The sequence below is a fragment of the Tenrec ecaudatus genome, chromosome 3 (assembly GCF_050624435.1).
Source record: "Tenrec ecaudatus isolate mTenEca1 chromosome 3, mTenEca1.hap1, whole genome shotgun sequence".
In the NCBI taxonomy this organism is placed as follows: Eukaryota; Metazoa; Chordata; class Mammalia; order Afrosoricida; family Tenrecidae; genus Tenrec; species Tenrec ecaudatus.
In genome coordinates, this window is record NC_134532.1 from 102,841,203 (window position 1) to 102,913,291 (window position 72,089).

Sequence of the window (72,089 nt, forward strand, 5' to 3'; positions counted from 1 at the left end):
AAAGAAAGTATTCATGCATTGAGGGAGTGTTTGAGTAGAGGCCCAAGGTCCTTCCGCCACCTTAATACTTGACCTATAAATGTAGACACATAGATCTATTTCCCCATCCTCCTATATATATTTGCATGTACATGTCTTTATCTAGACCTCTATAAATGCCCTTTGACTCCTAGCTCTTTCCTCCATCTCCCTTGACTTTCCTCCTGCCCCACTACCATGCTTCGTCGCCACCTGGGCTAGAGTATACCTCTTCTCTAAGCAACCTTACCCTTGAACGTTCCCCACCAGGCCTGCCACTCCCCCCTCTCTACCATTTTGGGTCCCATGTTTTTCCCTTGTCCCTGTGTTTGTTAACACCACTTCCTTACCCCCCCCCTACCCCCCACCCCAAGTCCCCCCAGAACTGTCAGTCCCGTTGTTTTTCCTCCAGATAGTTCATCCAGCCTGTCCTATTCAGACAGACCTGTGGAGACACTAACATGCACGAAAACAAGACAGAGGAAAACAAAGCAACAGTATACAACCAGACAACAAAACAACAAAAACAAACCACTGACAAAGAACAGAGCAAAACAGTTCACAAGAGAAAAGCTTGTAGTTAGTTCAGGGATTGTTTGCTGGCCCTTAGGAGCGTTTTCCAGTCCAGTCTGTTGGGGCAGGCTCAGAAACACCCTGGAGCATTCTTTCCTGTCCTATGCAGGTCCGTGGCCAGGAGTCAGAATGGATTCAAGGGCAGCGAATTTGGTTTTGGAGAGGCTCAAGGTGCTCTGTTGGAAAAATAGGTCTTTTTTTTTTTTAATGTTTTATTATGGGCTCATACAACTCTTATCACAATGAATACATACATCAACTGTGTAAAGCACATCTGTAAATTCATTGCCCTCATCATTGTGAATACATTTGCTCTCCACTTAAGCCCTTGGCATCAAGTACTCTTATTTTCCACTCCCACCCCACTTCCCCATCCTTCATGAGCTTTGATAATTTATAAATTATTTTGTCATATCTTTCCCTGTCTGATGTCTACCTTTACCCCCTTTTCTGTTGTCCATCCCCGAGGTGGATGTCACATGTAGGTCCTTGTAATCGGTTCCCTCTTTCCAACCCACACTCCCTCTACCCTCCCAGTATCGCCACTCACACCCTGGTCCTAAGGTATCTTAATGCCCTGGATTTGCTGTGATTCCAGTTCCTATCTCTACCAGTGTACATACTCTGGTCCAGCCAGACTTGCAAGGTAGAATTTGGATCATGATAGTGTCTGCTGGGGAGTGGGAGAAGAGGGAAGGAAACATTTAGGAACTAGAGGAAAGTTGTATTTTTCCATTTTTTTCTTCCAGTTTTACTTTTACTTTATTTTTCCAGTCATTAAGACTAATATTTAGGGCTAAGGCATAAGGGATTGGGTATTTTTCATCGGTGCTATATGGCACCTTGACTGACTCATCTCCCGGACCACTCTCCAAGGGTTGATCTTCAGTAACCACAAATGGGCTTTGGGACTCCACTTTGCACTTCCTCCTTCATTCACTATTGTAAGACATTTTTGTTCTGATGATGACTTATAACTGATCCTTTCAACACCTCGTAATCGCACAGGATGGTGTGCTTCTTCCATGTGGGCTTTGTCGCTTCTCAGCTAGATGGCCGCCTGTTTACCTTCAAGCCTTTAAGACCCCAGTACGCTATACCTTTTGATAGCCGGGCATCATCAGCTTTCTTCACCACATTTGCTTATGCGCCCGTTTGTCCTCATAGATCTTACCATGGAGGTGCACACACATTGATATGATTTTTTTCTTCTTTGATGCGTGATAACTGATCCCTTCGGAACCTCGTGATCACAAAGGCTAGTGTGTTCTTCAGGTGGCTTTGTTGCTTCTGAGCAAGATGGCCACTTGTTTATCTTCAAGCCTTTAAGACCCCAGGCGCTATATCTATTGATAGCCTGGCACCATCAGCTTTGTTCACCACATTTGCTTATTCACCCGCTTTGTCTTCATGGGTTGTGTTGGGAGGGTGGGCATCATACAATGCCAATTTAATAGAAGAAAGTATTCTTGCAATGAGGGAGTACTTGAGTAGAGGCCCAAGGTCCTTCTGCTACATTCATACTAAGCTTATAAATATAGGCACATTGTTCTATTTCCCCATTTGGGGTGCTCACCTCAAAATGGATGATTCAAGCCCACTGTCTGCTGCCGGGTGAAAAGAAGAGGCTACTGTCTTCTACAAAGAATATAGTTTCAGAAATCCTAGGGACAGTTTTGTTGTTGTTTTTTAATCATTTTATTGGGGCTCCTGCATCTCTCATTACAATCCATACATACATCCATTGTGTCAAGCCCATGTGGACATTTGTTGCCATCACCATTAACAAAACATTTGTTTTCTACTTGAGCCCTTGTTATCGGCTCCTCATTTTCCAACTCCCTCCCCACTCCCCCTGCTTCTTGATCCTTGGATAATTTCTAAATTATTATTTCATCATGTTTTACACTGTACAATGTCTCCCTTTAGCCACTTTTCTGTTGTCCGTCCCCCAGGGAGAAGGTTATATGTAGATCCTTGTAATGGCATCCTCCTATCTGCCCCACCTTCTTTCTGCCCTCCCTCTATCACCACTCCCACCACTTGTCCTGAGGTGATCATCAGTCCTTGATTCCCTGTTCTTCAAGTTCCTATCTGTACCACTGTACATCCTCTGGTCTAACCGGATTTGTAAGGTAGAATTGGGATCATGAGAGTGGGGGGAGGAAGCATTTAAGAACTAGAGGAGAGTAGTCTGTTTCCGCGTTGCTACACTGCACCCTGACTGGCTAGTCTCCTCCCCCTACCCCCACCCCGTCCCTGCCAGGACCCTTCTGTAAGGGGATGTCCAGTTGCCTACAGATGGGCTTTGGGTCCCCAATCTGCACTTCCCGTCATTCACCAAGTTATGATTTTTGTGTTATTTGATGCGTGATACCTGATGCCTTTGACAACTCGTGATCACACAGGCTGGTAAGCTTCTTCCATGGGGGCTTTGTTCTTGCTGAGCTAGATGGTCACTTGTTTACCTTCAAGACTTTAAGACCCCAGGTGCTATATCTTTTGAAAGGTGGGAACAATCACCTTTCTTCACCACTTTGCTTATGTACCCATTTGTTTTCAGCGATCCTGGTGGGAAGATGAGCATCATGGAATGCCCAATGTAATGGAACAAAGTGTTCTTACATTGACAGAGTACTTGAGGACCAATGTCCATCTGCTATCTTAGCACTAAACCCATACATATATGCACATAGCTCTATTTGCCCATCATCATATATAAATATATTTACATAGGTACATGTCTGTACGTAGACCTCTATATATACCCTTTGCCTCCCAGTTACTTCCTCGATGTCCTTCTACTTTCCTCTTGTCCTACTATCATGCACAGCCTTCATTTTGGTTGCAGTAAGCCCTTTCAGGTACATTGCCCTTGATCAAGCCCTACCAGGCGTACTACACACTCCTTGCTACTGATTTTGTAACACTTGTTGTTCCCTTTTTCCTGGGTTTTTTAACACCATTTCCTTTCCCACACCTCCCCCTCTCATGTGTCTCCCTCAAATCGTCAATCCTGTTGCTTTCTCCTAAGGTTGCTTTATCCAGTCTATGTTATCTAGATACACTAGCAGACATAATAATATGAAAAAATAAACCAAGACAGAGCAAAACAACAACAAAATTTACCCACCCACCCCCCCAAAAAATAATAAAATAAAAGCCTGTTACTAGTTCAAGGTCAGTTTGTTGTCGTTTAGGAGTATTTTCCAGTAGAGTCTGATGGAGCGCCACTCCCTGGCCCCAAGTCTATTTTTCATGCTCCCACGGGACTTCTTGCTCGGCCTCCCTTTGCTGTTCGGTTGCACGTCCTTAGTGTTCTTCTCTGTGTGGTGGGGTTAGATCTGGTGGAGTTCACACACTGTGTCTCCGGTGTTGTCCACTGTAGGACTCTGGGTCAGTGATGGGTATCATGTCTCATAGTGGGGCCGGCCATATGGTCCTCTCTGTGCATTGGTTGCTCTGAGTGGGCATATCCTGCTCCAGGCTTTGTGGGCCAGGCTGTGCTCCATTCTCTATTTCTCCCCCTTCAATTGCTCCCATGGTGCTCTGCTCAGACATGTCCCTCTCCCAGAGCTGTCGCTTCAGTGCTGTCCTCTGAAGTCAATTCTTATGGGGATAGGGGTGGCTGTCCAGGTAGTTGGGATTGGGCCCGGCCCCTCAGACCTCTCGACTGGATCCCTGCTTCATGCCAGTGGTCTGTTGCATTCACATCTTGGAGCACCGGCTTAAGTTCTGGTCCCTCTTTCCTTGTGGAGATAGAAACAATGTCCTCGCCTTGCGTGGTTTAGGACCGTAGTGCCACTGTTACCCGTTTCTCCTTTTTCCTTTGTCTTTTTCCCCCTCTCCTTTTTAGTTGACTACCATATGTAGCCCTGGATTTGGTCTGGCCCCTGCCACACTACCTGGTCCTCACCCCAGGAGTGTTTGTATGCAGCAGCTTCTTCCCTATGCCCCCTTTGCATTGTTTTCTTCTCAAGCTTCCCTCAGGCAGCTGACTCATGCTGTGCTTGTCCTTTTGTGCTTGGCTCACTACACTTAGCCTGCTTTCCTCCACTTCCTCCCATGTGCCTCCCCTCCACTCCCCCTCCATCTTCTGCTTCTCCATCTCCTGCTCCTTCTCCAGCCACTTGTCTCTCCTGACAACAGGCCCCAAACATGCAAGATGGACACTTGTCATCTGTTTGTCTCTATCTGTAAATATTTTATCTTTCTGGTAGTGGAGTAGTTCGGTAGTTTTATATCAACTAGAAAAAAAATTACATAGCCAATGGAAGAGGCTTTGATGGTCACCAAAGGGGGAGGGCAAAGGAGGGAAGTAGGAGCACTGGGCCACCTGAGGGCTCCGACAACTGATTCTGAGTCAGATTTGGCTCTTTGGTCATGTGCCTGGGGCAATGAAGGAAAATTTGAAATTAGTTGTTATAGTTTCATTCAGAGGGATATAATTCAGATAATGGAATTTTCATTTGTTTGTCATTATGTATTTCAGGGTCTCCAATAAATTTTGAATTGTTGTGAGGATTGGCTTTTCTGACAAAAAAGTTTGCAGACCCCGGGCTGAAGGGTCGGCGTGGGGTTCACATCGGTTTAGGGTCACATGATATTCTCCAAGGGAAGGGGTCCAAAAAAGGGAGACTCCATGGATTGAGGTGCTCTTGGAACAATTATACCTACACATACTATGTACATTTATATATAGTAAACACACGTATGTGAACATATAAGTCACCATGCACATACCCAGAAACCTGAAAAACAGTTAAAATTAGGCACATCGTCTGACAGCGCTGTGGGCCAACGTCAGGAAGAGTGAACGGCCCCACCCTGTGATGTCATAAAGGGGGCCAGGGCCGTCCCCGCAGCATGCTGTGGCTATCGCCAGAACTGAGCTGGAGCCCGGCCCTGAGCCCTCGCCAGTTCGCGCTAGCGCCTCAGCAATGTCGCTACTGCACTCTGCTTTCCGGTTCCTGGTGCGCAAACACCGCCGCCGCCGCCACCTCCGCCGCTGCCCAAGCGGTGTGACCCACCAGGAGCCCAGCCTTGACCTCGGGGAGCACAGCGCCGCCCTCGAGGGACCCCTCCCAGGCGCTGATCCCTGTGACCCTTGCCTGCTGGGCGCACATCCACAATCTCCAACCTGCCCCCAGCTGGACGTTTTGGGTGAGTTTTCACAACCCAGTCCCGAAGGCATGGCGTCCACCGCCCAGCACCACCTCCGGGACGTTGGGCAACAAGCAGCCCAAGAGCCAAGACATCCTGGATCACAGGGTGCTGCTGACCAAACGCCCCCAGTGGCACCATTCACAACAGGGGGGTGGCCGGAGTGGGACCAAGCTTGGCCCATTTGGTCAGAGCCTGCGTGGCATGACCAGCCTAGCTGCTTACCCCAGAGCCCACAATCCGGCGAGGGACCAACTGCCGATGGGGACCGATCCGAAATAGGATCGTGCCACACTTCCAGTGAGGGGTCTGCTGGCGCAGACCAGAGTATCCCCGTCACGGAGGCAGGTTCGGCATATCTCCAACAACAACTCCCCATATGGATGGACAGAGACGCCAATCAGACTGTCCTCACTGCCATGCTGGGCACACCAGAAGGCTCCGGTACCTCTCATCTCAAAGAAGCCAAGAAGGTGCCCCCTCTAACACCTCCACGCCTTCAGCGGCCAAGCTGCCAGACGGAGAGCACCAATGGCAGTGAGGGGACACCTGTTAGGCAGCAGAGCCTCCCCACCACTGCTGCTGCCTCAGCAGATATCCAACAAAATGTCCCAATACCGGTGGAGATAGTTGCCCCGCAGACCGACCTCACTGCCATGGTGGGCACACCAGAAAGCTCTGACACCTCTCATGTCAGAGATGTCAAAAAAGAGGCCCCTCCCAAACCTCCACGCCTTCACAGGCCAAGTTCCCTGACAGAGAAACCCAATGGCAGTGAGGGGACACCTGTTGGGCAGCAGAGCGTCCCCACCACTGCTGCTGGCTCAGCAGTTCTCCAACAAAATCACCCCACATTGAGGGAGATAGATGCCATGCAGACCAACCACACTGCAATGGTGGGGACACCAGACAGCTCAGATACCTCTCATCGCAGAGATGCCAAAAAGGTGCCCCAAGCGAAACCTCCATGCCTTCACAGGCCAAGTTGCCAGTCAGAGAGACCCAATGGCAGTGATGGGTTCCTTGTTAGGCAGCAGAGCCTCCCCACCACTGCTGCTGGCTCGGCAGATGTCCAACAAAATGTGCCCATATTGGGGGGCATAGATGCCAAGCACACCATACTTGGTGCAATGGTGGGCACAACAGACAACTCTGATAACTGTCATCTCAGAGATGCCAAAAAGGTGCCTCCTCCGAAACCTCCACGCCTCCACAGGCCAACTTGCCAGACAGAGGGACCCAAACGCAATGCGGGGTCACCGATGAGGCAGGAGAACAGCCCCACCCCTGCTGCTAGCTCAGCACATGTCCAGCAAGATCTGCCCACACCCATGGAGGTAGATGCCAAGCAGACCGACCTCACTGCAATGGTGGGCACTGGAGACAGCTCAGATACCTCTCATCTCAGAGATGCCAAAAAGGTGGCCCCTCCTAAACCCCCACGCCTTCACAGGCCAAGCTGCCAGACGGTGAAACCCAACTGCAGTGAGTCGTCACCTGTTAGGCAGCAGAGCCTCCCATCCACTAAAGCTGACTCAGTGGATCTCCAACAAAATATTCCGCCATCCATGGAGGTAGATGCCACGCATACCGAACACGCTGGCAATGCGGGCACACCAGACAGCGCTGATACGTGTCATCCGAGAGATGTCAAAACGGTGGCCCCTCCGAAACCTCCACGCCTCCACAGGCCACGTGGCCAGACAGATAGACCCAGTGTCAGCCAGGGGTCACCTGTTAGGGAGCAGAGCCTCCCCACCACCGCTGCTTATTCCGCAGATGTCCAGCAAGATCTGCAAACATCCATAGAGATAGAAGCCATGCCGACCGAACCCACTGCCACAGTGTGCAGACCAGAGAGCTCTGATACCACTCATCTCAGAGATGCCAAGAAGGTGCCCCCTCCAAAAGCTCCATGCCTCCACAGACCAAGTTGCCAGATAGACAAACCCAGTTGCAGTGAGGGGTCACCTGTTAGGGAGCACAGGATCCCCACCACAGCTGTTGGCTCAGCAAATATGCAACAAGATCTGTCCTCATCCATGGAGATTGATGCCACACCGAACGACCTTACTGCCATAGTGGGCACACCAGAGAGCTCTGATACCCCTCATCTCAGAGATGCCAAGAAGGTGCCCCTTCCTAAACCTCCACGCCTCCACAGGCCAAGCTGCCAGACGGTGAAACCCAACTGCAGTGAGTCGTCACCTGTTAGGCAGCAGAGCCTCCCATCCACTAAAGCTGACTCAGTGGATCTCCAACAAAATATTCCGCCATCCATGGAGGTAGATGCCACGCATACCGAACACGCTGGCAATGCGGGCACACCAGACAGCTCTGATACGTGTCACCCGAGAGATGTCAAAAAGGTGGCCCCTCCGAAACCACCACGCCTCCACAGGCCACGTGGCCAGACAGATAGACCCAGTGTCAGCCAGGGGTCACCTGTTAGGGAGCAGAGCCTCCCCACCACCGCTGCTTATTCCGCAGATGTCCAGCAAGATCTGCAAACATCCATAGAGATAGAAGCCATGCCGACCGAACCCACTGCCACAGTGTGCAGACCAGAGAGCTCTGATACCACTCATCTCAGAGATGCCAAGAAGGTGCCCCCTCCAAAAGCTCCATGCCTCCACAGGCCAAGTTGCCAGATAGACAAACCCAGTTGCAGTGAGGGGTCACCTGTTAGGGAGCACAGGATCCCCACCACAGCTGTTGGCTCAGCAAATATGCAACAAGATCTGTCCTCATCCATGGAGATTGATGCCACACCGAACGACCTTACTGCCATAGTGGGTACACCAGAGAGCTCTGATACCCCTCATCTCAGAGATGCCAAGAAGGTGCCCCTTCCTAAACCTCCACGCCTCCACAGGCCAAGCTGCCAGACGGTGAAACCCAACTGCAGTGAGTCGTCACCTGTTAGGCAGCAGAGCCTCCCATCCACTAAAGCTGACTCAGTGGATCTCCAACAAAATATTCCGCCATCCATGGAGGTAGATGCCACGCATACCGAACACGCTGGCAATGCGGGCACACCAGACAGCTCTGATACGTGTCACCCGAGAGATGTCAAAAAGGTGGCCCCTCCGAAACCTCCACGCCTCCACAGGCCACGTGGCCAGACAGATAGACCCAGTGTCAGCCAGGGGTCACCTGTTAGGGAGCAGAGCCTCCCCACCACCGCTGCTTGCTCCGCAGATGTCCAGCAAGATCTGCAAACATCCATAGAGATAGAAGCCACGCCGACCGAACCCACTGCCACAGTGTGCAGACCAGACAGCACCGATACCTCTCATCTCAGTGATGTCAATAAGGTGCCCCCTAGTTGCCAGACAAGGAGTCCGTGTTCCAACAAGGGACCAGCTGGTACAGAGGAGCACCTCCCCACTGCTCATGATGGCTCGGCGCATCTCCCACAGGATCTGCCCACAACACTGCAGAGAGCTGCCCCTCCGGCCGACTGCACTGCTACAGACAGCATGCCAGCCACCCTTGACACACCTCATTTGGTGGCCACCAGAAAAAAGGCTCCTCTGAAACCACCACGCCGCCACCGTCCGAGTTGTCCATGGAAAACACTCCCTTACTCTGAGGAAACTGCCCACATGCCGGAAACACCTTCAATATCTGAAGGGCCCACTCACTGCCCGGAAAACCTCCCGGCATCTGATGCCACTGCTGGCCCCCCGACAGGCATCTGCGTCTCTGAGGCCACAAGGGCTAGCTGGGACGCTTCTCCAAACTGTCCACCACGACAACTTTTGGGGGAGTCCTTGCCAGCCATACCTGAAGGCCTGCTGCCCTTTACTGGGCAAAGCCTTCCTGTAGGCGACAACCAAGCCTCCTCCCAGGAAAGACCGCCTGCAAAGGAGGCCTCTGCTGGCCGAACCTCTGCCCCGAAACCACCCAAGAAGGTGGGTGGCCGTTGGGGCTTAAAGCTGGTGTGTTTTGGACACAAACCTGCCCAGCACCACCAGAAGGGCTGCCCTCCTGAAAGTGTCCAGTCCACCGAAAACAAGGCTGCCCGCGGGGCAGCCTCTCCACGCAGATGGTGGAAGAAGATGCCATGCACTAAAACCCCGCACCATCGCAGGCACAGCCGCGCATCCCAGGGCCACCCTGGTGCCATCGGCCAAGGTGACACGCAACCAAGCCTCCCTGAAGTAGAGGACACAACCGCCACCACGCCTTCCCTTCAGGATGCCAAGAAGGCTCATGGCCGGTGGTGGGCAAGGCTTCGCTGGTGGCGGGCAAGACCTTCACGCTGCCATGGGACAAGCTGCCCTCTGTAAACCCTCCTCTCCAAGGATGGGCAGCTCTGCCTTACACCAAAATATCGCCATCGCTGATGGAATCCCCTCCTAAACCTCCCCACTGCCACCGTCCTAGCTGTCCATCCCTAAGCCTCCCAGACTAGGAAGGGACAGCTGATCCCCTACTAAGCCACCCCGCTTGTCATCGCCTCGCTTCTGCACAGCAAGGCCGCCTGCCCGTGGAGGGCACAGCTTCTACTGCCATGCCTTCCAGCTGCTCCACACGAGGAACTGGGGGGTCGGAGGGGTGCCATCCTGCAGTGCAAAAAACGATCCCACCACGTCCAGCCCTCCACTGACAACACCCACGAGAGCCTCCTGGCCACCGTAAGCACAGCCGCCTGCTCCTTGGAATCATCTCTGCTGTGCACATCAAAAAGGTGCCCACTTCCCACAATCCCACCTTCCTCCCAGCCCTGCCTGCCCACAGCAACACTGCCCTGGGAACGTTCGCCACCTAAAAAAATACCAATAAAGAATTGGATTCTTCAGTAGCCTTTTAGAATTGACCTAATATTTTTGTGTATGTGTGTGTGTGTTTGTGTCTATGTCTGTAATAGCTTTTGCTAATTCCTTTCTTTGCCTAGCCTAATTTCCTACAGTTCTTCCCATGGGCCATGTGCTTCATGAGTTCTTCACTCCTTATTAGCAATGTGTAGTACTCCATTTTATGTAAGTTCCACAATTTTAATCCATTCATTTCTTGATGGAAATTTGGGTTTTACCAACTCCCTCAAATTGATAACTCTGCCGTGATGAACATTTGAGCACTATTGTCTGGCTGTGTGTGTGTTTTTTTTCTTGCCTCTTGTGGGTATATGTCGAGTAGGGGTAATACTGTATCATATGATAGCTCAGTTTCCATTACTTTAAATATCGCAAAATTGGTTTCCATAGTGGTTGTGCATACTTACAGTTCCACCACAGTGGATGAGAGTTCTATCCCATCACAGCCCCTTCGACACTTGTTGCTTTCTGATGTTTTGAAATGTGCTATCTTTTGGGGTGTTACGTTGTATCTCATTGTTTAAATTAGCATTTCTCTTATGTCTAATAATCGGGAACATTTTCTCATACGTTTATTGGACATTTGGATTTCTGCTCTCATGAAACTTCTGTTCTGTTTCTTCTTTTTGGAAGCTAGCTGAGTTGTAGATTTTAGTAATAAGGCCTTTGTCTGATGTGTCATTACTCAAGATGTGTTCCCAGTCCGTGGGCTCTCTTATTGCTGTCTTGGTGAATTCTTTTGATGTATACAGATGTTTTATCTTCAGTATATCCTACTTGTCAATTTGTGACTTATCTGCATTTGTGTCCTTTCCTGTTTCTGATTCCCTATGTATTTCCTGGGCCAAAGTCTCAGGTTGGTCCTAATTCCCTCATTGATGGCCTAATAGTTTGCGGTTTTAAGTTGAGGTTCGTGATGCACCTTGAGTTTCTGCTTTTGCATGGAGCAAGAAAAGAGTCTTGCTTCAATTTTCTGCAGGTAGCTATCAATTATTTTCCAGCACCACTTCTTGAAATGTGCTTCCCATTTATTTTTTGGGCCCTAATCAAAGATCACTGGTACATATGCTGATATTATTTCTGGGTTTTCAGTTCTAGTCTGAGAATCAATCATTATACCAACACCATGCAGTTTTGACCACTGTGGCTGCATAATATGTGCAAAAATCAGGTAAAGCAAGCCCTCCCGCTCTGCCCTTCTTGTGTTCTCTGCTGATTCCGGGACTTTTCCCTCTCCATATGAAGTTGGTCATCAGTTTTTCCATGTCTTTGAAGAAAGATGAGGGTAATTGTATTGGAATTGCATTAAACTTATATAGTGCTCTGGGCAGAACTGACATCTTTACTATATTGAGTCTTCCAATCCATGAGGATGGAATATTCTTCCATTTATGGAGGTCACTCTTAGTTTCTTGTAATAGTGTTCTGTAGTTTTCCTCATAAAAATCTTTTGTTCTTTTAGTCATGTATACCCCTAGATATTTCTATTTGTGTTTGGCTATTGTTAAGGGTACCAACTTTTTGATCTCCTCTTCTGTGATCTTGCCTGATATGTGTAGCAGTCTGAGAGACTTCCGTTTGTTTCTCTTGTATCTTGCCACTCTGTCATAGTCCTCTATTGCTTCCAGTACTCCACTTGTGTAGCTTTTGAGATTTTCCATATGTAAAATCATATCATCTGCAAATAAGATAGTTCACCTCTTCCTTCCCCAGACGAATATCTTTGATGACTTTTCTTTCCTTATGCTGTTAGCTAAAACCTTCAGTACGATGATAAATAAGAGTGGGGACAAGAGGGCATCCTTATCTGCTCCACCAATTCAGTGGGATTGTGTTCCTCTTTTCTCCATTGACTACCACGTTGCCTGTTTTTTTTTCATATATAGCTTGTATAATATTGAGGAGTTTTCTTTCCATGCCTTTCTTCTTGAGTTTCTTTTTTTTTTTTTAACATTTTACTAGGGGCTCATACAACCTTTATCACAATCCATACATATACATACATCAATTGCATAAAGAACATCCGCACATTCTTTGCCCTAATCATTTTCAAAGCATTTGCTCTCCACTTAAGCCCTTTTCATCAGGTCCTCTTTTTTTTCCCTCTCCCTCTCCACTCCCCCTCCCTCATGAGCCCTGGATAATTTATATATTGTCATTTTGTCATATCTTACCCTATCTGGAGTCGCCCTTCACCCCCTTCTCTGCCGTCCATCTCCCAGGGAGGAGGTCCCATGTAGATCCTTGTAATCAGTTCCCCCTTTCCAACCCACTCACCCTCAACTTTCCCAGCATCACCCCTCACACCCCCGGTCCTGAAGTTATCATTCACCCTGGATTCCCTGTGCCTCCAGCTCCCATATGCACCAGTGTACAACCTCTGCCCTATCCAGTCCTGCAAGGTAGAATTTGGATCATGGTAGTTGGGGGGAGGAAGCATCCAAGATCTGGGGGAAAGCTGTGTTCATCGGTATTACATAGCACCCTGACTGACCCATCTCCTCTTCTAAACCCCTCTATGAGGGGATCTCCAGTGGCCGACAAATGGGTCTTGGGTCTCCACTCTGCACTTCCCCCTTAATTCACTATGGTGTATATATATACATATACATATATATATATATACATATATATTCTTTTTTTTTTTTTTTGCATGATGCCTTATACCTGGTCCCTTTGGCACCTCGTGATCACACAGGCTGGTGTGCTTCTTCCATGTGGGCTTTATTGCTTCTGAAGTAGATGGCCGTTTGTTCACCTTCAAGCCTTTAAGACCCCAGACACTATCTCTTTCGATAGCCAGGCACCATCAACTTTCTTCACCACATTTACTTATGCACCCGTTTCTCTTCGGCGATCGTATCATGGAGGTGTGCAGCCAATGATATGATTTTTTGTTCTTTGATGCCTGATAAATGATCCCTTGGAGTTTCTTAAACAAAAATGGGTGTTGGATGTTGTTGAATACTTTTTCCACATCTATCAATATTATCATGTCTTCTTATAATTTTTCATGTCAATGTGGCGAACAAGAATAATGGCCGTTCATATGTTGAACCAGCCTTGCATCCCTGGTATGAATTCCACTTGATAATGGTGTATTATTTGTTTTATATACTTTTGTATTCTTTTGGCCAGTATTTTGTTAAGGGTTTTTGTGTCTATTTTCAATAAGGATATTGGTCTGTTGTTCTAAATTCTTGTGGAATCCCTGACTGGTTTCAGTATCAAAGTTATACTAGCTTAATAGAAGGAGGTCAGAATTTGCCATCTTTTTCTATGTTCTGGAAGATTTTGCGTAGTATTGGATTCATTTCTTCACTGAATCCTTAGTAGACTTCTCCTGTGAAGCCATCTGGTCCAGGAGATTTTTTTGTTGGTAACCCCTTGATAACCTCCTCCACTTCTTCTATTGCTAAGGGTCTGTTGAGATTATTGATGTCCATTAGGGACAGTCTAGTGAGTGATTCCTTTTTGAAGAATTTTTCCATGTTGTCTAAGTTGTTGAATTCATTGAAGTCGTCCTTTGTGTGAGTACAGCATAGTGTAGTTATCCTTTGGATTTCACTAGGGTCTGTTGTAAGGTCCCCTCTTTCATCCCTCCTCCTTGCTATTGAAATTTGTCCCATCCTTTCTTTGGTTAGGATAGCCAGTGATCTGTCGATTCTGTTTGTCCTTTCAAAGAGTCAACTTTTAGCTGCATTAATTTTCCCCATAGTTTTCTTATTTACCTTCTCCTGAATCTCAGCCATGATATTTTATTTTATTTTGCTATTAGTAAGATTGTCCCATTGAATCTGGTGTAGTTGTGGTACATTTTGTACCAGCATAGCAATCATAAGTCTCTCTTCACAATAGCCTCTCTTCTTTTTTCTTGTGTGCATCAATTGCTAAGAAACTTCCTCTGATAACTGCCTTTGCTGTATCCCAAAAGTTTTGGTATGTCATGTTCTCGTTCTGTTGGTTTCTAGATATTTTCTAATTTCATCTCCAATCTAGCCCAGTACACACTCCTTTTGCAATAGAGAGCTATTCATCCTCCAATTATTTGCTCTTATTTACTTCATCTTCTTTTTGTGGATTTCCAGCCTTATGGCACAGTGATCAGAGAGGTCTGCATGATATCAATATGCTTAAATTTTTGTTGATTTGCCTTTTGCCACAGCATGTGGTCTATCTTTGAATATCTGCTATGTATGCTTGAAAAGAATGTAAATTTCTTGTATTTGGATGAAATTCTCTGTAAATATTTATCAAGTAAAATTGTCTAATTGTAGAGTTTAGATCTTTAGCCTCCTTGTTGAGTTCTTTTCCCTGTCATCTATCTTTCTCAGAGATCTGCGTATTGAAGTCACCTACTATTATTGTTGAGACTGTGATTTCTTTTTTTTAAATCTTTTGAAGTATGTGGCTGACATTTATCATAGGTCCTTCATTTGGGGAATATATGTTTAAAATGCTTAGAGGTTCTTTGTCTACCATTCACTTGAGCATTATATAGTGTTTCTCCTTATTTCTTTTTATGGTTTGCACTCTGAGGTCAATTTTTCTGAGATTAGGATTGCAACCACTCCTTTTTTTTGAATTGCTGTTTGCTTGGTATGCCTTTCTCCAGCCTTTGAGTCTCAGCTTATTTTTTCTTTAGTCTTGAGATGGATCTCCTGTACTCATCAGATAGATGGGTTGTGTGTTCTAAGACAGTCTGTTAGCCACAGTCTTTTAATGCCTGAGTTCACTCCAATGATATTCAGAGTTATTATCTCCATCTGTGGACTCTGTGTTGTCATCTAATGCCTTTTGTGTTGGCTTTTCTCCTATCTCCCTTTCTTATCAGTGTGTTATGCATGTATATATAGTTAATTCTTGACTTCTTTCCACCCTTAAGCCAATGCCACCTTGGGGACTGTATTCTCTTTGTCCCCTCTGAGTGGGGTTGTTCTATGTTGTGGTCTCTTATTTATGTTTGGTAAGTGCTGTTCTTCTGCCCATACTGTGTGGGCAAGGCAGTTTTGTAGGGCTGAGTCTCTTCTAACATATTCTTTGAGTTTTTCCTTGTCTGGGAAGACTCTTACTTCTCCATCTTTCTTGATAGATAATTTGGTTGTGTAGAGTATTCTTGGGTTTTCATTTTTTCCTCCAATTTTTGGAATATATAACTCACTCTCTCCTCTTCTTCATACAGTCTGTGGATAGGTCTGAGCATATTTTATTTGGGAAACATTATATGTGATTTCTTGGTTTTTTCCCTAGCTGCTCTCAATATTTTCTCCTTTTCCTCAAAGTTGGATAGTTTAACTAATATGTGCCTTAGTGTCTTCTTGAGATTCAATGTAGCTGATGTTCTTTCAGCCTCCTAAATCGCTGCTGGTTTTCATTCTTTAAGCTGGTGCCATTTTCCTCTAAGAAGTCTCTCACTATTATTGCAGATGACTTCTTTGTTGTGTCTTCCTCCGGTTATTCAATTATTCTGATGTTTTTCCTCTTCATAGCATCACACATAGCTCTTATGTTTTCTTCAGCGTCTCAGATGATCTTATTCTATTTTTGTTAACGTTTGTTAATGTCTCCTTGGCCATCCTCTGGGTCATTGGTGTGATTTTATTACTCCTCCAGTTGATTGTCAGGGTCCCTGAGTCTGCGACCAACTTTTGCTATCTTGTCCCTAAGCTCTTGTATTTCTCTTTGGTGTATGGACTTTATCTCCTCTATCATTTCATCCTTTTTTTCTGTATTGTGTCCTTCATATCCTGTATGACTCCAAAAAGCATTCTGAAAATTTCTTTCTGTGACAGATCAATGTCTGCTTCTTCTGTGCACATTGTTAGCTTCAGGACATCTTCTGTCATTGCCACTTTTTTCTCCTTTTTTGTTTTGTTCAAGTCTTTGGGGCTGCTTACTGCTTGCATTATATTGTTTTAGAGGAGCCAGGTGATTTTCCAGGGAGTCAAAGAGCACTGGCTCTCTCTTAGAGACCTGTGGGAATGCTTCTTTAAAATTCCTATAGCTAATTTCACAATGGAATTGCCCTACCACTTTATCCATCTGTGGATTCACTTCCCCTAGTCAACCAGTGTACTGTTATTTGGAGACCAAGTTGGATGGTCATCTCAGGGGATGCTGGTTAGGTTGTTGTGGACCCTCGAGGATGGTGCTGCATTGGGTGATGTCACAAGAAGCTGTGATGGTGTTGCCCACAGTATCTTGGGGTGCTGCAGAGGGTATAAGGGTGTGCCCACTAATTTGGGAGTGTCACAGGAGGCTGGTGAGTTGACTGCTTTGGTCGAAAGGATCGCAAATGGTGGGCAGAGTGCTCTGGTCAGGTAGGTCACTGAAAAGGTTGGGCAAAGTGTCCCACAGCAGCATGGACTGTGGGCGAGTGTTAGCCGAGCAGCCATACATCGCGTGAGGAACTATGACATGTCGGAGGAATTGCCTCAGTCACTTGAGATCACACAGGATGGATAGGAGGTCCCCCTGCCAAGCAGGCAAGGCTTCCCCAGAAGAAGGTGGGCAGGATTTCTTCAGCCAGGTTTTAGCACTGCAAAGGATGGTCACGCGGAAGTTTCCTAGGAAGAAAATGGGTGGGATATCCCTTCGTGGAGGTTGGGCGGGCTTTCCCCAGCCTTGGTTTACACTGTAGAGGGTGGAGCACTCTTGGCTGTGTGGGGGATAGGAATAAATGACCTAACCTAAGGAAGTGGTCTGGTGGTTGGCGGTGGCGTGTGTGAGAAAAGGGAAGAGAAAAAGAAAAAGAGAAAAAGGGGGAAAAAAGAAAATTAAGCCTGCTGAGTCTGTGGGGGATAGAGAGAAGAGAGCGAAACAAAAGTAACAATATAGTTGAGCCCAGATCCCTGACTGTGAGGTTGGAAGGACTTAATTCCTGACCCAAGGTGGCAGCAAGCTATGGCTGTGTTGCGATAACGCCCCTGTGCTGGCTCCAAATTATCCAAACTCTGGCCGAGACAGGGTCAGGGAAAAGGTCAAACTCTAGCCAGTCTCCTCTGTGTTAACCCCAAAACCCCCAGTCCTTCAGATCATAATGGAAATGTGCCTCCTAGCTTTATGATACTACTCCTTCAACCAGCATTATGTAAGCTCCTTTTTAGTAACTCTGATGTGCTGATTTCTGCAGAGTCCCTCTGGTATGTATTATTCAGTCACCGTCTTCCTGGAAGAAGTCTCTCCAGGAGACTTATTTAAACAAGAAAGAGTTTTATTGTCATTTAATCCACATATAACACAATTCAATATTTCAAGCATATCAAGAAGAGTTATACAATAATCATCACAATCCATTTTAGAACATCCCCCCACCCAGGGTTAAATAACTTAAAATGATCTATGTAATCACCACCAATTCTAGCTCCCCCCTCCCCATCCACTGTTTGATACCTCTGCCCCCCTCACCCTCCTTATCACTTATACTTTACCTTTACCTTCCTGTAAATCCATGTTAAGTTCTTATTTTTATGTAGTTCCTCTTTCTGTGCTTCAGAAACTGGAAAACTCAACAAAAAAGTTAAAAAGAAACACAATACCTTGGTAACGATTAAAAAATATTAATGCAAACATAAAAACACAAACAGTAAGAAGGAAAATTCCACTGTGACAACATAAAAGGCCAGGGAAGAAATTTTCATCATGGAACAAGCAAGAAATACCTGCACCTAGAAGAATTTCAGGTTGGTTCAAGAAGGAATTTGAATGACAAGGATCAACTTTGATCCAGTATAATCATGATGACAGTGATCCCTATCTGAGAGTAAAGCTCTTTATGATCCTTGCCTGTGGCTAAAAGGGATGTGCCACCTTAATCAGGCAACAGACTCTGCGGATGGGTTTGGGTCCCCACAGTCCTCCACAGCCTCTACAAATTGGGTGTTCACAATTTAGGCTCTGATACTTTTCCCTTCATCATATTTGAACCTTTTAGTGACATCCTTGAATCACACAAGCTGGTGTGCTCTTCCATGTGAACATAGCTGACTCCTCGTGTGGATAGCTGCTTGCTTGAATGCAAGCCTTTAAGGCCTCAGATACTATTCTGATTGATAGCCAGGCACCATCTGCTTTCTTCACCACACCTTGCTGTAGTACCCTTATCTTCCGTGGTAATTTCATGAACTTGACTTTTGAGCAGGGCCATGCTATCAGAATTACCCTTGGGTTGGGGCTACAGTCCAGTGGGGTTTCAGAATCCATCAGCTTGTCTCTGGGATATGAATGACTCAGATTTATTTGGCAGTTGCATTAGAACAAATTCAAAGCCCCATAAGACCAACTACCCCAACAAAAGCAACCAACCAACTAGCAGACAACAAGAAACAAACAATCCAAACCAAGCACACTAAAGGCAGGAAAACAACTACCCACAGAGGCAGAAGAGTAAAACATTGTCAATCAACCCCCTGGGGTATAAGGCGATTGCACTTGTAATATCATCAGTGTTTCCAATGACACTTCCCTCTGGACACTGTAGGCACTAGGAGTCTGTGCAAGTATAGTTCCACTGTGAGCTGCCACCCATGGGGTGTGGCTCCGCACAGCGCTCCTATTCGATGGAGCTCAGTTTACCTTAATATGGAGATGTGTTCCTCAGGGAAACTTCCTGGATCAGTTCTTCCAAGTTCAGATCCCTGCCCAACAGATCAAAGCCTGTCATTTCACTGTGAGGGGGGGCTCCAAGTACTAATAGGCGGTGATTCTGGGTCCTTTTCCATTGGACACTCACCAAATCAAGGGTTCCCCCTAAGTTCCAATGACTGCCCCTTCCACAGTTCTGGGGCGGTCTCTCTCTGCTTTCTCTCCCATCTGAGTACCCCGGTCCTTGGTCCATGGTTGCAGGCAGCTTTCAGGCAGGGCCCACTCAGCTTATTCTGCCAGGCCTCTCTGAGAAGTCCTTTGGTGTATCCTCTAAATTATGCCAATGCTGCCCTCACAGTCCTCATCCAAGGACATCATGGTGTTTAATCCCTGGAGTGTTTCACTGAGGGTTGGATTGGATAGAAACATCCTTTTAGAGTTTACCCAGGAACATAAACAATGGATCATTGCCTCCCTACGTGCCCTGCAATCAATGTGTAGCACCCCTTCCCTGTGTGGGGTTACTTCTCCCCAGTCACCCACCATACTCATCAACAGAATGATCTGTGTCTCCTCTGAAATCTGATGCTCCTCTCCCCTGAGCTTGATTTTCTGACAAGGTTCTACTTCTCTTCCTCTGGGGGAGGATCCATCTAGGGTGACTACGGGGAAATGAGTTGATTTGATGGCAAAGGACTTAGAGTTTTATCCTAAAAACTTATAGAACTTAATAAAAAGACAATCTAATTTTTAAATGAGCAAAGGACTTGGAAACATTTATTCAAATTGGATTTACAAATACACAGAGACAAATAAGAAGATTCATGACATTATTTTTTAAATAATTTTATTGGAGGATCTTGCGGTCCTTATCATAATCAATACATACGTCCATTAGTCAAGCACATTCATGCATACATTGCCATCAATATTTTCAAAAGATGCATTACATTATTAATCAGAGAAGTGCAAATCAAAATTACAATGAGATACCCCTTCACAACTACTAGGGGGACTATGTGATAAACTAAGAACAGGAAACAACAAGTACTGATAAAAATGCGGAGAATGAAAGTCTGTGTACATTATTGTCTAGAATGTAAAATAGTTAAAATATTGTGAAGATCAGTTTGGAAACTCCTCAAAACATGAAATCACCACATTACCCTGTAATTCCATCCCTACACCCCAAAGACTAGAAGCAGATACACACAGTAATCATCGCAGCATTGTTCACGATTGTCACAAGTTGTAAGTTATCCAAGTGTACATCAGCCGGAACATGGATGAACAAACTATCATATCCACCAGGGAATTATCCAGCCATAAACTGATGAAAGTTCTGATAGTCACGGCGATGTGGATGAGCATCAAGATGCATGCTAGGCAGATTCAAACATAACAGGATGGTGCAAAACTGGGCAGGGGTTCATTTGACTGTAATAGCGTTGCTGTGAGTTGGAACCAACACAAGGGTACCTAAAATAACAACATAAAGTGCACCTATTGTAGTTGTTCCTTTCACATGAAGCTCTCATGACAGCTCAATTCACAGGAAAATTACAGACATGGATGGATTATCAGTCTATAGGAGGGAAAACTGGGCAGTAACTTCTTAATGGATGTTGTGTTTCCTTTTGGGTAATGAAAATGTTTGCAACTAGATACAGAGTGTGATTACACAAGTCTGAATATACTAAATGTCATTGAATTCTTTCCTTGAAAATGATTGATTTATTATTTGAATCTCACCTCAATCAGAAATTTTAACTGTTTTTAAAGTAGGACATTCTCTTAGATTTCTGTTTCCTTTTTCACTGGTTTCTAGTCAGATCTCTCTTCTTTGTATTACGTTTACATTCTCCTTACTCATCCTCACTTACTTATCCAGTGGTGCTGTGACAGAAACACCACGCGTGGTCGCTTTTACAAACTGTTATTTCTTTTCTCTCAGTATAGGAGTCCAGACTTTTGACTTCCTGGCAGCAGCTCAAAGAGAAAGCTCTCTCTCTCTGTCCATCCCCAGTTTAGGCGGAGGCTCTTGTCACTGTTGGGCCAACAAAGGAGGTCTGGATCTATCAGGCTGGCATTCCTCGGGGTCTTGATGGGTTTTAATTGACAACGTTCTTCACCTGGACATTGGAGGTTCCCAGTGCAGGAAACTGGAGTGATTGAACACAGTCCACAAGTTTATCTTCTTTCTGTGTGGAAAATTTTAGGTCCCATTGGGTTGGATCTGACCCATAACGACCCCATTCACAACAGAACAAAATACTATCTGGTCCTGCACCATCCTCACAACAGGTCTTATGCTTGAGCCCATGATTGCAGCCATTGTGTCAATCCACCTTATTGAGGCCCTTTCCTTTATCACTTTACCAACGGGCAAGAAGAGGGCCTTCCTCTACCTCACCTTTACTGCTCTTTAATTTGTCCTACTATTGCCTGTCCACTATTTTATTTACTTTACTTTCTCCAGGGATAGGTCTTTCGTGACAACATTTCCTAAGTATATGAGACAGTCTCACCACCCTTGCCTCTAAGGAACACTGCCATATTTTTTCCCCAGATGGATTTACTTGCTTTTCTGACAGTCCATAGTACTTTCAATATTTGTCTCCGGAGCCACGAGTCAAATGCATCAATTCTTCTTTGGCCTTCCTTATTCAATGTCCCACTTTCATATGCACATTAGACAATTGAAAACAATATCACTTGGGCCAGGCACATCTTAGTCCTCAAATGTACCTCCTTGCTTTTCAACCTAAACCATCACTATCTGAGAAATTGATGGACACGTGGTGTATTGGTGGTTGTAGGCTCCTCTGTCTCTGTTCACTTCCCCCTCCTTTAATCTCTCGTAAGATAAAAGGTGTTTCAGGTCACACAACCCAAGGTCATTTCCATTGTATTGGAACAGTGGTGATAGAATTAAAATTACTGTCGACCCCTCTCTGTCCTTTAACAATGAATTAATTTATCACCAAATGGAAGTCATCACATAACATTAATATTACATTATTTTATAACTGCCAACCATCACTTGTGTGTCAGTTTTTCATAGAGTATTAGCTTGTGTGTAGTGTGATACTGGAAGCAATATCACCGGTATTTCAAATGCCAGCAGGGTCACCCAAGGTGAACAGGGTTTGGCAAAGCTTCCAGACAGAGAAGAGACAAAAAGAATGAATTGTTTATACTCATGCAGAACTTGCCCCAGAAAAAGTTCTGGACAGAATCAAAACTTTGTTACACAGGGAAAGCCTCATGAAAAGAAACAGATCATTGTCAAAGGTCGTACTCATGTTGGAGAGCACTCAAAATGCGACTGATAAGGAGCTGCCTTCTCAAAGCAGGGTCCACCACAATGACATGGATGGAGCAATGTCTGAGCGAGTAAAGCCTTCTAGACCTTTCTTGACTTATAGAGTACAACTCATTCTGAGAAGGACTGTCTGCAAACACCAATTAATCATTGGAACTTGGAATTTACAAAATATGAATCCAGGACAATTGGAAGTTATAAAAACTGACATGGAACACATAGATACGCACATTCTAGGCATCAGTGATCTGAAATGGACTAGTATTGGTCATTTTTAATCAGAAAATCATATCGATTACTATGCTCTGGACTTGGACAATCAAAAGAAATGGTTTTGCGCTCCTCATCAAAAAGGACATTTCAAGATCAGTCTTGGAGTCCAATGCTGTGTGTGACAGGATCATATGTATCTGCTTCAAGGAAATCCAATTAATAAGCACTATTAAAACACTGGCACCAACCACCAAAGCTGTTTATGAACACATGGATGAATTCTACCAAAGTCCTCAGTCAGAAACCGAGCGAACATGCAATCAAGGTCATTAGTGGTGAATGGATTGCAAAAGTTGGAAATAGAGAACAATAGTGGGAAAATGTGGCCTTGGGGGTAGAAATGAAGCTGGAGCTCACATGATCCCCACCACCACCAAACCCCCACCCCACCGCACCCCCTAACCCTGGAAATCTTTATTCTACTTGCTGTCCCTTTGGGTTCATTAATCCTAGTTTTCATATGCCAGAAAACAGAAAAAAAAATCTTATAACACTACTTTAATAGGGTGACCCCCAATGACAACACATCTGAGGTAAACCCTAATATGATCACACAAAAAACAAAATTAAAATAAATATATAGAAAATATTGAATACCAGATCAGGCCCAGCATGCATCAGAGAAGGGATTAACCGACAAGGTTTTAACTGTTCAAGGCAGGTTTATTCCTTTGATCTTCTGTCCTTACCTCTCCAAAACCCTCTGATTAGTAACACTTTCCTCCTGTCCCTCAATTAGGGAGAGAGGGAGATCACTGGAGGCCTATTCCCCATGTAGATCCCAAAAATGTATCTTGTGCTCCCACTGTCGTGCATAGCCTTCTGCAAATCAGATTCTCACAATGTGGGCTCTGCTACTAATCCCTCCTTTGAGTTCAGATTATATGATTTACAATCCTTCAGCAACTGATAATGGTGTGCTTCTTCCAATGTGGACTTTGTTGATGTTGCAGACAAGCCTTTGAGACCCCAGGCACTATGTTATCGGATAGCCCAGCACCATCTAATTTCTTCATCCCTGTTTGCTATAGTGCCATGTTTTCTGTGTTCCCTTCCCGATGTGTTCCCTTCCTGAGGGCCAGTATTGAGCAGGGCCATGATGTAAGAAATAATTGTTCTTAAATTTTAGCTAGGATTTAGTGCGAGCCCCAAAGCCATTTTTGGTTCTATGTTTCTGTTTGTTTGCTTGTTTTTAAATCTGCCTTTGACTCCCTTTCAAAACTTCCTGGTTATTTTATGATCGAGAGTCTTATCAATAATTGCCACTTTGTACCAAAATTTTAAATCCCTTTTGAGAGAGGAATATATGACCTTACCATATGAAGAAAGTTTTCTGCTATTAATAACTTCAACTCCTACTAAAAAAGCATCATAAATGTTATACCAATATCACAAATGTTATGCTAATTTTTGTATACTATTTTCTGGACTGGGGATAATTCTATTACTATTTATACATTGCTAATTAATTTCAAAGGACTATATGGACAGATTTTTCTGATGTAAAACTCTTAGTATATCTGAAGTAAAGTCTACCCAATCATGATATATTATGAGTCACACAGTTGAATTCAGTTCACTGTTATTTTATTTAAGACGTGTGCCTCCATCAAGCTCAGAAGCAAAAAAGCCCATATGGAAGAAGCACACCAGCCAGTGTGATCACGAGGTGCCCAAGGGACCAGGTATAAGGCATCATGCAAAAAAAAAAAAAGAATATGTGTATATATATATATATATATATATATATATATATATATATATATATATATATATATTATATTGAATGAAGGGGGAAGTGCAGAGTGGAGACCCAAGGCCCAAGTCTCGGCCCCTGGAGATCCCCTCATAGAGGGGTTTAGGAGAGGAGATGGGTCAGTCAGGGTGCGAGGTAGTACCGATGAAGAGCACAGCTTTCTTCCAGATTCTGGATACTTCCTCCCCCCAACTACCATGATCTGAATTCTACCTTGCCGGGCTGGATAGGGCAGAGGTTGTACACTGGTACATATGAGGGCTGGAGACACAGGGAATCCAGGGTGGATGATACCTTCAGGACCAAGGGTGTCAGGGGCGATACTGGGAGAGTGTAGGGTGAGTGGGTTGGAAAGGGGGAGCTGATTACAGGGATCCACATGTGACCTCCTCCCTGGGAGAGGGACGGCAGAGAAGGGGGGCAAGGGAGACTCCGGATAGAGCAAGATATGACAAAATAACGATGTATAAATTACCAAGGGCACATGAGGGAGGGGGGAGCGGGGAGGGAGGGGAAAAAAAAAGAGGACCTGATGCAAAGGGCTTAAGTGGAGAGCAAATGCTTTGAGAATGATTGGGCGGGGAATGTATGGATGTGCTTTATACAATTGATGTATGTATATGTATGGATTGTGATAAGAGTTGTATGAGTCCCTAATAAAATGTAAAAAAAGAAAAGGAAAAAAAAGTAAGAAAAGAAAATGATTAGGGCAAAGAATGTATACATGTGTTTTATACAATTGATGTATGTATATGTATGGACTGTGATAAGAGTTCTATGAGCCCCTAATAAAACGTTTAAAACAAAAAAAAAAGACGTGTGCCTCTGTGATCCAAGTGAAAAGAACCTATACATTTCTTGAAAGCTCTTATCTGACTCTGAAATCATGATTTTGTAGTCTCACAAGATAGGTATGCAGCATAGTTCTTTTCCTGTTTTCTAGAATAACTCAGGTAAGGAAGACATTGTCCTTCCTTCAAAAATATCTATTCCTGGATTATTTTGATAGTAATTTTAATTTGCTTAACCCTTATTGATCAAGTTAAGTCTCGTTTTTCTAATGCTTTTTGATACTTTCTTCTTCCCAAAATCTCAAACTTCATTTGATTCAGTCTAATTTATTGGACCCAAAAGGACCAAAGCCTTCCTAGTCTCCATGGAAATTTCATTGAACATAAGAAAAAGTTGTCCCAATTTTCCCTCAAGACTCTGGAATCAATCCCCTGAGGCCTCCTTTGGGACATCTCAAGAATTCTGTTTGGAACCATGAGATACCACCTAACACCCTCAAAGACAGCCCAATTAAAAAAATCAGAAAGTAACAAGGGTTGGAGGGCTGTGGGGAGTTAGGAAAGCTCATCCACTACTGGTGGACAGCCATAATGGAAATTGATTTGGGAATATCTAAAACAGAAATCGAGCTACCACATGAGCCCGCTATCTCCCTATTGGGCATATACACAGAAGAGGCCAGAAAAAAACCAAGGCCAGACATCTGGGTTCTGATATTAATCACGGCACAGTTCACAAATGCAAGGAATTGGAAACAATCCAAGTTTCCATCAATGGACAAATGGATTAAAAAACTGTGGTACATAGATACCACGGAGTACTGTGCAACCCTAAAAGCAATGATGAATGCATGAAGCACATCGCTGCCTAGGACGAATTGGAGGAAATTGTCCTAAGTGAAGTCAGCCAATCACAAAAGAACAATTACAACAGGAGTTGATTGAGCTAAGCTTAAAAATGCAAAGGGAGCACAGGGGGAAACTACTATATACATAGATTCCTGGGGTGAGGTCCAGGTACTGTAGCAGGGGGCAGATCCTATCCTGGGATATATATGACAGCTAACTAAAAAGGAGGTGCTAAAAAAGAGACATGGATAGTGGTGTAACAAGGCACTAAACCACCTCAGGGGAAGGTATGGTTTATATCTCCACAGGAGAGGCAAACAGGGACCAGATTTTAACCTCGTGTGCCAAGATATGAATGCAACATACAGCCATGAAGCAGCAAATCAATAGAGAGGTCTGCAGGGCAGGTTCTAATCCCAATGACATGGATACCCCTCACCCCCAGAAGAATGTATTTCAGTGGACAGCACTGACCTACAGTTTACAAAGAGGGGAGAATCTGATCAGAGAACACAGGAGCAAGCAAGAGGGAAGAAGAGAGAGAGAAACACATCCAAGGACAAGATTCCTGCTCAGAGCAGCCAATGCAGAGAGGACCATATGGCTGGTCCCACCATGAGACAGGATGTATCTCACTGACCCATATCAGTAAGGGGGACAATACTGGAGACACAGTGGGGGGAATGGGCCTTATCTGAGCCCCCCACACCGGGGCAAAAAAACTAAGGGCATGCAACAGAACATCAAGGGGAGCAAAGCAATGAAGACTTTGGGAAATACCAAAATTAGACTTTGGGGTCAGAATGTGGCAGCCCTTAAGATTACACTAAAAAATTCTCATAAAGGTCAACAAATAGACCTGGAATTTTTATAGGCTTTTCTTTTTTGTTGTTTTCTTTTGCTTTGTCTTGTTTTGGTGCTTATAATTGTCTCTGCATGTCTATCTCAAGATAGGTAGTATAAATATTCCAGAGGAGAAAACCACCTGACTGATGGTTCCAGGGGACACGGGAGAATGGGAGATAGAGGAAAGGAAGGGGGTTTCAACAAATCCAGGGACAAGGGAAGAACAAGCGATCTAAAATTGATGGCAAGGAAGGCATAGGATGCCTGGTGGGGCTTGATCAAGGGCAATGTAACTGAAAGGAATTACTGAAACTCAAATGAAGGCTGAGCATGATAGTGGGACAAGAGGAAAGATAACGGAAATAGAGGAAAGAGCTAGGGGGCAAAGGGCATTTATAGAGGTCTACATACAGGCATGTACATACATAAATATATTTAAATATAATTAGAGGGAAATAGTTCTATGTGCATATACTTATATGTTAAGTATTAAGGCAGCAGATAGACATTGGGCCTTGACTTAAGTACTCCCTCAACTCAACAACAATTTGTTCTAATAACCTGGCATTCTGTGATGCTCACCTTCACCAAAGGATCACTGTATACAAAGCAGGTGCATAAGCAAATGTGATGAAGAAAGCTGATGATGCCAGTCTGCCTAAAGATGTAGTGTCTGGGGTCTTAAAGGCTTGAAAATAAACAAGCGGCCATCTAGTTGAGAAGCAACAATGCCTCCATGGAAGAAGGACACCAGCATGTATGATCATGAGGTGTTGATAGGATCAGGTATCAGAGATATCAAAGACCCAGAACATAAAATCATATCTATTTGAATAAGGGGGAATGGGAGTGTAGGCCCAAAACCCTTCTGTAGATATTTGGACATCCTCTTACAGAGGGGTCACAAGGAGGATTCAAGCCAATCAGGGTGCAATGAACCACTGATGAAACACACACCTTTCCTCTATCTCTTTAATGCTTCCTTTCCCCAACTCCCCACTATCGTGATCCCAATTCTGCCTTACAAATCTGGAGAGACCAAAGCATACACACTAGTACAGATAAGAGCTCACAACACATGGATTCTAGGACAGATAATCTCCTTAGGACCAATAATGTGAGTAGTGATACCAGGACAGTAGGGGAAGGTGAGGGGAGAAAGGGGGAATCGATCACAATGATCAGCATATACTTTGTCCCCCGGGAGATGAACAACAGAAAAGTGGTTGAAGGGAGGCAGTAGATAATGTATGATAAGAGCATAATTATAATTTGTAATTTATCAAAGGTTCATGAGAGAGTGAAGGAGGGAGGGAGAAATGGTGAGTGTAGGGAGGGAACAATGAACTGATGATACCAAGGGCTCAGGTAGAGAAAAAATATTTTGAAAATGATGATGGCAACATCTAAACAAATGTGCTTGACACAATGTATTTATGTGTGGATTGTCATACCTGTAATACCCCCAAAAATGATTTTAAACAACTTAAAAAATGTATGTATTGATGTTCTCACTCTTATAAATCAGCACATTATTTTATATGACTTTAAAATTCTTACCAAATGGCTGTATAAGACTATGCAAGTATGAGGTGTGTATGGCTCCACCAACAGGACAGGTGAGCTGCTAATAATGTAAATAAAATATACAGAACACTTTTTTAAAAGAATTTTAATGGTGTATACCTCATATACCATGCAATTTAATCATTCAACCATATTAAGGAAATTCGTGCACTTATCAATACAATAAATTTCTGAACAGTATCTTATTTTTTTTTCCGTGGCACCTTATAGCAACCTTGTAGGGCAGCGTAGAACTGCCCCTGTGGGTTTCTGAGAGTGTAATTCTTTTTTTTTTTAAAGTCATTTTATTTGGGGGTTGTACAACTCTTCACAATTCATACATCAAGTGTATCGAGCACATTTGTACATATGTTGCCATCATCATTCTAAAAACATTTGCTTTCTATTTGAGTCCTTGGTATCAGCTCCTCAATTGTCTCCTTTCTCCCAGCCTGCTCTCCTGCAAAAATTCTTGAAAATGTATAAATTTTTATTATTTTTTCATGTCTTACACAGTCTGATGTCTCTCTTCAACCAATTTTCTGTTGTCCATCCCCAAGGGAGGGGTTATATGTAGATTCTTGTGATCCATTCCCCCCCCCCCACCTTTTCTGCCCCAAATCCCCCTTAGCCTCCTGGTATCACTAGTCTCATTATTAGTCCTGAGGGGCTTATAGGTCCTGGATTCCCTGTGTTTCAAGTTCCTATCTTTACCACTGTACATCCTCTGGTCTAGACGGATCTGTAAGGTAGAATTGGGATCATTATAGTGGGAGGGAGGAAGAATTAAAGAACTAGAGGAATGTTATATGTTTCATCCATGCTGTACTGCAAGCTGACTGGATCATCTCTTCCCCTCAACCATTCTGTAAGTTGATGCCCAGTTGCCAACAGATGAGTTTTGGGTCTCCAACTTGTACTCCCCCTCATTCACAATGATATAATTTTTTTGTTGTTTGATGCCTGATACCTGATCCGATAGACACCTCAAGATTATACAGGCTGGTGTACTTCTTCCATGTGGGCTTTGTTGCTTCTCAGTTAGATGGCTGCTTGTTGATCTTCAAGCCTTTTAGACCCAGACACTATATCTGTTGGTAGCCAGGCACCATCAGATTTCTTCACCATTCGCTTATGCACCCATTTGTCTTCAGCAATCGTGTCAGGAAAGTGAGCATCATGGAATGCGAGTTTAATATAACAAAGTTTTCTTGCTGAGGGAGTACTTGAGTAGAGGCCTAATGTCCATCTGCTGCTTTAATGCTAAACCTGTAAATATATGAATATAGTTCTATTTCCCCATTGTCATATATAAATATACTTATATATGTGCATGCCTGCATTTAGAACTCTATAAATACCCATTGCCGCCGAGTTCTTTCCTCGATTTCATTTTTCTTTCCTCTTGTCCCACTCTCATGCTCAGCCTTCATTTGGGTTTCAGTAATTCCTCTCGGTTACATTGCCCTTGATCAAGCCCTACCAGGTTTCCTACACTCTCCTCACCATTGATTTAGGATCACTTGCTGTTCCCTTGTCCCTGGAGTTTTTAATACCCACTTTCTTTCCCTCCTCTCCCCTATCCCATGCCCTCCTGGAACTGTCAGTCCCATTATTTTCTCTTCCAGATTGTTTATCCTTCCTATCTTATCTAGATAGACCCACAGACAAAATAATATGCACAAAAAACAAGACAGAGCAAAACAAAGCAACAAAAGAAAACAAAACAAAAAAGCAATGACAATAAAAGAGAAAAGACTGAAAACAGTTCAAGGTCACTTTGTTGACCTTTAGGAGTGTTTTCTGGTTTAATGTGATGGGTGCCATGCCATGGCCCCAAAGTCTATTTTAGGTACTCCCTTGGGACTTTCTTGCTCTGCTCCCTTTGTAGTTCTGTTCCCTGCCCTTCGTGTTTTGCCTCGGTGTGGTGGGGTCAGATTGGACGCAATTCCTGCACTCTGTCTCCAGTGTTGTCCCCTGTAGGGCTATGGGTCGGTGAGAGATATTGTGTCTCATAGTGGGGCCCACTATACGGTTCTCTCTGTGCTTTGGCGTCTCTGAGAAAGATATCATCCTCAAGGTTTCATGGGCCAGGATATGTTCCTCTCCTCCTCCCCTTTCATTTGCTTCTGTGTGCTCTGATCAGACATGTTGCTCTCCTGAGCTGTAGCTTCAGGGCTGCCCTCTGACGTGAATTCTTTTGGGGGAAGGAGGACTGTCCACATAGTTGGGATTGGGGCCTGGCCCTCAGACTTATCATTTTTGAACAGTGTCATCTTGTACTCGTTATTACCTCTCTCTTTCCCCCCATCCATCCCTTTCATACATCTAGGGAATAATCAATCCAGTTACTGTCTCTATAGTTCTAGCTCTCCTGGATTTGATATGCAGAAAATCATACACAATACAAACAGCAAGGAAACAAAAACAAACAGACAAAATTAAAATCAACAATAATGACTAAGCAAAACAGAAAAAATACTCAATAAAAATGAAAGCAAAATATATTAAAAACTGAAACAACCTTATGATGGGTCAAAATGGGGTGAGGTTATGCAAGTAAGTATGTAGAACCCTAATAAGGGGATTGGTCACTGTTGGCACACCACTGTCCTAGAGGCTGAAAGGGCCATCATATTACCATTAAGAATGATGGGTCATAACAGTGAAAGAAATAGAAAAGGTTATTAAGGGATTACTAAAAAGATAATCCCTCGGGCCTGATGGCTTCAGAGGAGAATTCTACCAAACACTCAGGGAAGCACTGACACCAATCCTATACAAACTCTTCCAGAACATAGAAAAAGATGGAAAACTCCTAAACACTTTCTATGGAGCTGGCATAACTCTGATACCTAAAGCTGGCAAATCTCCCACAAGAATTGAGAACTATAGACCAATATCCCTAATGAACATTGCTGCAAAAATCCTTAATAAATTATTGGCCAATAGAATACAAAGCATATTGAAAAAATAATTCACTGTGACCAAGGGAGATTCATATCAGGATTCAGGGATGGTTCAACATATGAAAAACCATTGGTATTATTCATCACATTGGCAGGAAAAATGATAAGAACCACACGATAATATCGATAGATGTGGGGAAACATTCAACAACACCCAACATCCATTCCTCTTTAAATTCTTAAGAAGATAGGAATAGAAGGAAAATTCCTCAATATTACACAAGCTGTATATGAAAATTAACACCCAACGTGGTAGTACATGGCAAAAAGATGAAAACAATCCCACTGAAAAAGGGGACCAGACAAGGATGCCCCTTTTCCCCACTCCCATTTAACACAATACTGGAGGTCCTAGCTAACAACATAAGACAAGAAAAAGACATCAAAATTATTCATATGGAGAAGGAAGAGGCAAAATTATCACTATTCGCAGATTATATGATTCTATACATTGAAAATCCCCTAAACTCCACAAGTGGGGTGTTGAAAGCAATAGAGGAATATGGAAGAGTGGCAGGATATAAGATATAAACAGAAGTCTATCAGTCTGCTATACACAACAGACAAGATCACAGAAGAGGCTATTAAAAAGGTACAATAGCCAAATACAAATATAAATATGTAGGGATAACTGACTAAAAAAATGACAGAGTTGTAAAAGGAAAATTATAGAACACTATTGCAAGAAACCAAGAATGACCTCAACAAATGGAAGAATATCCCATGCTCATGGATTGGAAGACTCAATGTAGTAAAGATTCAACTTAGTGTTCTGGGACATGAATGCAGCATGCCAACATTGGAGCTGGGAGCCAAGGAAGGGGTCTGAGGGCCCCGCCTGAATTCCAACTATGTGGACATCTGCCCCTCCCCCCAGAAGAATTTACTTTAGAGGACAGCACTGAAGCTGCAGCTTGGGGAGAGGGACATGTCTTAACAGAGCACAAGGGAGCAAATGCAGGGGGAGCAAGAGAGAGTGGAGCACATCCTGGCCCAACAAGCCTGGCGGATAATATTCCACTCAGAACAGCCAATGCAAAAAGTGGACCATATGGCTAGCCCCCCTATGGGATATGATGTCTCTAGCTGACCCATGGCCCTACAGGGGACATAACTGCAGACACAGTGTTGGTATTGGCCCAGTCTGACTCCATCACACCAAGTGGGAGCAGAGCAGGAAGGTCCCTAGGGAGTGCCAATGATAGACTTTGGGGCCAGGGTGTGTCACCCCATGGGAGTCAAATGGAGGACATTCCTAGAGGTCAACAAATAGACCTTGAATTATTTATAGATTTTTCTTTTTAAATTTTTATTTATTTATTGTCATTGTTGTTGTTGCCGTCATTTTGTTTTCTTTTGTTGCTTTGTTTCTATATGTGTTATTATCTCTGCCTGTACATCTAGAGAAGATAGGCTGGATGAACAGTCTGGGAAGAAAATAACGGGCACCGATGGTTCCGGGTGGGGGGGCATGGGAGAGCGGGAGGTCAGGGAAAGGAGGTGGTGTTGGCTAACCCAGGGACAAGGGAACAACAAGTGATCCAAAATCAGTGACAAGAAGGGTGTGAGAGGCCTGATAGAGATTCATCAAGGGCAATGTAACCAAGAGAAGTAGCTGAAACCCAAATGAAGGCTGAGCCCGATAGTGGCACAAGAGGAAAGTAAAAGGAAATATAGGAAATAAATGGGAGGAAAAGGGCATTTATAGAAGTTTAAATACAGGTATGTACATATGTAAATATATTTATATATGATGGTGGGGAAATAGATCTACATGCATATATTTATTGGTTTAGTATTAAGGCAGCAGATGGACATTGGGTTTTCATTCAAGTACTTCCTTAATGCAAAAACACTTTGTTCTATTATATTGACATATCATGATGCACACCATCCTGACATGATCGCTGAAGACAAATGTATGCTTAAGCAAATGTGGTGACGAAAGCTGATGGTGCCTGGTTATCAAAAGATATAGCATCTGGGGCCTTAAAGGCTTGAAGATAATCAAGCAACCATCTAGGTCAGAAGCAACAAAGCCCACATGGAAGAAGCTCACCAGTCTGTGTGACCATGAGGTGTCATAGGGATCAGGTATCAGGTATTAAAGAACAAAAAATCACATCATTGGAAATGAGGGGGACTGCAGATTGGAGGCCTAAACTCATCTGTAGGTAACTGGACATCGCTTAAAGAAGGGTCCCAGGGAGGAGAAGAGCCAGTCAGGGTGCAATGTAGATCAAGGATAAAAATGTATAACTTTCCTCTAGTCCTTAAATGCTAACCCCCACCCCCACCCCACCACCCCACCACCATCATGATCCCAATTCTACCTTACAAATCTGGCTAACCCAGAGCATGTACACTGGTACAGATAGGAACTGGAAACACAAGGAATCCAGGACAAATGCTCCCTTCAGGACAAGTGGTGAGAATGGCCATACTATGCGGGTGGAGGGAAGGTGGGGTAGGAAGGGGGAACCGATTATAAGGATATACATATAACCTCCTCCCTGGGGGATGGACAACATAAAAGTGGGTGAAAGGAGACATTGGACACTGTAAAATATGACAAAATAATAATAATTTATAAATTTTCAAGACTTCATGAGGGAGGGGGCAACGGGGAGGGAGGGAAAATGAGCTGATATCAAGGGCTCAAGTAGAAAGCAAATGTTTTGAGAATGATGATGGCAACAAATGTACAAATGTGCTTGACATACAATGGATGTATGCATGGATTGTGATAAGAGTTGTTTGAGCCCCCAATAAAATAATTTTTAAAAAAGACCTAGTTGGCAGAACCTAAGTCAGAGAGAGACTCATGCACAGTCAAAAGAAGGGGCTCCCTGTGACACTGCTGGGAAGGAGCCAGGAGCTCTCCCATTTGATGAGGTACATCCTGTCTCCTGAGGTAGTCCTGTTACTTGCAGGTTGATCCCGAGGCCAGTTGTAGCCTTTTACTCTCCAATAAACCACACAACTGTAGGGAGAAAAAAAAAAAAGATGGGTCAGGATTGTAGTGAATCCTTTGGACCCAGGTTGGCAAGAGAAAGCAGGAAGCAAGGACAGCGATGTAGCAGCAGACGAGACAGCAAACTGAGAAGGCCAGCAGGCGATGCCACAGAAGACTTCCTGGACCCTGGAAGAAGAAAGCCAAGTACTTTGAGGCAGGAAGCTCTTGTCAGAGTCTGGTAACTCTGAGCACTAACAGAAAGGCATGCCTACCTTCATGACTAAGAAGAGGCTGGCCTGATCACACTGTACTTATGCATTCCTTAAGCTGAATTGGAACCAGTTACTTCCCAAATGGATCCCATCACAATGCATATGGTTTGTGAATTCTGTTTGGCAAATTGTTGTTAGGAGCCTTACAGTTGGTTCCCACTCATAGCAAACCTAAGCATCATAGAATGAGACATAACACAGTCCTGCACCATCCCCTAATGCTTGAGCGCATTGGTGCAGCCAGTGTGTCAGCCCATCTTGCCCAGGGTGCTCCTCTTGCTCGCTGCCCTGCTACTTTACTAAGCATGATGGGACTGGTATCTCCTGATAACATATTCAAAGTGTGTGACTTGAAGTTTTTCTCTAAGGATTTTTCCAAGACAGATGTTTGTTGTTGTTCTTTCAGCAGTCCATATTACTTGCAATATTCTTCACTGGCATTATAATTCAAATGCTTTGGTTATTCTTAGGTCTTCCGTATTCCGTGTCCAAATTCCACATGCATCTGAGACGATTGGGTCAGGCATACCTTAGTCCTGGGTCAGGCATACCTTAGTCCTAACATCTTTGCTTTTCAAAACTGTAGAGTCATTAAAATCAATTTAGATTCCTCAAGATTCACAAGGTATTTGTCTGATGATGAGAACACTTTTCCATGTTGAATTGCTGCCCCTCCGAAGTGAGTGTAGTGGAAATAATTATGTCTCTTCACACACTATATACCTGTTCTAATTTTTGAAGCCTACAAATATGCTGCCTTACATGGGATGTCTGAATTGTGTCAAAGCTATGATTGTTAGAGTGCCTAAAGTTAAATATTTTGATATGGACAGACCATCCTAGATTATTCTGATGTTTCTAATGCAACCAAATGATGGACCAAATGCATCAAGCATGGAAGAGTAAAGTAAAATATGTGACAAGGTAAACAGAAATCAGAAAAGAAACTTTGATAAGGAAAAAAGAGGACAGTCAGAATGACGCACTTGTTGCCGTCGAAGATGGATTAAAAGCCCATCTGTCATGGAATGCTGGCGACCTCTGATGTTGGTAGATGCCCTTAAGCCAGGTCCAACCCATCGTGACCCTATGCAAAACAGTTCAAAACTAGCTGTTCTACAAACTGTTGTGATCTATGTGAAAAGATAAAAATTTGGATTTTCCCTAAAGATTTCACATGAAGCACAATTTTTCTGGCACCTTAAAATTAGCCCCTATAACACCTCTTTTTGATTTCTGAGCCCCAGAAGAATAAAATGAAATATCTTTTTCAGAAACTCTCTTTCAGACCATCTCTTAGGTCATTTTTCTAACATGTACTTTAGATTATTGGTATACATTTGTGCTGTTATTAGGTGAATTTAAGTGAATCGCAAACTATGATCAATTAACCAAAACACCACCTGAACTTTTGTTATCTCTTCATAATTTTTTTCATGCTTGAGCTCATTTTCAGACCCACTGAGTCAATCCTTCTCATTAAAGGTCTTCCTCATTTTCCTTGACCCCATACTATGCTGGTCAGTATTCTAAGCACGGGTCTTTCCTGAAACAAACCCCAAGTGCATGAGAAAAGTCTGGCCAGTCTCCCTTCCAAGGAGCATTCTGGCTGTATTTATTCCCAGACAGATTTGTTTGTTCTTTGAGAAGTCTATTCACTTGAATTATTATTTGCCAGCACCATAATGCAAATGCATTAATTTTTCTCTTGTCTTCCTCGTGCATTGTGCAAATTCACATGTATCTGTGTCTCAAAAATGCAATGATGTGCGAGCGGCCCACCATAGTTCTTCCAGTCACCTCTCTGTTCTGCTCATTTGAAAGCGGTCTTGGGCAGCAGATTTTCCCAGTAAAATACATTGACTGATATCATAGCTGCTTCTTCCAGGAGCACAGATTGTAGTTATAAATAAAATGAGATGCATGACTACTTCAATCTTTCTCTGTTAATCATGAGTTGTATATTGGTTCAGATAAGAAAATTGCGGTCTTTGATTTCATCCGCAAGTATTTTCAATACTCTTTACTTTCTGAACAAAAGGTTGTATTATCTCCCTATTGCAGGTAAAATTATAAGATTTCTATATATACATAATTAAAAATTATAAGGTTCCAGAAAGATACATCAGTATGGTCTTGAATAAACTCTTAATTGCCACAAGGCACTCTTCCTCTCTTTGTTTCCTCCCCGCCTCTCTGTTTCCTCCAGACTGATTTTGAGAAGTTTGATTCTTTTTTCTCCTCATGGTTCGGTGCCCTAATATTTCTCCTTCTACACTTCCTCATGGATTTAGTGAGCCTTTTAATACAGCTGTCAGAGCCAAGAACTGGGGAGCAGTGAGGAAAATCTTTAAAAAGAAACTGCAACAGCTCTTTAAAAACATGATTATCCAATGAGGGGCCTTGCAAGAAATAGGGAATTCTTGCTATGGATAAATATGTATTTCATAAACAAATTTCATATCTACGTATTTAGTTCTGGAAATTCAGATGCCAGTGTTTATCTCAGTATGTTATTTTAGTATCTTAAAAGTAATGAAGTCTATTGGACTGCATTTTTAGTAAGTATATAGTATGCTAAAAAAAGCAAGGATAAAAGACACTTAAAACCAGACCAATTCTATGACCATCATGTGTGTGATAAAATAACAGCTATTTCTACATATGGTTTCCTGGCTGTAAATCTGTCTTGGATCCTGAACAGGGCCTGGTGGTTTCAAACGGCTAACCTTGTGGTTGGCAGCCCAAGGCATAAGCCACTACAGCACCAGGGCCCCTCTAGAGCACATTAAAAGGTAGGGACAAAACCAAACCAAAAGGAAATCACCACCATAAAGTAGAGCCAAACAAGTAATCCTAAATAGGTTTTGGCTCATAGCAACCCTATGCTCAGTCCTGCACCATCCTCACAAGTGCTCTTACCTTGGAGCCCCGTGTTGAAGCCCCGCTGTCCATCCAGCTTGGGAGGGCCATCCTCTTTTTCACTCCCTGCTGCTCAGCTTTACTAAGCATGATGTCCTTTCCCCCCCAGGGATTGCTCTCTCCAGATAACATGTGCAAAGTACATGAGAGGAGGTCTCACCATTCTTTCCTCCAAACAGTATTCTAGCTGTACTTCTTCCAAGAGGGATATTCTTGTTCATTTGGCAGGCCATCGTACTTTCAATATTCTTTGCTAGCACCGTAATTCAAATGCATTGATTCATCTTCAGTCTTCTTTTTCCACTGTCTAACTTTCACATATGTTTAAGGTGATTGGAAATTCCATGGTGTGGCGTGACTATGCTGTACCTTAGTCTTCAAAGAGTTACCCTTGTATTTTGACACATTAAAGAGGTCTTGTGCAGCAGATTTCTCCAATTAATAGGTCATTTGATCTCTTGGCTGTTGCTTCCTTGAGCACGGACTATGGAACCAACCAAGATGAAATCCTTGGCAACCTCAATCTTTTAAATCAGGTAGTACCCTTTCTTCTGAAACGCATATTCTGAACTTGAAACCTTATTCATGTAAGTAACTGTTAGTAATTTAGTGAATAATAGAACAGGAAAATATCTGTATATTTTAAAATTAAAATTTGAGTGTCTTGAAATTTTAATTTAGATGTGTTATTTCAAAAAGAAGCTCTTTTGATATTTGAATTTTGGGAGGAAAAATATATGCAATATATATAAAATGAAACATGATTTTTTTCTTTCAATGAGAAAATTCTATTTTATACTTTGTGCCCCAAAAAGCCTTTCTGTGAATTCATAAGTAGTCTCATATTCCAACCATGTAGTATGTTTTAAAAGACAAGTTTTTTAACTGGGCAATATAATTACCACAATTGCTATTATTTTATCGTTTGCTAACAGGGTAAATATTTTTTTAACTTTGCTGTTCCCTAACTAGCAAAGTTTTCCGATATGATCGATTTACTACGAAAGGCACTATAGAGTAATAGTTCAGGGCACACCTTTGGATCCATTCAGACTCAAATATTGGCTCTGAAATTATCCGTCCTGTGCTCTGGGTCAGTTCGTCTCTTTCTACCTCGGTTTCTATTTTGTAAATAACAATACTAGTAAAAGATTAAACTGGCATGCACCTCGTTGAGTTTTCCAGGATGATTTCGGATTCATTTGGTAAAGAAATATAAGTGTTTATAACAAACACCTGGTTAGGGTTGGGGGCGGAGATGGTAAGTACTAAAGCATTATGTGAGTGGGTTATGATTGTAATCCTGCGGTGATGATTATTCAGTAGCTTTCCTGATGAAGCATGTCACGAGGACTAGTTAAAATATCCTTGCGTGTGGGTCAGGAGCATCCTTACTTGGTAGCACCACTTCTCCAGCAACCTCCGCATCACCTGGGCCCCTCCCGGCCGCGCCAGGCTACCGCGGGCTGGGGCGGGGCGCAGGATTCCCTTCCCAGCCTGCGTTGTCCCCTCCTGCGCATGCTCAGCCCCACAGCCCTTCCTAGGATTGTTTGCAGGGAGGCGGCCTGGCGGATTGGGGATGCGCCCAGAGACCTCGCGGGCGGCGGTGGCAGAGGCGGCGGTGGCGGCGGCGGCGGCGGCGACTCTGTGAGAAGCAGCCCGGCCAGGGGAGGCAGCTGCTGCTAGTCGGTGAGTATCCCGGAAAGCGCCACGATGGCGATCCGCAAGAAGAGCCCCAAGAACCCCCCGGTTCTGAGCCAGGAATTCATCCTGCAGAATCACGCGGACATCGTCTCCTGTGTGGGCATGTTCTTCGTGCTGGGACTGATGTTCGAGGCAACAGCAGAAACCTCCATGGTCTTCGTCACCCTTCAGCACAGTGTCACGGCCCCTGCAGCCAGAGGAAGAGCTCGGGACTCCAGGTCCCTTTATAATTACGGGGTCAAAGATCTGGCAACGGTTTTCTTCTACATGCTGGTGGCGATCATTATTCACGCCACCTTTCAGGAGTATGTGCTGGATAAAATCAACAGGCAAATGCATTTTCCCAAAACGAAGCAGAGCAAATTCAATGAATCTGGGCAGCTCAGTGTATTTTATCTCATCTCTTGTATTTGGGGCACACTGATTCTAGTCTCTGAAAACTACATTTCAGACACTTCTGTCTTGTGGAGGGCTCATCCCAGCAACATGATGACGTTTCAAATGAAGTTCTTCTACATCTCCCAGTTGGCTTACTGGCTCCATGCTTTCCCTGAACTCTACTTCCAGAGAACCAAAAAGCAAGACCTTCCTCGCCTGCTCATCTACTGCGGCCTGCACCTCTTTCACATTGCTGGCGCCTACCTTTTGTACTTGGATCACCTAGGACTGGTTCTTTTGGTGATGCATTACTTCGTGGAGCTACTCTCCCACATGTGCGACCTCTTTTATTTGAGTGACAAAAAGTATGAGCGAAGGTTTTCTCTGTGGACGGTTGTGATTGTTCTGGGCAGGCTGCTGATTTTAGTCCTTTCGGTCCTCGCCGTCAGCCTTCATCTTGCTGGATCAGAGACGCAGAAGCCTGATATCATTGCTGGGAACTTCAACGTGCTGGCTGCAAAAATCGCGGTTTTGGCTTCTAGTTGCACCATCCAAGCGTTCGTCACGTGGAATGTAATTACTGTCCAGTTCCAGAGGTGGCGAGAAGGGTCTGCTTTTGAGGCCCGCGGTGTGAAGAAGAAACGGATGAGTAAGGGGAGATCGGGTCGGAAAGGTTCTGAAAACGGAGTGGAAACGTCCAGTAAAGGAGACGCTCCCCGCAATAGGAAAGAAAAATGCCAATGAATCGCCAGCTAACTCCTCAGTGTCCCCAAAGCAACCTTCCTGGACAGGAGTATTGCTCTCTGTTCTTGAAGCTATTCTGGATACTTTTGGTTATTGTACAGTTCGGTATAATTTTTTTCCCTTTGAGACCTCGGGAGTGAGGACATAATGATCAGTGAAAGCATTGAGTTAAATTGATGTGACTCACTTTCTAAAGTGTCGGGACCACCATTTGCACACTTATGTTATTATTTATTTTCTTACTTTTATTTATTACTGGTAACCTTTGAACAGATGTGGAGAGAGAGCTGTAGTCATTTCACATATCACTAATCTTACTCTTGTTCCTACCAATTTTTTTATAACATTAGTTAGATTTTTTAAAAAAATTTTAGCAAGATCTTATTTTCAAATTCTCTCTCATGGTAAGATGGAAATACTACAAAGGCCTAAGTGAGACAGTTACCAGTGTTATATTTGTGGTATTAAGTCATTCTTAGGTTTCTATTTATTTTTACCAGAATTGATAACTGGAGAGATTCCTAAAACCACAGAATATCCATATGCTTCATTTTATAAATAGTGTTGTTAATATTATGTTCCCATCAAAGAAACATACAAAAAACAAAACAGGTATTAGTGATTAAAATGTGTGCAGATTATATATTGATTCAAAATATGTGTCATTAACAGTGACAATTATAGAGGTAAAATCATTCTTGTCATTTTAAAAACGTGTGAACTGGACATTGGGAAATTAAGTAGTTAATGTAAAGAGGAAAGTCTGACTAAAATAGCCTTTTAAAAATATTTATTAAAGTTCTCTCTCAATAGATCTTGTTATAAACCTGATGTGCCTCACATCTTAGAAAAGACAGTTTAAATGATAACCCATATTGAAATATGATGCTTACTTATTAAGTAGCAACAATTTTGGAAAATAAACATTTAATTCTTATCAGCATTTTTTAAATCTGTAACAAAATCATGGTAGTAGACAACGGTGTATTGACTTGGACTACATCTAAGGTGACTAGAGTTACCACATGAATAATTTAAACCTTTCTTGAAGACAAAAACATTTCTAAATATTCTACAACTTGGAAAAACAAGGGTAAAGTTTTATGTGGTCACCCAACTAAACCATGTGAGAATAACTTATAATAGCAGAGAACTTTTATTCTTGTGCTTGGCAAAGGAAATAGCCCATCAAAGTAGCTACTGAAGGAAAGTTCTTTGGGGGAAGCGCCTTTGAGATTGTGGATGTGGAGTGGACCAGCACTTGGGTACTTGCAATCTGGCAAAGAATGCATTCCAGGGTGGAGAGCAGGCCACTGCAATCGAGATGCAGAGGAGTTCCTCATCTGGTTGATAAGGGTGATGTTGTTGGTACTGATGAGTATAATGAGGCAATTTGTCTTAATTACCAAAGAATTCATAATTATTCCCATATTATTCTTGAAAGAGAAGAAAAAAAGCTTTTACTGAAAGCTTTTAATCAAATTTCCACCCTGTAAGAAACTACCCACTCTAAATAAAACAGTATTATTTGCTATTGCTTCTGAATGTTGTTAAAATTCCATCAGACAAAAAATGTTTCTAAATTGTTGACTTTGAATTTTCTTGATAATTATACATTCATAACACTGTATAAATGTTGCCATGTAAATACCTTTTAAGGCTGTGAGCCACCATGGGCAGTTTATTCAATAAATGGGGATATTGTCAAATATTAAAAAAATCTGTCCCTGAGTTCATTCACTGGCTCCTTCTTTTCCCAACAGGTGACCACATTGTATTTTAGACAATTGGATTAAGATAATTTCTTTTGATTTTACTGTCTGGAAAATGGGTTGATGTAGTAACTGACCACTGAAAGGGATTTTACCAAAGACAATTGAATATGATATGTGGCTTAAAGGGTGATTTGATAGTTTAAATGAAAAGATTAAATTAATTTCACTGTAATATTGTGTATACCTGTGATCCATGTGTCTAAGATCACTTCATATTTATAATTCAGGCAAACATATCCATTTTAAACAAAACACAAACCAAAAGTAAAAAGGACTAGGTGTGCATGACCCAGCCATGTTTTTTGCAAATGCCTCATATGCCTGTGAAAGTTAGACATTGAATAAAGAAGACCAGAGAAGAATCTATGCATTTGAATTATGCAGAAGAATATTGAAGGTACTATAAAATGCCAGAAGGTATTTGGAAGATCTTGGGAGATCTGTGGAAAAAATATAGCCCAAACACTTCTTAAGACAGTTAGACTTTCCCTTATTTAGGTCATGTTGTGAGGAGAAAGACATCATGCTTGGCCTGACACCTAAACACATATGGGGAAATTGACTTGCAATGCTCATTGTCTGATATCAAGGTTCTTTGCATCCCTCGACTATATTCAGAGGGATTCACTGGAGGTTTGATCCAGGTGGGACCCTGCAAATGGAGTCTGTTCTTTCAAGGCTAACCATAACCTTCTGAAAATTGAGTGTTCAAAATTTAAGCTCCGATACTGCTCCTTGCCTCAGATTTAGGTTATTAGTTTTACATTTAAAATCCTTGGACAATACAAGCTAGTGTGTTTCTTCCATATGGTCGTAGTTCACATCTCACTCAGATGAGTCTAAAGCTACTCTTTAAGATCCTTAGATGCTATTCTTTCTGATAGCTGGACAGCATCTGATTTCTTCACCAAACTTTGCTATAGCACACATATCTTAAGTGAGCTTTACATTAGGGCAAATATCAAGTAGGACCATTTCAAAAGGGCTACTTGTTAGATGAGCCTAGAATTAAGTGTAAGTCCAATATCCATTCATGCATGCACCTGTGCTTTATATGTGTCTCTGGTTCACTTTAGAGAGATCATTATCATTTTATGATAGAGCTTACATTATAATTCATCCCAATGGGGTATAAAGTAATTCTAATTATAGTGTCGTTAATTTGACCAGTGGTGTAGAATTTTAAATACTATTCAGAAAAGGAAACTATACAAGTATAGGCCAGGTTCAGACCGCAGTATCTGAACTGTTGACATATACAGATTAAAATGCTAAGTGACTGCACACTATTTTCATGAACAATGGAGGTTGGTGATAGGACAAACCTTCCAATAACACTCATTCACACAGGCAGAACCATACCTACAGGATCAATACTTGTCATAAGGAAACAAATAGGGCATTAAAATAGTAATTGATTATAGTCCCACACCACCATGTATTAGGCACCCCCAAAGCAAGAGATTCAAATGAAAGCCCAAAGTCCACTGATTCCACAACCTTGTGACAGCAGCCATCTGCCTCTGCTCACACCAGAACATTTCACACTTAACTCCAAGGGAGTCTGTCCATTCTTTAGACCTGCTACCAGTGGGTTTGCAAAAAGCCAAGTTTGATTCACTGGGTTTCCGTACCTAATATTTCTGGTGTGGTCTATGAAGGATGCTATGTGCCTCTAAAGGATTAAGTCTAAAGTCCCATTTGTCTTTAGCACATGGCCTGGGCCACCAAGGGTTGTATAGAAAGTAAATAAAATGTGTCCACTTAGGAACATGGTACCAGGCAGGTTCTCCCTTTGGGTTCTCTATAAATACTGTTAGTATTTTTTCCAGATGGGAGGTTATTCCATCCAGTTTACCAATCATCACAAGTATAATCATCTTCTCTGAGACATACATGGCCATCTCCCCAATCTTGACTTGACTTTCCAGTAAAGTTTGCTTACTCACCCGGGGGAGCCATGTCCATTACTTTGGGGTGACCTTAGCATAATGTTGTATGGAAGCAAATGAATGATTTTCACTCTTGCCATCCATCTTGATGGACTGAATTCGAAAGGTGAACTTGCATCTCTCCAAGTGGTTTTGAAGATGTCCGCATAGAGAGAGGGAGCCATGGCTTATGGGCACTCGGCAGACTCTTGAGCTCTTGCTGTGAGGCAGCATGAGAAGATTACAGGAGCTGAAAGCCAAAACCTGACTTCCACTTGTTGTTTAATCCTTACAGTATTAGGTTCATGAAATATTTGTCCTTTTGTTATTGACTAACTTCACTCAGCTTAATGGTTTCCAGATCCCTCCATGTCATAGTGTTTCATCACTTTTTTTAAAAGGATGGAGAATATTCTATTGTCTGTATGTAACAAAGTTTCTTTCTTCATTCTTATACTTAAGGGAATATTGCGCTGTTTCCAGCTTCTCTCTATTGTGAACTATGCTGCAGTAAACATGGTGGAGTATCCATCTGTTCATGTTTCATGTTCCTTCTCATTTCTTTGGGGGTACATGTCCAGCAAAGTTATTACTAGGATGTGCAGTATTCCTATTCCCAAATATTTTAGGCAGCTCACTCTCATGTTCCACAATGGCGGGGCCTATGTATGAGCCCACAGTGGTGGATGAGTTCCAATCTCTCCACACCATCTTCAGCATTTGTTCTTTTCTGTTTTTTTGAATTGAGCTAACATTGTGGGTGTAAGGAAACATCTCATTGTTGCGTAGATTTGCATCCCCTTGATGGCTTGTGATTGTGATCATTTCTTCATGTGTTTGATAGCTATTCTAGAGTCGATCTTTGTGGATTGTCTCGTCATATCTTTGGCCGATCTCATAATTGGATGATTTTTTTTCTCATATTGGGGTGTTGAATAATTCTGTTGTTTTTGTTGTTCGGTGCCATTGAGTCAGGTCCAACTCTGGGTGGCCTCATGTACAGCAGAACAAAGCCCTGCTCAGTTCTCTTATCCTGACAAGGTTTCTTATGTTGGAGCCCAGCTTTGCATCAGCGGATCTCCTTGAAGGCCTTCCTCATTTCCTTTGCCCCTCCACATCGATAAGCATAATGTTCATCTATGTCCATCTCAAGGGACTGGTCTCTCCTGGTAACACTTTCAAAGTATCTGAAAGAAAGTCTTGCCATCCTTGCCTTTAAGGTGCACTCTGGCTATACTTGTTGCAACATAAATGTGTTTGTTCTTTTGACAGTCCACGGTACTTTAAATATTCTTTGCCAACACCACAGTTCAAATGCATTGATTTTTGTTCTTAATTTATTTAATATCCAACTTTCACATGCATATTAAGCAACTGAAAATACCATGACTTGGGTCAGGTATACCTCATTCCTCAAAGTAGTATTTTTGATTTTCAAGTGTTTACAAAGGTCATGGGTGGCAGATTTTCCAAATGCATCACTTGATTTCTTGATGGCTACATCCTTGAGCATTGAGTGTGGTTCCAATCCCTGACCACTTCAATCTTTTCCCCTTTAATCATTACGTTACCCATTGGTTCAGCTGTCAGGATTTTGGTTTGGTTTACATTGAATTGTAATCCATACTGAAAGCAACAATCTTCGTCAGCAGAATGCTAAAACTTTTAGTAATTCTGCCCCTGCTCATTGCATCGTGTCAATATTAATTAAAATTTTAAAACTTTCTCCCAATTCACGGGTTCTAAAATTACTCTTTTGATGAAGTCTTTTGCTGTGCATACGTGTTTTAACTTTATTAGGTACCTATATTGTCATCTATATTGTCTTCCACAGTGTGTGTTTTCCTTTATTATATCTGATAGTCTGTGGATAGCCTGTAATAGGGTCCAAAGGTTTGTCCCCACTTCTGCATTGATAATCAGTATAACTCTGAGATTTATAGTCACGTCCTTAGTTCGTCTGGAGTTCAGTTTTTTTCTTTGGTGTGGCATGGGTTGCAGTATGGGCCCTGTTTCCTTTTTTTGCAGATGGAGATCCAATTTTTCCTGTACCATTTATTGAAGAGAATGCCCCCACCCTGACCTTTTTTCATCCTTTGTCAAAATGACAGTTGCTTGTAGGTACATGCTTTTATTTCTGGATTTTCTTTTCAGTTCCGTTGGTCAATGCATCTATCATTGTACTAGTGCCAGGGTGTTTTGACTACTCTGGGTGTGTTGTAGGCTTGGAGGTAAAAGTAGTTGGCTTTGCCCGGTGATGTGGGTCTAATAAAAAACACACTGCACTGAGTTGATGTCAGCTCATAATGACCCTAGAGAAGTGGGTACAACTGCCCCTCCGAGTTTTTGCTACTGTAACTCATATGGGCATCAAAAACCCCATCTTTCTCCTGCCGAGCAGCTGGTTGTTTTGAACTGCTGACCTAGGAGTCAAAATAAAAAAATATGGTAGTGATATGAAGAAAACAGGACAGAGATGAGCAAGTGGCAAATGTGTGTGTGGGCGAAAGGGGAGTAAGTGGAGGCAGAGAAGAAAGATAACAAATTAATAATAGTAATAAGCAGCTTTCTGGATAGACCAACAGCTTTGTAAAAACAATTGCAAAATATATTGAGTGTAATTAGAATTAGTACGTTAGGTGAAAGTGTTTCACAAGGAAAAAATAAAATAAGATAAGGAGTGGATGTGCAGGGAAGATAAGCAGAAAAAAAGACAAAAATCTCATATGTGGCTTGGGTATGGTGGCTGAAGTTCAGTTGCTATGGGAGCATGAATGTGAGTGGGTATGTACACTCATTTGGGTGAAAACTACATATCTACAGGTCTGCTTTGTTTTGCTTCGGTGGGGGGGGCTAGGAGGCTGGAGTTGGGTATCTCAGAAAGATGGCATTTTACCAGAAGAGGAAGAGAACTCGAAATAAAATAATAAAAGTATTGTAATAAGAACAAAAATGCAAAAGCTGTAGAAAATAAAAAGACATTGTGGTTGAGATTCCTGTGACTGTGGTAGTGCTGCTTTGTGTATGTGTCTGCTGTGGGTAGGAGGTGGTGCACTTGGGCTGGAGGGAGTCAGAGAACAACGTCAGAGAAAGGGAGAAAGGGGGAGGGGATGCCAATAAGTGCAGCTTGGGTACAGAGAATGCCTGCACCAATTGCCAAGGGCCTACTATCCCCACAGGGCCCCCAGAGGCCAATGCAACAAGAAGTTTGGTGGGCTGGATTGCCTTACACAGTAGAAAGAATCGGCTGTTCTGGATAGGAACTGGAATCACAGACGTGATTTAATGACTGGACAATGGTACAGGAGAGTCTGTCAGCAGGTGATACTGCTCTCCCACCTTGGCCTACTTTGTTTCCAGTTGATTTTCCCACTCTCAGGAGGTGCAGGATATCCCTCCTAGGGAACCTCTCCAGTAGGTGCTGAGATTTTCTCATGCTTGCTATCCAGTAGCATATCTTCTTCTCTTTCTCTTTTGTTTTGTAGTTTGTTTTACATAAGTCTTTTATTATTCTGCTTAGACTTACTCCTAACTCTGCTGTCTTTTGGGTGGCTATTATAAATGCTAGCATTTCCATTATTTAATTTTATGAGTTTTCCTCGTTGGTGTAAAAAAAAAGGTCAACTGAATTGTGTTTGTTGTTCTTTTACCCTGGCACATTTCTGAATCTTTCTCTTATTTCCAATAATTTTCTTGTGTATTTTTATCTTTTTTTCTGTATAACAGTTCATACAATCTGAAAATATAATTATTCTTTTTTGCCAATTTGGTTGCGTTTATTTCCTTTCTTGCTTGATACCTCTAAGATTTCTAGCACAAAGGATAAGTAGGAGTGGGGATAAGAGACATCTTTGTGAGTTTCAGTTCACAAAGAAAATGCTTTATGTCTCTATTGATTGAGAGTAATGTTGGATGTTTGCTTCATACATATGCCTTTAATTTTGTTGATTAATTTCTATTCTATTCCTATTACATGGATTTTGGGGGGGCAGGTTCTGGGTGTGTCAGGAACTGGTGTTGGATCAAATACCCTTTCTGCTTCAAGCAATATGCTCCAGAGTTTCATTTCCTTTGCTTTCTTTATGCGATGAATTATACTGATTGTTTTCCTAATATTCAACAATCCTTGCATACCTGTTTCTTTCTATTTGTTTCTAATTTTTGCATTCTAATTTCCAATAATTGTCCATGCATCTTGTTTGAATATTTGATCAATTTTAGCCTGAAGAAGTTGGTAAAATTTTCAATCTCTTCATCATTTGCTTTAGTGATTGGTTTATAAATTTGAATAAGACTTGTATTAGCTAGATATTCTTCAGGCATGCAGATATTATCCTATCACAGACAATCTTGTACTTCTGAATATATCTCAAAATGATTTATAATCAACATTTCATACAATTCAATAATTCAAGTATATTAAGAAGGGTTATACAGTCATCATCATAATCAACCTTGGTACAGCTTCTTCCTTTGGGAACCCATTGCTGTGAACTTCCAACTACCTGCCTCCCAGATAATTTTTTACCCTGTTTCTGTCTTCATAGTTTCATCCATCCTACTTCCCTATTCAGAAAAATCATACAAATAAAGCAAAACACAATAAAGGCACAAGAAACAATAACAAAATAAAACAGAATTAAACCTCAATAGAAATGAAAACAGAGTATATATTTTAAATTAAAGTAATTTCAAATGAGTGAAAAGGAGTTCTACTGACAAAGTATTATATTCCAGGTTCATTACAGGTTTATGATACTTTATGTCTGCCCTGGAGACTATTCACATTCCCAGACTAGGTTCAGAGGGGACTCAGAAGATTAATCCTTGTGAGGACCTTGCAAATGGATTTGGGGCTTCTACTGCCATCGATACTCATCTGCAAACTAGGTGTTCACAATATAACTCAGACACCATTCTCTTCTTTGGATTCAAATTTATAATATACAATCCTGGATCGTACAGGCTGGTGAGTTTCTACCATAAGGATTTAGCTCTTTCCTCACTTAGATGGCTGATTGTTTTGAGACAAGCCTTTCAGATCCCAGATAATGTTTTTCAGGAAAGGTGGGAACCATATGATTTCTGAACCAAACTTTGCTATGGTACCCATGTCTTTGGTGATCTCCTCATGAAGGCAAGTTTGTTAGTCAGGGTGGACTAGAGAAACAAATTCATAGACACACTCATATGTGTATAAGAAAGAGCTTTATGTACAAGAGGAGTTGAACATTGAGAAAATATCCCAGCCCAGTCCAGATCACGTCCATAAGTGCAATATCAGCACATATGTCAGGAAACATGCAATGGTGCCAACTGAAGGAAGATCACAGGCCAGTGGGTGGGAAGTCTTTTGAATTCCGTGGTGGTGTAAGCATTTAAGTGCCAGCAGAGGTCTCCACGTGGCTTCTCCAGTTCCCAGGGCTGCATCAGGGTAGGTCCATGTGGCTTTTCCTTAGAGATTTCTTACAGGGAGTGACAGAGAATCTCCCACTTCCAAGGAAGACTACTGGAGTTCCCAGAATTCTCAGGAGAAGGCCATGCCCACACAGAGGCCTCCCTGACTATATCTTGATTGACAGACCAGACTCCACCCCTACACTCTTAATCCTCAAATTGATACCAGATTATGTAACTACCACAGCAAGTACTGAGAATTGCCATGACACAAGAATTAATTATTCTTATATCAGAGCTAAGATCATGTGAGATCTCAAAATCTATTCATATATTGGTGGTTTATTAATGTCCCTAGTTCACCTTAAAGATATCATTCCATTTCATTGACATACATCATAAATCATCTCCATGGAATATATGGTAATTCAACTGATAGTAGCATCGCTTCAGTCAACAGTATCAAATTTAATCCACTGTTGTGGAAAGGAATTAATAGATGTGTAGGACATCTTATTAGACTAGAATATGTGGATTGTTCATTTGAACAACATCAAAACTTGTGTGACTAGAAATTTACACAAACCAGGACAGTTGGAAATATGGCAATATTTTCACTTCAAAATGTTCTTTTTGACAATGAATGCAGCATCATTTGTGTTGAATATGGTTTTCTGACTCCAAATACAAGCCCATTTCAGTTCAGTTCACTAATAACTAGTATAACAATCTTTATGTGTTCCCTTTTCAATTTTACTATATTCCTCCATTATAAATTCCATGCTTCTATTTTAATGAATGCTTGAAACTGCTTCTTCTCAGTTTGAGTCATGCACTTTCACCAAACGACGTTCACCAAAGCTTGCCTCTATCTGTGTTATTAAGGTTAAGTCTTCTTGCAGGAGACAGCTCCTCGTAGGCTGTGTTTTGAATGCTTTCCAAACTGAGGGTCATCTTCTGGCACTATATCTGACAAAGTTCTGCTTCTATCCATAACATTTTCAGTGGCTAAAACCTAAAAAGTGGGCAGCCTATCCCTTCTTTTGTTATTCATCTGAAACTCACCAGAAACCTCTTTACCATATCTGATCCTGCTAATATTTTAAATGCTGGTGACAGAACTTACATTATCACAGTAACATGAAATCCACCACAATATGACAAACTGACAGGCACATCATGAGTTCTGATTGTATATTCACTATTAAAATTCATATTAAAATACAAAAAAATAAATAGTTTGTTTGTTAGCTAGGTTTTCCCATATTTTTAAACAGCAAAGGTGAAGTTCAATAGTATTGCAATACTCAAGTTATATTTAATCAACTCAAAGCTATAACCAAATCTCTAATAACTCAGTCAAAAACCAACAGCTTCAATTGAAACAATGACTAAAAGCTGCCATCATTGGTAGCTATGATACAAAATAATCTCTCACAGCTTTGTCTTGTCCCTGGATCCTAATTTTCATCCCATCACCTCCGTAGCTGGTAGGTGCAGTTAATTCCGTTTGAGACATAGCAACCTTATGTACATTAGAACGAAGCTGTCTGTGACATTGCCATACTCACCATTGTTGACATGTTTGAGCCATTTAAACTTTTGCATCATTTCCTGTGTTAAAGGTTTCTCTCATTTTTGTCTACTAAGCGTAAATGTGTCCTTCTCTATGACTATTCACACCTGACAACATGTCCAAAGTATGTGAGAGAAACCCCTTACAATCATAGCCTCTAAGAGAACATTCTAACTGTGCTTCTTCCAGGACAGCGCTGTCCATTTACCTAGGAGCCCATTTGACATTCAATATCCTCCACCAACACCTCGACTTTCCAAATAAATCAATTGACATAATGGATTTCATAGGTACCAGGTGTTCATTAGACGCTGAGAAAACCATGTATCTGAACTTTGCTCCTTAATTTAAGGTTCTAACTTTTCATTTTAATTATCATTACTATGGGAACTAAATAGAGCTCATGGCAATTAAAAAATGATATGCTGCATTTAAAATCCACACCAACAAGTGAAAAATAAACTAACAATCACTTTTCGATGTTTGAATCAATTTTATCATCCATGTGAATAATGTTAATTCAAAACAAATTTTCTGGAAGGATTTAATATTTGTTAGCAAAAATCAAGTTCTAATTTTATACCTTTTTGGAGACTGAATTTATTCTGGGATAAAAATGTTCTGAAATTGATTGTGCAGATATTTGCACAACTCTTCTTAATCTGATTGCAGAATTAAATGGTATGATGTGTGATGTAGATGGCAATAAACTATTTTTTTAAAATACATAAATGGGAATTATTTTAAACAATCATTGAAACATGATTTCGTTTATTTGAATGGAGTTACATATCTATCATAAAACACATGAAAGTTACATATCTATCACATGCATACTCATAAGAATAAATAACATAAGCCCTATTCAAGGCTATGTACAAATGCTAAAATTTGCAAAGAATGTCTGATAAAAGCATGTTTGTGGTGGAGGGAGGACTACTGGGCTAGAAGTGTCCAGACAAAACCACAACAAAGCAAAACTTTAGTGCACCCTGGATAAGGTGGCTTAGTAAACAGTAATCGTGCATTGTGGTCCAAGCAAAGTTGGTTTCAGGTCAAATGATGTGAATTTCACTTGAATTTATTTCAACTCTGGTGATAATGAAGTTCTGTGTAAGATTAAAGTATCTGCTTAATAATCTTTGTGGGTCTTCTATTCTGCTTTATTCAATTGAATACCCACTAAAAATGTGGTAGTAATTTGCTCAATCTGAAAATTGAGTCTCGGCAGCCATGATAGTTTAAGTGTAAATCAGCAAATATTGACCAGGGTCTTTGTATATTCCAAAGAAGATCTAGAGGCCTAGTGGCTATAGTTTTGTCTGCTAATCACAAGGTCAGTAGTTCAAAGCCACAAGCCAACTTTTTGGGAAAAATAGGGAGCTTTCTACTTCTGTAAAGAGTTACAGTCTCAGGAACGCACAGAGGCAGTTCTACTCTGCCCTCTATAGTCACCATGAATCAGAATTGACTTGATAGTAGTGAGTTTGTTTTATAGTACATTCCAGAATCATCAGTAAGCAATGGGAGATACAAAAAATGAATTTACTAAGAGGCAATCGACAATTAAGTGGCATTTACAGCTTGATGCTCAGCTTCAATATAATCTTCAGATGCCACCAATAGAGATGAGAGGTAAGTAGCATCCAGAAGACTAATGCGAGGATAGAATGTGCATGGGGCTCTAACAAGAACGCAACAGCAGCCCGGGGTGAACGGCTCTGGTACAAGTAGCACCTACTCGAGTTCATAATATCCTCGTTAATTTTTTGTTTTGTTGTACTTATTCAGGCATGCTTGATGCAACTTTTGGATCTTGGATAGAAGAAATCACAGCTGGATCAGAGGATGTGTCAACCAGGAATAGTTGTGGCAGGGAAGCATATTAAAACATTCCCCGCACTCTTCCTTGGGAAGTTATTGGGTTAATGTTTTATTCATTTGACATTATTTGAAATGTGTACTACTATTTAACATTAAGAAAGGAGATCTGATGTCATAAGGGGCTATTTACTGGCCTGCTAATGGCAAGGTGAAGGGTTCAATCCCACCAACCACTCTGCAGAAGATGAGGTGATCTGCTGCCAAAAAGATTTACACTCTCAGAAACCCTGTACAGTGTTATTGTGAGTTGGAATCAACTCTAAGGTAGTGGATTTGGGATTTTATTGATACTGAATATGTATTTCGAAGTTCTCAGAGACTAAACTGCATTTCTTTTCAAAATTGTTAAGAAGGATCATTTTTGTCTTCCCAAAGTCTATACGCAATTGTAGACAAGGATTACTTAGCCTGTTTCCCCACCCCAAATATTGATATGAGTTACCCAATAAAGTTTATTTTAAATCTCTCTTTAAAAAAGTATAATTTATATGCATTTAAAATTATTTTACATGCAATAACAATTTCAGTATTTAACAAAAAGTAATTTAAAAGAATTGCTGTAAAATAATAATACTCATCTTTTAAAGATATTCATGTGTACATTTGCTTGAAAAAATAGTTTTACAAAATTAGCAAATATGTAACTTTTGTTATGTATAGATCATCATTGTAAAATATATTTAGTGAAACATCAAGATTTTCTTATTTAATTACTAGTTTATATTATCACCACTGTATGAAATATCAAAATAATAAGCAAACAACAACTCTTAGATGTGATACACCTGAGGAGTTAATTTTTCCTATCTAAGAATTTGTGAAATAATTCACAAATAGTTAAACTTTTATAAGATCTTTATTTTCACTATATTTTTGAAGTTTCAATATTATCAAAAATGTGCATTATTACATATCTATAGATATGTGTAATAGGAATGAAAGAAGTTAATTTTTTAAAGATTCAAAAAAATCTTCTAAGTTTAAATTGAATATTTGAATAATTATAGCTTATTATTTTGGCTTTTCATCAACTGCTACAAATTATTTTGGTAGCAATTTCCTCAGAATATAAAAGATCAATAGTTATTCAAGGTAAGTCTGACCTTTATTACTATGTTCTCAATACACCCATCATTGCAATTACTATTTTTAAAATTGTATATATTCATCATGATATGCCTTAAACTAGCTTATAAATGTGAAAAGGCTTAGAAAGTTTGCTGGAAAATTACATTTTTGAAGACAAGGTATGCACTCTACTATGGATTATAACTCAATGAAAAGGAAACCCAAATCTTCAGAGCTGGAAAGATAGGCCAAATCATGATAAATCGTAAAAAGATTTACGTTGTCAAGGATTTCATTTTGGCTGCATGCACAATCAATATTCATGGAAACACTGTGAAATCAAGAAATCAAATGTTGCATTTTATTTGGTAGATCTGCAGCACAAGACCTCTTTTAAGTGTTAAAGAGCAAGAGATAAAAAAGAACAAGCATGTCACTTTGAAGACTAAGATACTTAAGCTATAGTCAATTACTTAATTGTCTTTTCTAGTCATAGCCCTTTATGTGATGTATTGTAAATTATAAACTTTGTGCCTGTTTCTATAATCCTGTTTGCGAGGAAGTTATCTGTTATGCTGCGAGCAGGATTAAGGTAAAATGTATTCTGAATCTCCACCTTTTTAGAGGGTGTGAACCAGTCACCGTCTTGGGTGATATGGTTTGTTGAAAGAGCACACCTCCATCAGAAGGAGAAACAGAAATTGCAGGACCAACCAGAAAGAAGGTCCTAGAAAATGGATTATATTTGAGATCTTGAAAGTGGTAGACTCTAAGACCAGGCACCAGATGCTGTGCCATGGGGATCAGGGGGCAGAGCAAAAGGGCCCGACTGAGACCAGAGGCGAGGGCAAGGAGACCATGAGAAAGAACAGAGGAACAGTGGCAAGTGTTTTGAGTAAGTTGCAAATTTAGAAAATATATGAATATGAGTTGCCAGATTTATTTGTCCAATAGCGTAACAATATAAACTAACCGACAGAACCCTATTGTCTTGTGAGTTAGATAGGGAAGGTGGAAAAGAGCAGAGCTCCAAAGTTACACTTACAATAGACAAAGGAAGACTCCCATCTTTGGCCTCTGGTTTAGTGTGATAAAGTCAAGTTTCCTTTTCCAGCACTCGACTCCAAGGAGTTGCTAGGAACGCTCAGTAGCACAAAAACTGGGAGTCTCAGCTTCCAGCAACCATTGTGGGTCTTTGACTGCTCTTCCTTCACCAGCTAACTACCATGTGAAATCCAGCCATCACTCCTAAACAAGTTTGACTGTTCTGGTTTGAGGGTAGCCTTAACTACCAGACGACCAGAGGTGAGTGAAATTTCCTTTCTGGTGATATTTTCCAATAGGCTAAAAGTGCTTTTTATGGGCATCACTACCTTAGGTCTATCTCCTTAGGTAACTGATCTATCTATCATCTATCTATCTATCTATTCTACAAGTTTCACAACAGAGCAATTTTTCTTAACTTTAGCATATTTCTTGCATACTTAACATATAGAATAATTTCTTTTAAAAAATCATTTTATTAGGGGGCTCTTACAATTCCTGGAGCAATCCATACATCAATTGTGTCAAGCACATTTGTACATATGTTGTCATCATCATTTCCAAAACATTTTGTTTCTACTTGAGCCCTTGGTATCAGCTCCTCCTTTCCCCTCCCCCTCCCAGTTTTAAATGTAACTTTGTAAGTTAGTCTATATATTTTACATATATGAATACATTATTTAAATTTCATCTTCATGACACCAAGCCCGTTAGGCTGTGAGTAAGCAGTGGGCTGGCTTCCTGGCCTATGCAGGCAGAGGCTAGAAGACCACACATCTGAGATGCTGAAGACTAGAGAGAGAGAGACTTGTTTGCTGGTTGAGGAATGGTGTTGCTGTAGGGAAGACTATATCCTTATTGTATTCTGATCCTGGCTGGTGATAACCTGGTAATTTCCCTAATAAATAGGGAAACTTGTGGGTGCTGTCTGAGAGCGCTGTTTGGCCATTGCAATGGATTATTGAACCTGCATAGAAGGTGAGTACCATGGGCGAAACATTTGGTGTCATAATATGTAAGGAAGTGTCCAGGTTAGAGGTGGGTTTGGTGTCTGCCTCTAAGTAATAAGATAGCCAGAGTCCATTTATGCCCTCCAAGTTATTTTCTCAGTGCACTTGACTCAAGTCATGATGTTTTCCGTTGCCTCATAGGCATCAAAAAGTGGGGCAATAAATAAGAAGACCACAGAAAAATTGATGCATTTGATTTATAGGGTCAGAAAGATTATTTAACTTAGCATGGACTGCCAGAAGAACAAACAAATTTGTCTTGAAAGAAGTATAGCCAGAATGTTCCTTGGTAGCAACAGTGATGAGAGTTAATCTTATTTAATTTTGACATGTTATCAGGAGAGACCAATCCCTGCAAAAGGATATCTTGCTTGGTAAAGAAGAAAGCCAGAGGCAATGAGGGAAACTGCCACTGAGATGGATTCACACAGCACCTGCAACAATGGGCTCAATATTAATACGCATTATGATGAAGATGCAGGGCTGGGCAGAGTTACTTTCTGATGCACACCAGGTGCTATGAATCAGAAATGACTTGAAGACTCCTAAGAGCAATGTGAGTCAGATTCTCCTGAAAATCACTTAAATACAGCAACAACAAGAGAGAGGCGTGCTACAATTTGGAAGAATTATTAGTGTAAATGACCCAGCATTCTCTTATGGGAAAATGTTCTTGTAATATGTATTTGGCAATAAGCAAACAGTGTTTGGCTCATTGCATTTTGGGGTTTGGGTCATCTAGGGCCAATTAGACAACAACTACTTCAGTGAAAAAAAATCTTAAGCTTCATTATATTGTTTAAATTCCACAGTATGTAGTAGATGACTTATTAAAATAAGATAATAATAATACTTGGCTCAGTGGTAGAATTCTTGATTTCTGTACACCCACATTCCATTCATGGATAATGAATTTGATACACAGTCATCAGTTGAGATTTGTAAGTTACTGTATCTGAATAGATTTCAATGTGACTTACAGACTAAGACAAACTAGAAAGAATGGTCTGATGATATACTTCTGAAAATCTATGGAACACAGGTGTCAAATCCACACCGGATCGTGGAGATAGTGTTGGACCATGCATCATTACTTTCAATTGGCCATAGAGTTTACATAAACCGGTGTCATTTTGATGACTGCTAATAAGAGCATATTTGGAATCAAAACATAATTAAACTAAAAACATTTTGAGTACCTACTATGCCAGTACTATGTTCAAATTATTAATGGCCTATATTGACAGCTACTCACTATTATGAGAATAGTCATAGGGCTTCTCAGTATTGGCTACCTTTGCAGTTCAGTCTCAAGACTTCTTCCCTGGCAAGCACACTAGCATTTCTGATGGCAATTGAGGTTCAAACATTTGGCCATGGGGCGGTATGGGCAAATGGCAGGAGAAAAATGGCATCTCAATACTGTAGGTCTAGCAGTTTAGAATTCACATCTGAGTGACTCCAGAAAACTCCTCAGAAACTGTCCCATGTACGTTCAGATTGGTGTGGACGAGCACTGCACCCACACCATTACATAGGTCAGGCTATCAAACAAAGAGTCACTTGACTAAAGGGGTTAGAAGTGATTTTGAGAGCCCAACTAAAATTGGAAAATATAAATCTGCCTTACTTGACAGAGTTATATAATTTTCTCCAGCAAAGCTCAAAATCATACAAGAAGGGAAAACAGCGGGGATCGAAGCAGACTAGGAGTGTGTTTCGAAGGAAGCAGCAGAAGGCCGGTGAGCAGGGACAATGATGAAACGCACGGCAGCATTAGCAAAGAATAAGGAATTCCACTGGGAAAATAATGTAAACATGCATAATGTCACCACCATTAGGGTGAGTCAAGAAACGCTGTACTAGACTTCTAAGACATATCTATTGTTTTTGTTAGGTGTCTTCAGCGGTGAGTCTATTTACAACAGAAGGAAATGCGGCCCAATCTTACATCATACTTAGACTTACTGTGCCGAAGGGTATTATTGTAATCATCGGATCAGTCCCTCTTCTTGCAGATCTTCCTCTTTATTGCAGACCCTCTGTTCAATCAAGGATGGTATCATTTTTCTGACTATATCTCCACAACGAATGAGATTTGTCATCCTCCTTTCCAAGGGCCATTCTGGCTATACTTCTTTAAAGACACATTTGCAGTTCTTAGAGAAGTCCATGGTACTTTCCGTATTTTTCTTAAAAAAAAAACATTTTATTGGGGTTCAAACAACTCTTATCATAATCCATCCATACATCCATTGTGTAAAGCACACTTACACATTCGTTGCCTTCATCATTGTCAAAACTCGATTTCTGCTTGGGTTCCTAGAATTAGCTCCCAATTTTCCTTTCCCCTCCCCCTCCATCCCCCCTCCCCCTCCCCCCTCCCCCATCCCTAGTGAACACTTGATAATTTATAAATTATTATTTTGTCATATCTTGCACTGTCTGATGTCTCCCTTCACCCACTCTTCTGTTATCTGTGCCCCAGGGAGGAGGTTATATGTAGATCCTTATAATAGATTCCCCCTTTCTTTCCTCCCGGTATCACCACTTTCACCACTGGTCCTGAGGGGTTCATCTGTCCTGGATTCCCTGTGTTTCCAGTTCCCATCTGTACCGCTGTGCATCCTACAGTCTAACCAGGTTTGCAAAGTAGAATTAGGATCATGATTGGGGGGTGGGAGGAGTAGGGTTTAAGAACTAGAGGAAGGTTGTCTTTCATTATTGCTACACTGAACCCTGAGTGACTCATCACCTCCCCACTACCACTCTGCAAGGGATGTCCAGTTGTCTACAGATGGGCATTGGGTTCCCATCACGTGCTCCCCTCATTCATGATGATATGATTTTTTTCCTGTGCTGCTTCCATGTGGGCTTTGTTGCTTTGGGGCTAGATGGCCGCTTGTTTACTTTCAAGCCTTTAAGACCACAGACACCATGTCCTTTGATAGCCGGGCACTATCAGCCTTCTTCATCACACTTACTTATGCACACATTCGTCTTTAGCGTTTATATGGGGAAGGTGATCACATGATGACGGTTTTTGTTCTTCGGTGTCTGCTACCTGATCACTTCAACACCCCGTATTCATATAGGCTTGTGTGCTTCTCTGTGGGCTTACTTGCTTCCAAGCTAGATGGGCGCTTGGTTGCCTTCAAGCCTTTAAGACACCAACGCTATATCTTTTGCTAACTGGGCACCATCATCTTTCTTCACCATGTTTGCTTATGCACACGTTTGCCTTCAGCGATCATGTCGGGAAGGTGGGTATCACTTAATGACCGTTTAGCTTAGCAAAGGGCTCTTGTATTAAGGGAATGTGCACCAGGAGGCCCAATGTCCACCTGATACCCTGCTACTAAACCTATAAATATATGCACATAGATCTATTTCCCATAATCAAACATATTTACATATGTACATGCATGTATTTAGGCCTCTATGTATGCCATTTGCCTCCTACTCCTTTCCTCTATTTCCTTATGCTTTCCTCCTTTCCCTCTACCATGTTCAGCCTTTATTCTGGCTTCAGTAATTCCTCTCAGTTAAATTTCGCTTGGTCTCTCCCTACCAGTCTTCCCATACCCTCCCTGCCACTGGTTTTGAACCAATCGTTGTTCTCTTGCCCCTGGGTTGGCCAACACCTCTTCCCTTTCCCCACCTCCCACACTCTTATTCCCTCCGGGACTGTTGATCCCATTATTTTCTTCTCACATTGTTTATCCAGCATATCTTATCTAGATGGACCTGCAGAGATAGTAATATGTGCATAAAATTGCAGATGGCCTCAACAGCACCAAACAAAGGGGCCATATATATATGGCAAAGACATATATGACAAAAAATATATATATACTACAAGAAAGAGTTTTATATTAAAAAGTAATTGTATATCAAGAAACATCCCAGTTCAGATCAAGTCCATCAGTTCAATACTGGTTCCTAAATCTGATACTAGTGCATAAATCCCTCTTCAGACTCATGCCTTGATGCAGAATGAAGGACGATCACAGGCCAGTGGGTGCAGGGTTGTGTGGATCCAAAGGCAGTGGCCAAATGACAGGGTTCATGCAGGTCTCAACATGGTTCATTGAGAGGAAGATGGAGGCAGAGAGAGGCGGGGATGTTCCCAGGACCCTCCTTATGAGAAGGTCATGCCACCAGTAGGTACCATCAGGCTGGGACCTAATTGACAGTCTAGACTCCACCCCTAAACACCTATATATCAAGTTGACATGAACTTACCTATAGTGACCTTAGCTGTGAGCTTCAGCTATGAACAGTCAACCAAATGTTTAATGTTTTTCTGCAAAGAGAGTGCGTTTAGTGAATGTAGCCCATTTCGTGGATGGGGCATATGAGTTAACACTTTCAGGAAAATGGGACCTTCTACAAAAGTCTGCAACGGACTGGCTTTTGCTTAGGGAAAATAAGCCCAGACGTTACCCATAGTACCTTCCTAAAGACTGGGATTGTATGCCACTAAAATACCAAGGATGACAAGGAAGACTTTGCTGACGATGACAACAGTTCTGAAGTACTGGAAGAGAATGCACAGGCAGCTAGGGGATATTTCAATGACGATCAGGAAGCTGGATTAGGCTTTGAAGGGTGCCAAGGAGTTGGATGATGAGGATAATCAATGAATAAATCCAGTTGTCCTGTTTGTAGATGAAAATGAAATGGCTTATATTATTTTCATTTGCCAATTTCAAAGACATTCTAAAATATATTATTTGATTTTAAACATCTTTTCTTATAGTTTTAGCCAAGGGTAATATCCTACTTACTAATTTCTAAGTCTCCCATTCATATCATTTGCTTTCAATGTGAAGTCTCATTTCCATCATAGCCTGCCTCCTATTGCTTATGTGGTTTAGAAAAATACTTCTGGATCCACCTCAAAGGCATCTAGCAACAATAATAATATTAAATCCAATCCACAGGGGAAAAATAACATTTAAGTCAAAAATATTTTTTAAAAGTGATTATGAACAAAGTATAAGAGTTTTACATGTTCTAATAAAAATGTGGGTTATTTGTATACAAATATGACATTTATTTATTCTTATGAAGAAATATTGTTTTTGTCATAGTCATTATTTTTCTGATTTTATGGCATTTGTGGGTGGGATGCATTTGGAGTGCTCCAAATATCATTCTTAATGTAATGTAAGATTTCTCTGTTCCTCGAGCCTTCCTTTTCAAGTAGATGGTTCTTGCAATGCAATGCCAGTGCACCTCTAATGTGTTTAATAGGAATGTGTAGACAAACAAGTATAAGCTGATCTTTGCATTCTACTATCCCATGCTTAATTTGGTATCTCTGACGGAAAGTTCTAAGGTTGGAACAGTAACAAAATCCTTTAGAAAATATGAATCCATTACACTTTGTTATCACAAATGGGTCTAAAACATTTTAAGTGAAGCATGTGAGTCTTCAAATCTCTCTTGTTTGAAAACATGGGTCTTAGCCATACTATAAAAATTAATATGGAAAAGACTCTGATGAAAGGTAAAGTGCTCCCCATGGAAATGAATGACCTGAATACCATCTAATTTCTCTTCTTAACTCGTTGATTAAAAGTAAATTGTACTTCTCTTTAAAAACACTCACTGCCATTGTCAATGGTGACTCATAGTGACACAATAGCACAGAGTGGAACTGCCCCTTTGAGTGTCCAAACTCTAATTACAGGATTAGGAAGCCTCTTCTTTCTCCTGTGGAGTTGGCTGGTGATTTCGAACTGCTGACCTTTGGTTTAGTAGCACAACTGATAACCACTAAGCCACCGGGGATCCTAAATTGTCCTTTAGTGACTAGTAGATTAAAACAATAATTCTTCATTATTTCAAGAAAAATATTTAACCAGTAAGTCCTGAAACCACTTCAATTTTGACTCCAATGATAAAAAACACGAGGATAAAGTCCCAATGATAAAATTCTCCAAGAATTCCATTTTTCTGCCAGAAGGCAAAAACAAAGCGACTCATTTGGATTTCTTTCTTATCTGAAATGAAGGTCTCTTCTTCATGGCGCTTTAGGTAATTTTTGTGTAGTTTCACCATCCACCTCAGTAGGTGGAAATCTACATGTGATTTGCAATGATGCTTCAGGGTTCCTCATTGTGGACACATTTCAGTAGACCCTCAAGACAAAAATAGATGAAAAAGAAAGGCTTGCTAATCTACTTCTAACAGTTAACTCATAAAAATTCTGGGTGCACGTAAAGATATTTTTTTCTGAAGTCGTGCTGGAAGCTTTAACTGACTAGTTTAGAAGCTTTCAGAACACACAGTGACTGCAGTAATGGACGCCAGCATACTGATGGTGAAAGCGGAAAAGGACTGGGTTTCTCTGTATATTCCATAGGACACGGCTAACCAGGAGTGGGGACCGATGCAATAACAATGAACAGCAGTAGCAATTGCATGTAGCTCACTGATATTTCTAGTAACAAAAAGGTCTGGCAAAGTATGACAACAATAATTATATATTGTGATATAAACAAGAAAAGAGATGCATTTTGTGAGTAAATATTTAAACTGTGCTTTTAGAAATATACCTCCCTTATTTTTATTTTAAAACATTGTTGCTTTCGTAAGGTGCCACTAAGTCAGTTCAGACTCAGAGTGGCCTGCTATAGAAGAGACTGGAATGCTGTAGAGTCGCTGCATATTTCATTATAATATTCTACTTTGTCTTTTCGAGCTGCCCTTTGAAAATTTCTGTTCAGCTCTTTGACTTCATCATTTCTTTCTTTTGCCTTCAGCTACTCTACAATTAAGAGCAGGTTCACAGTTGCTCCTGACATCCGCTTTGATCTTTTCTTTCTTTCCTGACATTCTAAGACCTTTAGCTTTCTTCATGGATGACGTTCTTGATGTCCTCCGACAGCGCTTCAGGTCTTTCTGTCAGTAGTGCTCACTGCCGCAGGTCTGTTCTTGAGATAGTCTCAAAATTCAGGTGGGATAGACGTAAGGTTGTATTTTTTCCCTCTTGGATTTGTTTTATTTCTCTCCAGCTTAAATTTGAACTCACATATGAGAAATTTTATGATTGTTTCACATTTAGCTTGTGGTCTCATTTTGGTTGCTGATTTTGAGATTATCTATTGTCTCTTCCCACAGATGGTGCTAGTTTGATTTCTGTGAATTCCATCTGGAGAAGTTTATGTGCATTGTTGCCTTTTGTGTGGCTGAGAAAAGATATTTGCTATGGGCACGTTGTTGTTACTGCACAATTCTATCATGTGATATCTAATTTTGTTTATTTCTTCAAGACCATATTTTCCAGCTACTGTTCCTTCCTTATTGTTTCTTTTACATCCCATTTGAAGATAATTACTAATGTGTCTTGATTGCATGTTTGAGCAATTTCTGGCCGAAGATATTGGTAATTGCTCAACGTCTGCAGAATCAGCATTCATAGTTGGAGCATAGCTTTGAATAATAGTGGTATTGATTGGATTTATTTAAATGGGGATAGTAGCAATTAGATCACAGACAGCACTGCACTTCAACATAGATGTTGACATGTCCTTTATGGGTGGTAATTGTAACACTGTTCTTCTAGATCAGTCATTCCCAGCATAGTAAACCATATGATTTTATGATTTAAAATGGCCAATACTAGTGTTATGTTTTTCACAACAGATAAAAGTATAAAACCTTCTGAGAATTTAGTGTAATAAATATCACGTGAAAAGTGTACAAGTTGATATTTTGAAGAAAAGCAGACATGCTTTATTTATTGAAAGCTTTAAAGCATTCCTTCAAGATTTACTGGCAGTACTTTAATTAACGTTGACATTTTCCTAGTTTAGTCCATTGCCACCATGTCAATTCTGATTCACAGTGGACCCAAAGCACAGAGCAGGATTGTCCCATTTCATTTCCAAAGCTGTAATCGGTATGAAAGCCAACTCTCACATCTTTCTCCCATGCGGTAGCTCCTTCATTCAAACCATTGGCAAGTAGCAGAACTCTTCATCAGTGTCGCCCTGGACTCCTTTGCTTTAGACAAGTTTAAATTACTCCAGAATGTTAGTTTGGATTACAAAGGTAATCAAATTAAAAGAAAAATCTTTTCTATAAAGAGTCGTGATGACACATTGGTTAAGTTCTTTGCTATGAACTGAAAGGTTGACCATTCAAACCCATCTAAAGACTGTGGGAGAAAGACCAAGTGCTTTGCTCACATTAAGATTACATCCTAGAAAACTCCTTTGGGCCAATTCTACTTTGCTATCGGGCCTACACTACATGTCACTCATAGCACCTAACAGCAACAAAATCTATGTTACGGAACGTCAGTGGGAAGTTTGAAGGAACTGCATGCCGGGGCGACAGTGAGGAAGGGTGATAATAGGAAGCATCAAAGTCATTGCATTTGAAGAGGTTGTGCCTTACTGATGGCCTCCTAGTCTTTACTTAGACTGAACTAATCAGAAGGAGAAACTAACGTTAATATTTAAAGAAATAGCATTTCCACTTAAAGTTGTCTAGCATTTTAAAGTTTCTTTTTTATTTTTCTCTAAAGCTAAATGGCTTCTAACTTTTAAAAAGAAATATTTTTTGGGGAATTGTAGTGTTTTCATTAATGAAAATAATGCCTATAAAATAATATTGATTGTCTTTCATATATTCTGTAAGGTGCTGTCAATAACCAGAAGCTAGACACAGTAAATGGCATAAAGGTAGTTGGTACTTCCTTCTTTTATAGCAGCAAATGTCCAAAAAATTTCAATAAAAAATGCATGTCCATATGTCTGGCTATTAGCCATGATGGTATCATTTTTCAAAGGGTTAAATTTAATGTACTGTATGAGTCAGGTGTGTTCAGCCATATGATGTGACTTATATGCTACTATGAATTATTATTTCTTTATGTATATTTTATCATATAGGCCTCTTAAGTCAGGCCTTCATTTGGATATTTGGGAGTATTTGAGGATCTCAATCTTTCCAGAAAAGAAGGCTAATATTAATGTTCTGTAACTGCAAGGACAAGAATGTTTTGATTTAAATTACAAGTGTATTTTTAATCATTGGTTATTTTGTAATGATGAGTTTATTAATTCTTGGATGGCATTGTAACATTTGTTTTCTATCACACTTATTCTATTTAGTTTTTGATTGTGATTCTTATTCTATTTTGTAAATGAATCTATAACATATTACACGATGCAAAAACCTGTGCCAACATAAGACCACTTTTCTTAACTTCAGGATTGGAAAAGAATCAAGATCAGCATCAGCTCAAGGCTAATCTCTGGGTTGCAGGTAAAAGATACCTCTTCTCTCTAAACTCTTTACCCATTTTGACATCAGATGTCCCTCCCCAAGGCACTCTTCACTTGTCTGCTGTATTCAACTGTGTGATGTGATGCTCACTCCTCCGTCTCAGGTCTGTCCTTGGTTACGGGCCTTACTGGGGAGATCACAGCTCTTCCACTGCTCTGTCAGTTTTCCATAACGCAGTGACTTGTGTGTTGCTCTAATAATAAAACCTCCATCAACAGCATTCAAAACCACCACAGTCACCCGTATTGGACAGTTTTCTTCAGAGTTTCCAAACCAAGACAGATTAAAAGAGATGAACTGGTGACTGACTTATGAACAAATTGGCCACATTTCAAAGGGAATGAGGAAAATGGGATTAGTGTAGTTGGGGAGGTTGGAGTTGAGTGAAAGAATAGGAGATACGTAGCTATAAGGTATAGAGGCTATGAGAAACTCACTTGCACAGAAAGAGAGAGAAAAAGGTTTTAACACAGACTCACTAGCAAGCTACAATAGAGTTTGGTGAAGAAGGAGTTAATGGGATCTTCCCTGACTGCAGCCAATGCCTGCCCTTTTAAGGCAGAGAGCAACTGTGTGGCAGAGAACCAGAAGTGAAGAAAGGAGCTGGCAGGTAGAAATAGAAGTAAGAAATTTAAAGAGAGAGAGAGGGAGAGAAAGAGAGAGAGATGCAGACTAGCCTCTTCCCACAGCAGAACCAAGGAAGCAGTAGGAGCAATTAGAGAGCAGTACCAGCTAGATAAGACAGAGAACAAAGGTTTTGAAGACCTTGGGATGTCTGTAACTCTTTTGGACAGGAAGGTTCCCGCACATCTTTCTGGCTGGATCCTTCTTGCCCCTGGGTGAGCACTCACATCTGTAGGCTGTGATGAAGTCACTTTTGCCTTGTGGCTGCACTGATGAGAGAAGGAGCATGGATTTGTTTGCAAACAAATAGCAGAGGATTAAAGTAGGGAAACTTTGAACAGTCTCACTAATGGACGCTTTAGGTATGACAGAGTCTGGTATTATTTACTCACACACGAAGTAACTAAGTACTGTGAAAAGACACGTCCTGAAAACCATCTCCCCTAATTTAAAACAAGGTTATATCCTCTTGTTCTGTTGGAATAGCTGCCTCGTGATCTAGGTCCAGTTTCCACTGCATATTTAAAAGATACACAATTGAATCCTCGATTTATTATTTCCTTGATAAATATTAACATAGTGATTATGCCTTGGGCTGCTAACTTAAAGGTAAAAAGTTGGCAACCCCCAGCCATTCCATGGGAGAATAATGGTGTCTAATCCAGCACAGAGTTAGAGTCTTAGAAACTCACAGGCAAGGTTCGACCATTCCTAGAGAGTAATCATGAATCAGAATTGACCTGATGGCACTGAGACTTTACCTATGTTCAATCTCAGTCTTACCTATGTTCAATCTCATGTACTGTACTGATACATATTAATATATCATATATATGTATGTATATAGTTGAAAACTATGTTGATATTATAATAGATACTTAGGTTGGGTGCTTATTGAAGAAGAGAGAGAAAAAGAGAAATATCAACTCATTTGTATGTTTTGAACCAACTTCCCACTATTAAATGCTGTTGACAAATATTGAAAGCATATAAAGTCCTTGTTTTTTTAAAGTAGTCATAACACAGTTTTCTAACTGTATAATAATATCTTATCATAAATATTTGTTGATCATTTAAGAAAAAAACACATAGTGTTCGTGGTGAGATTTACATGAGCCTACAAATTATGCCCTTCATTTAAACTCAGCTGGGAGTGTCAAAGGATATGATTATAAAATGGCTCTATGAAACTTAAGGGCTGAATTCAAAAAATCAGAAAGCAACAAGTGTTGGCGGGGCTGTGGGGAGCCGGGAACTCTCATCCACTGCTGGTGGACCTGTAGCTATTCACAGAGACTATGGAACTCAATCTGGCAATATCTAAAACAGATGGAAATCAAGCTACCATACGACCCAGCAATCCCTCTACTGGGCACATACCCAGAAGAGGCAAGAAACAAACCAAGGCCAGACATCTGTGCTCCAATGTTCATCGTGGCACAGTTCAAAATTGCAAGGAGTTGGGAACCACCCAAATTTCCATCAACTGACAAGTGGATTAAAAAGCTGTGGTACATACTTATAAAGGAATACTATGCATTCCTAAAAAGCAGTAATGAAATATGAAGCATATTGCCGCATGGGAAGAAGTAGAGGAAATAATGCTAAGCGAAGTAAACCAAGCACAAAAGGACAAGTACAACATGAGTCCACTGAGGTAAGCTTTTAAAAAAATGTAAAAGGGGCATAGGGAAAAAGCTACTAAATACAAATATTACTGGGTGAGGACCAGGTAGTATGGCAGGAGCCAAAACAAATCCACGGATACATATGTTAGCCAACTAACATGGAGGGCAGGGGGGGGGAAAAAGAGAAATGGATAGCAGGGGAACAGGGCACTAGCCCACCCAAAGGGAGGGTATTGTTTATATTTCCATAAGGAAAGAGGGAACAGACTTCAACCCAATACTCCAAGATGTGAATGCAACATGTAGGCATGGAGTAGGGAACCAGTGGACAGATCTGAGGGGCTGGCCCCAATCCCAACTACATGGATAGCTGCCCCTCTCTCCAGAATAATTGTCCCAGATGACAGCACTAAAGCTGCAGCTCAGGGAGAGGGACATGTCTGATCAGAGAACAAGGGAGCAAATGAAGAGGGAGGTAAGAGAGGGTAAACACATCCTGGCCCACCAAGCTTGAGGATGACATTCCCGCTCAGAGCAGCCAATCCACAGAGAAGACCATATGACCTGCTCCAGTATGAGACATGATATCCCTCACTGACCCATAGCCCTATAGGGGATAACACTGGAGACACAGTGTGGGAATTGTGCCCGATTTGATCTCACCACACCAAGGCAAAACACTATTGGCATGCAACAGAACAGCAGGGGAACAGAGCAATGAAGTCCCTAGGGAATACCAAAAGTAGACTTTGGGGCCAGATCTTTGCACCCCATCAGACACTGTTGGAAAACACTCCTAAGGGCCAACAAACAGTCCTTGAACTAACTACAAGCTTTTCTTTGTTTACGTTGTATTGGTTTTTGTTTGTTTGTTTGGTCATTGACTTTTTGTTGTTGTTTTGTTTTCTTTTGGTGCTTGATTTTGCTCTGACTTGTTTTCGTGCAAATTATTATCTCCACAGGTCTGTCTAAATAATATAGGCAGTATGAACAATCTGGAGGATAAAACAATGGGACTGACAGTTCTTCTGGGGGGACATGGGAGAAGGGGAGGTGGGGGGAAAGGAAGTGGTGTAAACAAACTCAGGGACAAGGGAACAACAGTGATCCAAATCAGTGGTAAGGAGGGTTTAGGAGGCCTGGTAGGGTGTGATTAAGGGTAATGTAACCGAGAAGAATTACTAAAACCCAAATGAAGGCTGAATATGATAATGGGACAAGAGTAAAGTCAAAGGAAATAGAGGAAAGAACTATGTGGTAAAGGGCATTTATAGAAGGCTAAATAAAGGCATATACATATGTAAATATATATATGGAGAAATAGATTTTTGTGCATATGATTTTAGATTTAGTATGAAGGTAGCAGATGGACATTGGGCCTCCACTCAAGTACTCTCTCAAGAATACTTTGTTCTTTTAAACTGGCATTCCATGATGCTCACTTTCCCAACACAATCACTGAAGACAAAACGGGTGCATAAGCAAATGTAGTGAAGAAAGCTGATGGAGCCTGGCTATCAAATTTATACTGTCTGGAGTCTTAAAGGCTTGAAGGTAAACAAGCGGCCTCTAGGTCAGAAACATCAAAGCCCACATGGAAGGAGCACACCAGCCTGTGTGATCATGAGGTGTCAAACAGATCAGATATCAGACATCAAAGAACAAAATACCGTATCATGTGAATGAGGGGGAATGAGGAATGGGGACCCAAAGTCTATCTGTATCCAACTGAACATCCCCTTATAGAAGGGTCGCAGGGAGGAGACGAGCCAGTCAGTGTGCAGTGTAGCAACAATGAGACACACAACTTTCCTCTAGTTCTTAAATGCTTCCTCCCCCCACCCCCCACCAACATGATCCCAATTCCACCTTACAAATCTGGCTAGACCAGAGGATATACACTGGGACAGATAATAATTGGGAACACAGGGAATTCAGAACAGATGATCCCTTCAGGACCAGTGGTGAGCATAGTGATACTTGGAGGGTGGAATGAGGGTAGGATGGAAAGGGGGAAGAGATTACAGGTTTCTACATATAACCCCCTCCATGGTGGACGAACAACAAAAAAAAGTGGGTAAAGGCAGACTTCGGACCGTGTAAATATGACAAAATAATGATGTATAAATTATTAAGCGTTCATGAGGGAGGAGCGAGCAGGGAGGGATGGGGGAAATGAGGAGCTGATGCCAGGGGCTTATGTGGAGAGCAAATGTTTTGAGAATGATGAGGGCAACGCATGTACAAATGTGCTTTACAAAATTGATGTATGTATGGATTGTGATGAGTTGTATGAGCCCCCAATAAAATGATAAAAAACAAAACAAAAAACTTAAGGGCTGAAGCAAAACACTTAACACAGTTTGATTAGGAAGATCATTTTGAAATAAAAAGTTTCTGCACTATGTTGGAAAATAAAGCTTCTAGAAAATATGTTAATTATACTTTAATCACATCAGCAATCTAGAGAACCTATGACTAAATATAGAGTAGCCTTGGACTCCCCTAGGCAAACAATATATGTATTGATCTTTGCATCTGGCACTGAGCAGATATATGAGGGTTATAATGCATTATGTCAAAATCAATATCAGTTGGCTCTGTCACTTTCCAGACACTAACTATAGATTTCTTTTTGGAAAGTACTGTTGCCTATATAAAGGATTTTTTTTTTTTAGTTATAAGTGAATGCCAACCCAATTCTTATTTTATAGCTTATAAAATAGGATATTGAAAGAGCTAATGGAAAATAAAACAACAGCAACAAAAACTGACCAGCCAGCATCAATATATCCATATTGTATTTTATCTAATTCAGGAACAATAAAGAATTTTTGCTGAAATTTAATCAAGTGCTCAACCTACAGGGTACTGCAGTAAATATTCATAGACAGTATCTATATAATAACAATTGAAAATGAACTACATTAAATATTTTCTGATATGGTCTCATTTTTCTCTGGGAGGAGAACTACAGAGAAAAATAGTTTATGGAACAAATTCTCTCTCAAGTGACACTCAGCTGTATTTTTAAAGTAAGTTTTTACATCTATACTTAAGTTCATCTTCTATTGAAATTGGTACATGTTGGCATAAAATCTCTGTAGCTTTTATTCCTGGGAAGAATTTCCTTTGTAGCTTTTTATGCTGTTAATATGATGGAAGCACTGGTATCACATCTGACTAAGCATTGGACTGCTAGCCACAAGGTCAGCAGTTCAAATCCAGGAGGTGCTTTAAGTGAGAAAGATGAAGCAGGTCAGTAAGATTTGTAACCAATTGAATAGCAGTGATTTTGAGTTTTGAATAAAGTAATCATGAACAAAGCCAAGGTCTTTCTAATTGCAAAAGATGTAAAAAAAATTTTTAAGTTATAAAACTTATGCATTTCTATAATAGTGTTGGCCAAGGAAATTAAAATATAGAATGCCAGGAAAATGAGCAAATCAGCCTTAAAAGGAATACATGCATAATGTTTCTTAACAGCAACTACAGTGAGACTTCAGCTCCCTAATTTTGCACATATTATTAAGAAACACATTCTCTAGAGAACTTAACCTGAGGAAAATAGATCAGTAAATTGGGAGAAAATCTCATTTAGGTAAATTGATGCCATTGCTACAACAATGTATTACAGTATACAAAAGACCTTGTAGATGATGCAGGATCCATTGCATTTTCTTTTATTATACATAAAATGACCATATGCTGGCGTCAACGTGAAGGCAACAACAACAGCAGCAACAACTTTGGGCCTGAATATAAAACTGCAAAAAAGTATTACAAATTGGCTTATTCCTGTTGTTATGTTTTCCTCTTGTTATTTCCATTTTCAACCCTTCTTACTCTCACAGTGTGTAATCACACCAGAAGTGGTTGGTGGTTTTGAGCATGAACATAATACCTGTCAATTAATTATTCCAACAATGGTTTGTCAAATATTCTTATCACAACAGCAATTAAATAATAATGTTTGGACAAATTTCTGATAACTTCCCTATACACACTTGATAAGACACTAAACGTTTTTCAACCTTTCTACAGGTTCATGTTTATTCTTTTTCTGATGGAATCACAACATAAGCAAGCTTTTTCCAGTCAACAAATTGTGATTTATCTCATATGGAATAATGTTCTGTCACTAGTACTAATTTAAAAGGTATTTTAAAAATTAATTTAATACAAATAAACATCTATTATCCGTCTTCATGAATGTTTATTCGGAATTTGAGAAAGGACATGGCAATAGTAATGAGTAGAAAACATCCATTGAAACTTTTCTTGTTTACACTTCTAATCTTTATCCAAATTAGGGATATTTTTGTAGTTGTGTTT

At 41.2% G+C, this 72,089-nt stretch overlaps 1 protein-coding gene across 1 annotated transcript; it reads left to right on the forward strand.

The window, feature by feature from the left end:
* The first annotated feature begins 39,330 nt into the window (after nucleotides 1-39,330).
* On the forward strand, nucleotides 39,331-42,182 carry TRAM1L1 (translocation associated membrane protein 1 like 1). The gene has a single exon (XM_075544838.1). The coding sequence runs from the start codon at nucleotides 39,399-39,401 to the stop codon at nucleotides 40,509-40,511; it is 1,113 nt and encodes a 370-aa protein (XP_075400953.1). The 5' UTR covers nucleotides 39,331-39,398; the 3' UTR covers nucleotides 40,512-42,182.
* The last annotated feature ends 29,907 nt before the right edge of the window (nucleotides 42,183-72,089 follow it).

Coding starts and splice junctions, on each gene's coding strand:
- TRAM1L1 (XM_075544838.1), top strand. CDS start 39,399: ATGGCGATCCGCAAGAAGAGCCCCAAGAACCCCCCGGTTCTGAGCCAG.